General features: G+C 36.4%; 4 protein-coding genes and 1 long non-coding RNA gene across 5 annotated transcripts; 4 read left to right on the top strand and 1 right to left on the bottom strand.

Moving 5' to 3' along the window:
* Positions 1-31,261: 31,261 nt before the first annotated feature.
* Positions 31,262-36,483, top strand: LOC113300447. The gene is made up of 2 exons (XR_003335802.1): positions 31,262-33,734; positions 36,025-36,483. It is a non-coding gene; the product is annotated as an uncharacterized LOC113300447 (long non-coding RNA).
* Positions 36,484-37,311: 828 nt separating this feature from the next.
* Positions 37,312-38,674, top strand: LOC113350738. Its single transcript, XM_026594865.1, has 2 exons — positions 37,312-38,127; positions 38,420-38,674. The coding sequence occupies exons 1-2, from the start codon at positions 37,312-37,314 to the stop codon at positions 38,465-38,467; spliced, it is 864 nt and encodes a 287-aa protein (XP_026450650.1). The 3' UTR covers positions 38,468-38,674.
* A 9,053-nt stretch (positions 38,675-47,727) lies between these two features.
* LOC113350733 lies at positions 47,728-50,008 on the top strand. Its single transcript, XM_026594857.1, has 4 exons — positions 47,728-47,812; positions 48,050-49,213; positions 49,306-49,427; positions 49,580-50,008. The coding sequence occupies exons 1-4, from the start codon at positions 47,728-47,730 to the stop codon at positions 50,006-50,008; spliced, it is 1,800 nt and encodes a 599-aa protein (XP_026450642.1).
* A 1,165-nt stretch (positions 50,009-51,173) lies between these two features.
* On the top strand, positions 51,174-52,232 carry LOC113350730. The gene has a single exon (XM_026594854.1). The coding sequence runs from the start codon at positions 51,174-51,176 to the stop codon at positions 52,230-52,232; it is 1,059 nt and encodes a 352-aa protein (XP_026450639.1).
* Positions 52,233-52,880: 648 nt separating this feature from the next.
* Positions 52,881-54,529, bottom strand: LOC113300440 (titin-like). Its single transcript, XM_026549660.1, has 2 exons — positions 54,144-54,529; positions 52,881-53,377 (listed from the first exon to the last, which is right to left on the bottom strand). Exons 1-2 carry the CDS (start codon positions 54,360-54,362, stop codon positions 53,090-53,092), a joined length of 507 nt encoding a protein of 168 aa, XP_026405445.1. The 5' UTR covers positions 54,363-54,529; the 3' UTR covers positions 52,881-53,089.
* Positions 54,530-72,089: the final 17,560 nt, after the last annotated feature.

Below are 72,089 nucleotides of genomic sequence, written 5' to 3'. Positions count from 1 at the left end.
ATTAACAGTATGACGACTCTTGCAGGTGACCAGAGTCGTCTTTTTATATGTTTATTGGCTGACGACTCTAGTATCAAAAAGTCTCTGTGTTTAGTGACATTTAGAGTCATTAATATTAGTTTGTCCGAAAAATGACGACTCATACATAACCCATGACGACCCTTGTTTGGAATATTTACTGAAAGATATTTGAACTCGTTTTATTCAATTGGAAAAAAACATACATGTACTATGAAATAAAATATAAGGAAAAGACATAAAATAGTTCAACACATTGCGCTTGAAAACCTATACGAGATTAATTATATTGGGCGAATTGCCATCCAACTTCCTCCAAGAGAGTGTAGCAGTCCTCGTGCAAAAACTCATGGTCGTACTTTAATTCTTATTGGATCCGACCCAAAGTATACTAGAAAAACAATTTTTTTAGTAAGTTAGCGTTGTTGAATAATCATAACCAAATAAATAATTTTTGATGAACGGTCTATTGATTCACAAACTTACTCTATCCATTCGAGGTTCATTGGGAAGAGCGTCAGCCCGAGCTTTCAATCCGTATCTCAACAATACGCATTCATTGTATATATAAGCGTACCTTTCCCTTATCCGCTGGAGCGTCCTCCTATAACGATTTCCGTTTAGTGCTTTAAAAACCTTAAACACACGTTTCCACCAAGCATTGGATGTTTGATCCATGTTAAGGTGCGGCACTATGGTTGGGTCTTGGTTAGCGGCCACCCATTGCGCTTCCTCAAAGTCGTGCTTCGTGAGAGTGGTGTGCTATAACAATATCAACATCTTCTTGATTATTGAACGGAGTTGGAGCCATTTTTAGTGTTTGAAAGTGATGGGTGACTGATTTAGGAAGATTGAAAGTGATGGGTGAATAAGTTTGGAAGAGATAGGTCTCTGTTTATAGAAAAAATGTACCCAACGGCTAGTTTTTTTTGAATAAAACCGTTTCTTTATTCATAAAAAAAAGCAATAACTACTCCTAGGAATCAAACGTAAATTTGATTTTCAAATTCTGCAATAACTTCATGTAGAGTCGTCATTGGTGATATTTATAACCTAACGACTCTTTGAGAAAACTGAACAGAATTGTGTGCCTTTGTATGTAAAGAGTCGTTATCATATTGTTAGGGTCGTCATTATTATCAGATGAGTCGTTCGCCTGCAATAACAACCGTGACGACCCTATCCCTGATATACATACTAGATTTGGTCGTCAACCTTCAAAAAAATTAAGTGACGACTCTGGTAAATTTAAGAATGAACAGAATTTCTACGCTAATGAGTCGTCAATCTGCAAATTCCATAAGTGACGACTCTATGGTTTCCAAGGTTAATTAAGTTTTAAAAAGTGACGACTCTACAATTAAGGTTTTATGTATTGTTGTAGTTGGTGGTGCAACCAAGCTCTCAACCAGAACCAGTCTCTACGATGGGTCCGGATACCTCCCAACACTATATTACTGATTTGGTATGTTTCCCTTAACCGTTTAGTTATAGTTAATTTTAAATTGTTTAATTAGTGATCTCATGGATGTGTAATTTCTTTGGTGAATGTAGACATGGAAAGACAAGGCTGAGGCCAAGGAATGGCTTATCTCAAAGGAAAAAGAGAAGATGTGCTTGGTTGTTCAAAGCCGACACGTCGATTGTAAGAATATGAAGATGGTATGCGAGAGAGCGGGGAAAAAGGGAGAAAGTCACAAAGGTAAGAATTACAAATATGAGAAGAAGACGACTAGGGTCTACAAAACAGCGTCGAAGAAGTGTGGATGCCCGTTCAGGATTTATTTCAAAAGGCATCACGAAACTGCTCGATGGAGATTGGATAGTATTCCGGACGGTCGTCACAACCATTCTCCACCTACAAGTTTTTATGGACACCCTGCATATGCCCGGTTGAAACCGCATCAAATGGAGAAGGTTCGGAAGATGAAGGGCCTCTTAAGATCCTAAATTTCATAAGGGCGGAAGATAAGGATAACTTGTCTACCATTTCCGCAATCTACGCTGCCAAAGCAACGATTAAGAGAAACGAATGGGACGGCAGATTAATTATGCAACAATCTGAGTGGTTAGCAGAAAAACTTAACTACGCCATGCAAACAAAAGTTGGTCCGGGAGAGAAAGTGACTCATATTTTTCTTGAGCACCCAAGGATGGTGGATTTGTTTCAGTGTTTTTACCAGGTTCTATTCATAGATGCCACTTACAAGACAAACAGGTATAACATGCCCATGTTGAACGTCGTCAGTCATACTTCGGATAAACAATCATTCACCGTGGCATGGTGCTTTATGGAAAAAGAATAAATAGAGGATTATGTTTCGGCGTTGGAGCAAGTGAGGTTGATTTACAATGGCAAAGAGACACCGAAGGATATATTTACGGATAGGGATTTTGTAGTTATGAGTGTCGTCCGTCATGTTTTTCCACTAGCTCAACATTTTCTTTGTACGTGGCACATACAAACCAATCTTATTTCTAACTGCAAGAATCAAATCCAAAATATCCATACTAAGAAGGGTAATCAACGTTCGAAGGAGAAATAAGAGCGTTTGAGTCAACTCTCCAAAAAGGAGAAAGCAGGAGAAAAAAGGAAAGAAAAGGAAAAATACGATGAAGAGGGGGATTTATGGCAAGATTTTTGCGAAGATTTGGACCATTTGGTTCATTCGGTGACCGAGATTAAGTATTATGCTAACTTGTAGAAGTTTATTGATGATTGGAGCACGGATCATAAGAAGGTTGTCGAGTATTGCCTAAATACATGGTTGAATCCTTGGAAGGGAAAGTTTCTTTATGCATGGACCAATAGATATAGGCACTTCAAAAATGAGTCTACAAGTATGCAGAGCAGTCTCATGGACGTTTGAAAAAAGTTCTGAAAGAGAATAATGGTGGGGTAGTTACGGTACATGAAGTTATTCACGAGCACGCAGAGAATGATCTAAGAAAAATAGAGGAGCAGATGGAGATAAGTAAAGACCGTTTTCTGATGCAATACATTGAAGACAAAGATTTGTTACGCGGGTAGCACACCAAGTATCATGGTGGGCAATAATCCATATGATGGAAGAACTTCTAAAGTTTAGAGCCAAAGCGGCCGATGGAAAGGTGATGAAGTGTAATTGTACAACCGAGATATGGCTCGGCCTCCCGGTAAACATAAACTTGGTGGGTACAAAGATATCATTCCTCTTGAAGATATCGATCCATTCTGGCATCAACTTTCATTCACCCCAAATCCCTCAGGAGACGCTGAGCAAGAATTCAGAGACTTTGAGATTGGCAAGTACATCAACGAAAAATACCGAAAAATGAATTGTGCAGGAAGACAAATATTGGTTTCTAACTTGTGGTCAGCGGCCCGTAAGAGCTTGGGGGTAGAAGAAGAGCGAATAAAACAAAAACCACCTGGGCGTACGTCAACTAAAATGTCATTTAGAGAAACTGTGAATGGGGACAAGAGATGCAAAAGTGACCCATCACGTCATGAGTATGTCCAGGCGGAATATACGGAGTATGAGAACTCTTTCCTTCCCAAGAAAAGGGGTCGGCCAAAAAACCAATTAGTCACCCAAAGTCATATACAAGTGAAAGAAAATGAGGATATGAATGTTGTTGAGTATACGGTCGGTACCCAGCAAAGCCAAACGAGCGGAATGGTAACGATAAGAGGAATAAAAGGTTATCCGTGCAGCCCTATAGATTCCCAAGGAAGAACACCTCATGTTGCTTACACTTTGTATAAAGAGTATACCGATCAACTTCCTTACGTCATCTTGGATCACCTTATATCCACCGACGACGTTGACGGTGATGGAAATTGTGGTTACCATGTTGCAGTGGAACAGTTAGGGCATTTCGATGAAGCGTACAAACTAAAACTCACCCAAATCGAATATGCAAGAAAGAAAATGGCCGCTAAACTCATTGAGGACAAGCAACTCTATCTAACAATGATCATGGAAGGAGATTCAAAAGATAAAGAAATGAAGTTCAAGGAGTTGGTTTCCAACGTGAAATGGCGAAAGGGGTCGAAGACGACCGGTTATAAGTTTTAGATGCAAATGCCTTTCGGTGCCCAACTTTTAGCGGACACATTCACTTGTGTAGTTCATGTATTCAGCAAAGGGTTCCCCGGAGGCTCTTGTACGTATATACCCTCAAGAACTAGGTGTGAGCCGGTGCTAAAGAAAAGAAGAATTGTAATGGCACATGTCAACATGAACCATTACATAGGCTTGAAGATAACAGAGGAATGTCCTTTGCCACAGGTGGGCTATGGTGAATGGGGAGAGTTCACTAAGGAGTGGACAAACCAGTATGAGTGCGGCATGAACTTGTGGAATGATTTGGATCCAATGCCGGATTACGTTGACATGGGTGATGAAATGAAAGAATGAAGGAGTGTTTAATGGTTTGAACATGTTTATTTTGAAATTTGTATTTCGAAGCATACTTTTGGAAGATGATTTTATCTAGAACATGTACGTTTCTATTTTGAAGAATGCTTAGTGAATACAATGTCATTTATGTTTCCCCACAAATGTGTTTCAGTGTTATGTTTTTGTTTTTTGACCAACCGTCGTTAACGTTTAACGGCTAAGACGTAACGAACCAAACCTGCCATTATCAATTCAGTTGGAGTCGTTACACCCGATACCAATAAAATGTAACGACTCTAAGGGTCCATATAAGTTTATCTCCTGTATATTTTTGTCACTTAGGATCGTTGACCCTTTAATCAAACTAATAACGACCCAAACTTGGTATTATTTTTCAGCTAGAGTCGTTACTATGGATACCCATAAAGACTAACGACCCTAAGGGTTTATATAAGCTCGTCTCCTGGATGTTTTTGTCACCTAGGACCATCCTCGTTTTAATCATAGAGTTAGCGACCCCAAACTACCAATTATATTCTTATCAAGGGTCGTTATTGTTGAGACACAAATAACTAACGACTCTAAGCGTCCATATATGTTCATCTCCTGGATGTTTTTGTCACTTAGGGTCGTCAACTATTTAATCATACAAATAACGACCTAAACCAGCCTTTGTTTTCTCACTAATAGGTGTTATTGTTGGAACCCAAATACCATAACGACTCTAATGGTCCGTGTAAGTTGCACTCCTGGATGTTTTTGTCATTTACGGTCGTTATTTGGATATAATATAATGTAACAACTCTGCGATTTTTTGGTCTTCAACGGCTATTTCCGAATACACTTTTCCCAAAAATTTGAGCCGTTGGGATATTTTGTATATAAAGAATCGATCATGAGGTAGGAAATACAAACGAAAACAATCAAAGTAAATCATTTTTTCAATGTCAGGTCCATCATCAACTACCAATTCAATTGAAAACATACTTAGAAGATGCAAGCGACCAACCAAATCGATATTGGCAATGGAAGAAGAAATACGCAAAAGAAGCATGCGACCTACTAAAAAACCATACACTTACACTCCATATCCTACGAAGGAAGAAGAAGAGAAGCGCGAGGCCACAAAACGAGGCAAAGAACAAGCCCATCTCCGCGAAATATTCAAGCAAGTCGAGGAAAAGACGGAATGGTTTAAAAATTATTACATCGTCAAGGATCTTCCCGAAGAATATCAACATGAGAGTATTTTTTGGAGTCAAGTTGGTTGGAGTCCTTTTGTTAATTACAACAAGAAACTACGCTATGATTATGAACCGTAACACATTCGTGATAGGACGATTCACGTTATGAGATTGTGCACCAAGTACAACAAGTTTCTTGCAAGACACGAATGGGATAGGCGTGTGGCCCAGGCTGCATATACCAAATGGAGAGGGGAGCCATCTTATCACATCGAAGCCGCAATGGTGGTTCAATCATGTAATAACAAGTAATTTGTTGAGTAACATTTATGTTAGACTTGATGTATTGAGTAAATGGTGTTTCTTTCTATCCAACATTTAGGGTCGTCAATATCTTTATTTATATCGTAACGATCATTGTTGTGGATTTCAAAAAATCCGACCGTTGAACAACCCCATCTATAAAATACACACCCACTCCTCTTGAGAAAATGACCCAAACCATTACATTTCTACCAAAATACTTAAAATTTTAGTGGTAATGGCGGAATGGGAACCGTATGAAGATTTGTGTCTCGTTAAATCGTTTGCTAATACGTTTCGTGAACGTCCGAATGAAATATATTCTTTGGAAGAGAGTGAAAGAGTTCTTTAATGGGAGAACCGGGAATCCCAATAACCGCAAGTGAAGAGACTTGGATTTTCGATTCAACTACATGAAAAGTTCAATGCGAGTGTATGTTAAAGTTAGGAATATGGTGTACGAACATCATCCACAAGCTCCTCTTAGGTAAAAAGTAAGTAAGCCGATAATATTCATCGTTAAAAGTTCGCATCGTTAAAAGTTAGCATACTAAAGCTTAAGAATTCATTGAATTTCAGTTGGAACGCTTCAATGGGCTATGGAGAATTCGTAACGGGGAAACTAAGTTCATTCACCACAAAGAATATACCACGTTGTACCGACGTGCTAGGAGGTTCATCGACGAACATTTGATGTGTGAAATTCTAGAATACTCATATTAACTTTTATGTTTGCGAGATTAATGTAATGTTATTTTCTTTATCAAATCAAAGTCCATTCTCGTTCCAATATTATAGTTTCAAAAATGGGTCGTCCACTGATAGAATATACCTAATAACGACTATGTCCCTAAGATTAACAAATAACGGTTCTCTCTTAAAGAGTCGTCATTTCAATAAGAACACTACTGACGACTCGAGGATGGAGTCGTTCAATTTCTATATGATAAACCTAACGACTCTACAATTGGAAATTTGGTTCTCTCCTGGATGTTTGTGTAACTCAGGGTCGTCATTTATTACCATATAAACTGAAACAACTCTATATGCCTAAAAGTGGTATTCCCATGATACACAGATAGAGTCGCTACTTTTGTATATGTTCAACTTAACGACTCTACAATAGAAAATTTGGTTCATCTCCTGGATGTTTTTGTAACTTAGGATCGTCACTGCTTTGCATTTAACTAATAACGACTCTAGCTATGAAAATAAACCGAGTTCTCTATTTTAATTTCTCTAAGGGTCGTTAATCTTTTATATCGATATCATAACGACTCTAGGGGAGTAATATTTGTTTGATCTCCTGGATGTTTTGGTTCAATAGTGTCGTCACTGATTTCTATATAAGTAGTAATGACTCTATTGTTATAAAAACTAACGCAGATTCTGGATAATTTTTAGTAAGGGCTGTTAGTATTTTATACGAATATTATGACGACTCTTGATATGTTTCAACTAATTGGTTAACAGTCATCATCCTACAATATAAAAAGATGACGATACCTATGGTGGATCATTTGTTTAAGTCTTATTATTTGAAAACAGTACACTATTTTAAAAAAAAAACTACTAACATATAAAAGAAAGCTGCAGTGTGCTAACAAACCGAGTTTAACAAGCAGTGGATAGTTGTATCAAACAATAACCGAACAAACAAACTTAAGTTCAAGTCTACAATAACTAAAGGTCTTCCATGACTACATTATAAGAACATATCCTCCCTCAAGCTTACGACCTCTACCTCGGCCTCGACCTCCACCTCGTCCTCCCTGACTTTCTTCACCAGCTGATGTCCGGCTTCTCTTACGACGGCCTTGACTTGCACTAGCTCTTTGGTAATCAACATCTTCTCCTTCCTCCGGGCTTTCCTCACCTTGGCTTGCTTCACCCTATTGAGCACGTTGTTGATTCATTTGTTCTCGGGTTTTTCTGGGACTCTTACTTTTCTTTTCCAATTCAACGAACATTTTCTTTGCTTGTGGATTTTCAATGTTACTGCAATAATCAGCGTACTTACGATGTCGTTCAGGTTCTATCTGTTAGATCATAACTCGATCGACCTCGCATGCGTTGCTATATCAAGCATGTTTTTCAATGTTAGTGATCAAAACTATGAGTCTTGATTTATAGTATACATAGCTAAGTCTCGGACTAGGATAGAAAAGTGTAGTTGAGCTCAAGGACTTCATGGCGATTCATCATACAACGACGAAGATCTACTCAAAGAACCGTGGAACTTCATCAACAAAAAGGTATGTGGAGACTTGAACTTATCTATCACTCAAAAGTCTATCTCTTCTATCTCCTACTTCTTATGAGACGAAAGTCGTATGCTATATAGACTGGATCATATACATTTGATATCTCGAGCCGAGTATATCTCGCCTATCTATATCTCGAAATCATGTGTTGGTAAAGCGTTTCGCTTTTATCATGTTTATCTTCACCTAATGACGAAAGTCATATTGTTTCAATCACTTTGAAAATTTCTTTGACGAGAAATAGTGTAACAACTATATAACGTCCTCTAAGAATGTTTCAATGGTTGGAATGAGAGTTTAGGTCAATATAACCAATGATGGATATAAGCATTGCGTGGTAACACATATGTGCATAAGTCATATTCCTTAATCTGAAGTTTGCGAACTTTGTTGATTGAGAGAAACCGGAGGAATTGTCTTTGCCAAGTCTGCGAACTCAGTTTGCGAACTCAGTCCGCCAACTGACGGAAGTTCTTATTCCGAGAATTTCTGCTGGGATTCCAAATTCGTTTGTCTAGTACAAGTCCGTGAATTGGCTGAAGTCTCCTTGCCGAGATTTTCTGCTGAGTTTGGAAAACTCTTCCGGTTGTCTTAAGTCCGCGAACTTGCTTGCATACTTGAGTGGGTTATGATCTAAAGATGTGCTCTGAACATGAAACTTAAATTACTAAGCAATGCAGTATGCAAACCGTGTCTATAAAGTTCATGAGCCGATTCAATCGAATCGAATCATCTTTGTTTCAATTGTGTCTTGTGTAGTTACATAAGATCTCATAGCAATTGAACAACTCTCTAACTAGTTCATTTGAGTCAACTGAAGTAGTTATAGTGAAGAAGAATAAGGTTAATATGAAATGCTCATATGGTTAACCTTTTGGGTTACTATGTTAAACCAACATACACGTACACGCTTGGGCACGGTTTTCACAAACCCATTAAACGTATATCTCAAGTGTGTGTGACAAGCTAAGTTTTCGATCTAACGGTTGAGAAATATTAGCTTGAATCTAAATTAGGTTTTCATCTAACGGTGAATATTGATTGCTTTGTAACTAAGGCAAAACCCTGATTTGAAGACTATATATAGGAGACATCTAGCATTAGGAAAAACTAATCCCCACACGTCTGTGTGATACTAGTGCACTCGCTAGAGTCGATTCTCCTCTAGCCTTTGGTTTTCTTCTCTAAAACCAGGTTAACGACTTAAAGACTTCATTGGGATTGTGAAGCCAGACCGATACTACTTTTATCGTAGTTGTGTGATCTGATCTTGCATCTTCTATCGTACGAGTACAATATTATTGATTGGCTTGAGATCGTGAGAGTTTTCCGATAGGCAAGATAAAAGAAGTCACAAACATCTTCGTCTCACTGTTTGTGATTCCTCAACATCTGCTTGTGTAGTCAAGAAAGATCGTTGAGAGGTGATTGATTAATCTAGGCTTTTCTTCGGGAATATAAGACCGGATTATCAATTGGTTCTTGTTCACCTTGATTTCATATTTTAAGACGGAACAAAAACCTAGGGTTTTTCTGTGGGAGACAGATTTATCCTTTGATATACTTTTCTGTGTGAGACAGATTTGTTTATTATCAAGTCTACAATTTTGGGTTGCAGCAACTGGTTGTGGGTGAGATCAGCTAAGGGAATCAAGTGCGCAGTATTCTGCTGGGATCAGAGGCGTAGGAGTAAAACTGTACCTTGAATTAGTGGGAGAATGATTGGGGTTTAACTATAGTCCAGTCCGAAGTTAGCTTGGAGTAGGCTAGTGTCTGTAGTGGCTTAATATAATGTGTATTCAATCTGGACTAGGTCCCGGGGGTTTTCTGCATTTGCGGTTTACTCGTTAACAAAATTTCTGGTGTCTGTGTTATTTCATTTTCTGCATTATATTGTTTATCTTTATAATTAAAATAATACAGGTTGTGTGTTAAAGTTTAATCGATTAGAGATCCAACCTCGTGGTTGTTGATTTCATTAATTAACACTTGGACATTGGTCTTTGGTACCGTCCAAGTTATTCCTTGTATTTGATAAAGACTCGCTATTGTTTTTAGCTTGAGTAAAAATCAAATCAAGAGAGAGATATTAACTCCTTGAGATACTTTTATCTAGATTGAGTCTGACTGTCTAGTTGATTCTCTAGCAAAGTATTTCGGAGTTAGTCCATACAGATTGCTCAGCGAAATATTAGGTGGTGTTATTAGACCCCCGTTTTTTCAATTGGTATCAGAGCAAGCAAACACGCTTAAGACCTAAAAAGTATGTGTTTGTAGCGATCTGACTATATGGACCATAAAGTCTCAATTGACGCTTCACCAGGGTTAAAAAACAACCGTAGAAAAAGCTCTGATAAACTGGTTACTCTTCAAAAGAGGTTGGAAGAACAAATCCGGATCTATTCTGGTCACGTTGTAGAATTCCAACTCTTAAGGATTTGATATCTAGAAAGAATCTCTCGTTGAATCTGAGAGAATCCAGTTGTTCCTTTCCAAAGAATAGTCATTATTCAGATAATGTTTAACAACCGATTGTTGAAAAAACTAATGTGATTAGGAACCACTCAGACAAATTTCAAGGGTCCGGCTCATATGGATGTTCATCCGATCATCCTCGACGAGCCTGTGTGTCTTCTTTAAAGAGTCTGGAGGCTGCAAGTAATCCTTCCAAGAATACTGTGCAACCTTGTGTTACTCAAAAAGGACGTACAATACTATCAGGAAATTCCAAACACAAAAATCCTGATGGTATGGGTAATCTTACTTCTGATCCTATTTCTCCCCTTCAATGGTGTAGTGACAGTTGTTGTACCACTTTTCTACACATGTCAGGTGATTCTTCATTGTGTGTATCATCTATCGTCTCTAAACGTGGAAAAGACTCTACAACCAAAACAAAAGGACATATTTCGATTGGTTGTTATTCTTCTCAATTAGAACCAGGAAATATTGATATAACTCTGAGCAACTTCTCTTGGGTAAGAAACATGAATGATGAGTTAAATCAACTTCATAGACATGTCATGTGGAACCTTGTACCATGCAAGTCAAAAGTCTATCATATCGGTTTTAAATGGTTATCCAGGAATGTGGGAGATTATTTAGACACTTTCAGAGATAATCTCAGGCTCATTCCTCAAGAACGCTCACGAGTTGAAGAATTTGAGTGTAAATAAACGTTTGATCCTATGGAATGGTCTTTATCCATTCAACCTACTTATAACTGTCGCAGGTCCTACGTGACAAGCGTTTCAGGGAAACAAAAGAAGAATAATCTCTGCTCATGTATCTAACCTTGAAAAGTCACAATGTGATAAACAAGGAGAGATTTTGGATCCCATTGTCTGTATCTAACCGTAGATGTGTGCATCCTCATCGTTATCTTGAGAATATGGGGATTTGCGTCTTCTTAGCTCAAGAAGTGTATTTTTTGTTATTTTTTTTGTTTATATCTATATAAATCTCTAAAAATACAAAATATATTGTTTGTATAGGGTTTCAGTCGTTCACGAACGGTGTATCTCAAAAGCTTCTGTTCCATGGCACCTGTTACTAGATGCAGCACAAGCAGGAATGCAACTCTGGCAGCTAATGTACGTCGGTGTACTGGAATCACCTCCACAAGGTTGAAGAAAGTGAAGGCTACAGTTAATGGTAAAAATACTTCCTTAAACTGGTTCTTGGATTCTTTTCATAGTGATGAAAACTTCAGGAACCTGGTTAAAGAATTCATCAGCAAAAGAAACATCTTAAAATCTCTGATCGCTGCATCCTTAGAAGACATAATTTACTATGAACGGATGTTGTCTCAATCTACAAACACTGTACGAAAACTGGAAAAAGAACTTAGTAAGTTGACAGTGTTTTCAAAATATTTGGAGGAGTTTGAATGATCCCATTGTCAATAGATTCTTTAATAACGAGAAGGAGTTCTCTAAAGAAGCTTTGGAAGAGATCATTGTTACCTAGTAAGTCTTCCTTTTTGATTAGTTGGAAGAATATCTTGTGTTTTCAATAGCGATGATTGTGACTATACATAGCTATTTTGTTTTCATCTTCTTATGTTTATTTTTTAGGTTTATTGGTTTTAAATTCTAAAAATATTTGGAGGATGATGTTATTGCAGTATTAATCTTTATGATTTTGTGATATTGCAATTTTTTTATGGGATATGTATTGTTTGCGTCTGTGAACTTGAAGGTCCCATATGTTGTCAAAAGTAAAATCGTTCATGAATTGGTATTCGTATTGATGAAAGGACGAATGGATTTTTGACAAATACAAAAGTTATGCCTATGCAATCATTTACTTGATGGAAAATAGGATAAAATCTTTTGTGTGACAAGGATAAAGTCTATTATGTCATTATACATATAGTGATGGAAAGATAGAATAGATCCTTGTATGTATTCCACGGTATTGATCTTCATTGATCCATTCTTTTTGTATTACCGTGAAGGCTCCATTGTGTGTCTTATGTTGAGCACGATACAACTAAGTCGATTATTCTTATTGACTTTGTTGGTTGTTCCATAAGATGCTATATGTTGAGCATTATGAACTAAATTAATCATCTTGGTTGGTTATTTAGTTTTTTGCTCCGAAAGTCTTCTTTTGTCGAGCAAAACTTTTGACAATGAAATTGATTACTTTCGTGATTAGTTTGGTCGTTTGTATTCCAATTAGATTAATTATGGGTTCTCTTGTAATTAGTCTAGTTGAGTTTTCATATATTCCGCAAGTTCTTGTGTTGAGTATATGAACGGCTATACTAACCATGTTCTATTGGTTAATGTAGTAATATCTTCCGTAAGGTTTTCCTTATGTTGAGTATGTGAATGATTAAGTTAGTCATCTCCGTATGATTACCTTAGTCGTAGCTCCGTAAGTTTACTTATGTTGAGCAAAATCAATTAAATTGATCACTTTTGTGTCTTGATTTAGTTGCGTATTCTAATTAAATTAATCATGGGTTTACTTGTGATTAATTTGATTGAGCTTTGGATATAGGAAATCATTTTCCTATGGTTTTTGGTGTCCAATTAAAAATCCTTCTTTTCTTTCGAAATTCAGGTCGCTCTTGTTGTTCTCTCGGGAATGACATCAAATGGGGGAGAGTTCTTTTGAACTTGTGCTTAATGATAATATCTTGCAGGGTGTGCCGCTGTGGAATTTTATAGGGGTTATCTTGCATCTTAAAACTCCTTGATGAATGCATTTAGCTTCGGATCTATGATTGCATCTAAATTAAGTTGGTATGTATTTTTTTTATTTTAGTCTATGAAACATCTCTTCTCGGAAATTTCATTAGGATCCCGTTCTTGTACCTTTGCCAATTTTATTGACAAAAAGGGGGAGAATGAATGTGTAGTTATACCACATATACATATGGTTTTCAGATCATTGTGTAAGGGGGAGTGGTTTCCATGTGAGATGGAGTATTGACTAAGGGGAAGTGGTACATATCTCCGTAGTATTATTGTTAAAGTCGTGATGCAATTGGACTTTGATGTTACATAATAATACTATGTCACTGTATAATAATGATCGAGAATCTCGATTTCTATCATTGTTATAACTACGGATCTTCAACAACGATGATGCTAAACTTACAACCTTTGGTATCATTGGAGTACTTGGAAGGACGAAGATTTCAGGGAACGTTGGAGATTAGACTATGGAATACGAGCCACTAAAGTTTATCTTTTTCATATTCCATGTGTATTAATAGTTTTGTCACTAAAATTGACAAAGGGGGAGATTGTTAGAGCATAGCTCGGTCGACCTCGCATGCGTTGTTATATCAAGCATGTTTGTCAATGTTAGTGATCAAAACTATGAGTCTTGATTTCTAGTCTACATAGCTAAGTCTCGGACTAGGATAGAAAAGTGTAGTTGAGCTCAAGGACTTCATGGCGATTCATCATACAACGACGAAGATTTATTCAACGAACCGTGGAACTTCATCAACAAAAAGGTATGTGGAGACTTGAACTTATATATCACTCAGAAGTCTATCTCTTCTATCTCCTACTTCTTATGAGACAAAAGTCATATGTTATATAGACTGGATCATACACATTTGATATTTCGAGCCGAGTATATCTCGCCTATCTATATCTCGAAATCATGTGTTGGTAAAGCGTTTCGCTTTGATCGGGTTTATCTTCACCTAATGAAGAAAGTCATATTGTTTCAATCACTTTGAAAATCGCTTTGACGAGAAATAGTATAACAGCTATATAATGTCCTCTAAGAATGTTTCAATGGTTGGAATAAGAGTTTAGGTCAATATAACCAATGATGGATATAAGCATTGTGTGGTAACACATATGTGCATAAGTCCTATTCCTTAATCCGAAGTTTGCGAACATTGTTGATTGAGAGAAACCGGAGGAATTGGCTTTGCCAAGTCCGCGAACTCATCTTGAGAACTCAGTTCGCGAACTGACGGAAGTTCTTGTTCCGAGAATTTCTGCTGGGATTCCTAATTCGTTCGTGTAGTATAAGTCCTCGAACTCAGTCCACGAACCTAGTCCACGAACTGGAGGAAGTCTCCTTGCCGAGATTTTCTGCTGAGTTTGGAAAACTCTACCGGTTGTCTTAAGGCCGCGAACTTGCTTGCGTACTTGAGTGGGTTATGATCTAAAGATGTGCTCTGAACATTCCTCTTTGAAATCTCTTCAAAATGGAGATGAGAAACCATGAATTTGGATGAGTTAAGATTGGTATTTGTCCTGACTCTTGTTTTTGAGTATTTTGCTCCGTTTCGTTGCACTTGTTTCACTTCTCTTGAACCTGGGCACTTGGATTCTTGGAGTACTACTCTTATAAGCTAATTTGTAGCTTTTACAAGAATGTTGTTGGTGAATCACAAAGAAGGAAGTTCAAGAATGGAAAGTAGTACGCAGTGCTATGGAATTCTTGACTGTTCACAATCATCCTATGTGAACTATGGTGCATGGTCGTTATTGACTTTGTATGTTCTTCTTTGTTAAGAAAATATTTTTATACGCCTTTGGTAGCTATTCTTGGTATAAATACGGGCGAAAAAGATTGATTCTACCCTCTAAGGACAAATCATCTTGTATGTGCATTACGAGTTTGTCTTGATGCCTAGGAAACTTCTTATGAGAATTTATTCTTATTTTTGAGAAGGATTACTATAGTTTGGAATAGAAATTATTGTGACTACACATAGCTATGTCCAACGATTTCATCTTCATGTTTTTAGACTTATTGGTTTAAATTCTAAATTTGTTTGGAAGATGATTTTTGCAGTATTAATCTTTATGGTTTTATATATTGCAATTGTTTATGGGATATATGTGTTTGCGTCCGTGAACTATGATTGTCCCATATATTGTCAAAAGTAAAGTCTTTCGTAAGTCGATATTCTTATATTGATAAAGGGATGAATGGACTTTTGACAAATACAACAGTTAATCCTATATTGTCAATTATTGATGAAAGATAGGTTAAAATATTTTGTTTTCAAGGATTATGTCTATTGTTGTCATTGTGCAAATTGTGATGGAAAATAAAATGAATCCTTGTGTATTCCGCAGTAATTGATATTCCCTGATCCATATTTTATGTATTACTGTGAGGCTCCGTAATGTGTCTTATGTTGAGCACTAAACAACCAAGTTGATTATTTTGTGATTAGCTTTGTTGTTGTTCCGTAAGGTATGTTATGTCGAGCATTTTTGAACTAAATTAATCATCTTGTTTGGTTTTTTAGTTATGACTCCATAAGTTTTCTTATGTTTGAGCGTTTTTGACTTGGTTGATTATTTTCATGATTAACTTAGTCATTGCTCCATAAGTTCTCTTATGTCGAGTATGGCCAATTAAATTGATTACTTTTTGTGATTAGTTTGATTGTGTATTTTGATTAAATTAATCATGGGTTCTCTTGTGATTAATTTAATTGAGTATTTTGGATTCAAATTCATACTTGTATGTGATTTGTTATGTCCAAAGAAATTCTTCTTTTCTTTCGAAATTAAGGTCGCTCTTGTTGTTCTTTCGGGAATGACATATAATGGGGGAGAGTTCTTTTGAACTTGTGCTTAATAGTCATATCTTGAGGGGTGTGCGGCTGTGGAATTTTAGAGGGGTTATCTTGTATCTTTAAACTCGTTGATGAATGTTATTAGCTTCGGCTATATGATTGCATCTAAATAAGATGATGTGTGTTCTTTCTTTTTAGTCATGAAATGTCTCTTACGGAAATTTCATTATGATCCTGTTCTTGTATCTTTGCCAGTTTTATTGACAAAAAGGGGGAGAATTAATATGTAGTTCACACTACAAATACATATGGTCTTCGGGTTATTATGTAAGGGGGACTGGTTTCCATGTGAGATGGAGTATTGACTAAGGGGGAGTGATACATATCACCATAGTATTATTGTTGAAGTTGTGATACAATTGAACTTTGACGCTGTGTAATAATACTATGACACTGTATAACAATGATCGAGACCAATGCTTTCTCATTGTTATAGCTACGGATGTTCAACAGCGGTGATGCTAAACTTACAACCTTTGGGATCATTGAAGTACTTGGAAGTGACGAAGATTTCGAGGAATGTTGAAGATTAGACATGTGGAATAGGAGCTACTTAAGTTTCTTTGTCTTTTTTGTATTCCATATGTATTGATAGTTTTTTCACTAAAATTGACAAAGGGGGAGATTTTTAGAGCATTGCTCGGTCGAACTCACATGCGTTGTTATCTCAAGCATGTTTGTCAATGTTAGTGATCAAAACTATAAGTATTGATTTCTAGTCTATTATAGATAAGTCTCGGACTAGGTAGAAAGTGTAATTGAGCTCAAGGACTTCATGGCGATTCATCATACAAGTAGAAGAACTACTCAAGGAACCGGTGGAACTTCTCGACAAAAAGGTATGTGAAGACTTGAACTTATCTGTCACTCAAAAGTCTATCTAATTTATCTCCTACTTCTTGAGACAAAAAGTCGTATGCTATATATATAGACTTATATTATACACATTTGGTATTTCGAGCCGAGTAAACCTCGCCTATCTATATCTCGAAATATGTGTTGGCAAGATTTTCGCTTCGACCAAGTTTATCTTTACCTAGTGACGAAAGTCATGATATATTTCAATCATCTTGAAAATTTCTTTGATGAGAAATGGTGTAACAACTATATAACGTCCTCTAAAAATGTTTCAATGATTGGAATGAGAGTTTAGATTACATAACCAATGATGGACATAAGCATTGTTTTGGAAACACATTTATGTATAAGTCTTATTCCTTGAACCAAAGTTTGCGAACTTTGTTGATCAAGAGAAACCGGAAGAATGGCTAGTTGCCAAGTCCGCGAACTCAGTCCGCGAACTGCCGAACTTCTCATCCCGAGAATTTCTGCTGGAGTTGACAAACTAATTGCGTGAACCCAGTCCGCGAACTGGCGGAAGGTCTCTTTCCGAGATTTTCTGCTGGGGTTTGTAAACTCTGCCAGTTGCTTAAGTCCGCGAACCTAGTGTGCGAACTTAAGAAGGTTATATATCTGAAGATAATTTCTGAACTTAAACTTTAAAAAACTAAGGAATGCAGTTTACAAACCGTGGCTATAAAAGTTCATGAACCGATTCGAATGAATCAAATCATCTTTGCTTCAATTGTGTCTTGTGTAGTTACATAAGATTTCCTTGCAATTGTACAAATCTCTAACTAGTTCATTTGAGTCATTTGAACTAGTTATGGTGAAGAAGAACATTGTTGATATGAAATGCTCATATGGCTAACCTTTTGGTTAACTATTGTTGAACCAACAATATACACGTTTGGGTACGGTTAACAAAGCTAGAAGCGTGCAGTTCATTTGTGTATAACAAGCTAAGTTTTCGATCTAACGGGTGATAAATATTAACTTTAATCTAAATCAGGTTTTCATCTAACGGTGAATATTGATAGCTTTGTTATTAAGGCAAAACCCTGATTTGGAAGACTATATAAAGGAGACATCTAGTATTGTGCAAAACTAATCCCCACACCTTACGTGTGATACTAGTTTGCGTACTAGAGTCGGTTCTCCTTTAACCTTTGGTTTTCCTCTTCTAAAACCAGGTTAACGACTTAAAGACTTCATTGGTATTGTGAAGCCAGACCGATACTACTTTTATCGTAGTTGTGTGATCTGATCTTGCATCTTCTATCGTACGAGTACAATCAGATTGATTGGCTTGAGATTTGATATCTATGATAGGCAAGATATAAAAAGTAATCACAAACATCTTCGTCTCAATGTTTGTGATTCCACAACATCTTGTTTCGCTACCATACGATTAAGATTGTTGTGAGGTGATTGTTTAATCTAGGATGTTCTTCGGAAATATAAGACCGGATTATCAATTGATTCCTGTTCACCTTGATTATTATCAAAATACGGAACAAAAACTTTAGGGTTTTTCTGTCGGAGACAGATTGATCCTATGATAGACTTGTCTGTGTGAGCCAGATTTTTTTATTGTCAAAGCCTGCGATTTTGGGTCGTAGGAACTCTTAGTTGTGGGTAAGATCATCTAAGGGAATAAAATGCGCAGTATCCTGCTGGGGTCATAGGCGTAGGGAATACAACTGTACCTTGGATCAGTGGGATACTGATTGGGGTTCAATTACAGTCCAGTCTGAAGTTAGCTTGGAGTAGGCTAGTGTCTGTAGAGGCTTAAAACAGTGTGTATTCAATCTGGACTAGGTCCCGGGGTTTTTCTGCATTTGCGGTTTCCTCGTTAACAAAATTCTGGTGTCTGTGTTATTTTTATTTCCGCGTTATATTTGTTTATATAATTGAAATAATACAGGTTGTGTGTTTGATTCAATCAATTGGAAATCCGACCTTTGGTTTTTTTTATACTAAAAGAATTTCATTGATAATAGAAGAATTACATGATATCATTTTTCACCAGATTCAGTAAGAAATCTGGGAAATTTTCTAAGTACTGAAAGTTTGTATCCTCCAATCTAGCTTTTTTAGCTAACTCGTGAGCAACTTTATTTACTAGCCTGTTAACAGACTTATAAAACCAAAATTTATTGTTTCTAAATTTATTCTTAATAACTTGGAGAAGGTTCTGATTAAACCAATGAACTTGTAGTTCTTCATTAATCATAGATTCCTTCAATGTTTCTCAGTCCATCTCAAAAATGACCTTTGTGAATCCTAGTTCCCCCATCCATTCCGCTGCTAGTTCCATTGCTTTGCATTCAAAATACTCAGCCCCATATTCTTCTTTCACCTCCTTTGTGAAGCTTTTCGCTTTATCTCCTATGCAGTCCCCTTTGGTTGTTGATTGATATTGATTGATCCTTGGATAGTGGTCTTTGGTACCGTCCAAGTTATTCCTTGTATTTTATTAGAACTCGCAGTCTTTGCTTGAGTAAATCAAATCAAGAGACATATATAAACTCGTTGATATACTTTTAATTGATTGAGTCTTGTTGATTCTCTTAAAAGTATATTCGAGTTTGTCCATACAGATTGCTAAGAGAAATATTGGGTGGTGTTGTTAGACCCTTTTTCACTTTGATCAGGTCCATGTTCTTCGTGTGAATCTCCTGCACCCGTACTAACTCGATCGATGTTGGGATTCTTCCGGTTACACCATTAGATACACCGTTGGGAAGAGGGGTATCTTCACTGGGGAAACTTCGACCGGTATTTGAAATTGTTGGGGGAGTCCTAAGACCAAATTTCTTGAAATCAACCAAATGGGATTGGGTATTGAAGAAATTGACTTCACAACCGAGAGATTAATCTCCCACTGTGGTTGCCAATTGTTTATGGTGAAAACTGTTTCTACTAGTTTGGGTAAATTTGGGTGTGTGTGAATGAGAAACGAATATAAACCCTAAAGAAATGCACTGCACGGGAGTGCTTTTGATTCGAGATATCAATCTATACAATTCTGGCCTAAACCAAGAAATGGTTGTTCCAGAATTGCTTCGGTCACAAAGTGAAGGAGATGGGGTTGATCTTAGGGAAGGAAACGAAGAAGGTTGAGATTGTGAAGGTGTCGGCTGGTTATGACTTGTATCAGAATGTTGAACTGGCTTGCACAATGTAAGTTATCCGTTCTGGGTGTTTTCTGGATACTATGACAACACTTGGTTTCTCTGTGTTGTTTGAAAATAGGTGAAGGACCTATTTATACAAGTCATTGAGTGCAACCCTCATCTCATATGAAGTGGAGGAAGTGGAGTGATGGAGTAGTGGGGTCGTGTGTGGGTGATTGTCACACACGCCTTTTCCCACTTCCCTCATAATCGTTAACCGTTCATGCCTCCTAACACGTTCTCGTAATGGGCGCGTTGCACGCCGCACGCTATAAACCGCCAGACCAGTACCCCAGTAAGTATCCCCCAGTTTGTGACATGTTTGATGTCTCGAATGAGTGGGTCAGATCGTGGGACCCACCGAAGGAAATATCATACGGTGTCATTAAGTTATATAACTGAGTTATTTATGGAATTGATATTCATGAAATATCGTGTATGCTCGATGCATGTAATGCATCGCTTTAAAGCAAGCAGCTCAAAACAATCGATATGCATAAAGCATCGCTGTTTTAAAGCTTGATTGAATAAGTCGCGGATTAAGCGTCTTAAAATGACAGCACGTCCAACCATCTTCGAGTGATCGTCTGGAAGCCGCATGGGCGGGCCACCATCTGGTCGATCACTCCTTGTGGTAGAGTGGCGGACGGTGATCATTGAAGTGCTTCATTGATCGCCTGATTTTTAATCCAAGTCGTCCGACCAAGCTGGCAAAGTTGGACGGATGAGATGATTTACGACACATATTTGCTTCCGTTAATGGAATTTTAGGGTTTTTAGAGGTGCGCAAGCATCCCCCTTTGACTTGATCGAATTCACACATGGGCGTTAATTTTGAGTGAGCCAATTGGGCGTGCGTGAGGACGACTCACTGACGTGCATGCTTCCCCCTCTTGGTCCCACAAATATTCGATCTTGGCCACTCAGTTTGACCGATAAAGATGAGTGGTCGTGATCGATTTGCGACAGAAACATGTTGCCGCAAAGAGGTTTGAAGGTCGTGTGGCATGCCACCTTTGGGCGCGCGTTTCGAGGTGTCGGACCCTAGTCTGCATAGGCCGGTCGGTCACACTCAAAGGTGGGCCCACGGTGAATACGTTGACATCCTTGGGACCTCTTAAGTCTATATCTACACCCTCCGTTTATGCTGGCGAAGATGGATGGTTACGATCGAACTATGACAGATGTGCATTGCCGCAAACCCTAATTAGGGTTTTGAATCAGTCACGCCCTCACGACTTTGGCCAAACGGTTTGGCACACTGTGGGCCTCCTTTGGGGAGATCGATCATGTGGGTCCAACGTTGGGCCGATAGTGAGCACATGTGTTCCTTCCTGATGGTCCCAAATGCGATCTAAGCCATCCAAATAGGCTGGCTAAGTTAGATGGTCGTGATCGATTTAAGACGGACTTCCGCGATCCTTGAAAGCATCCCGCCCTCCATGTTTTGAGCAAACGTTCATTGCTCCATGACCATGTCGTGAGCAAACCGATCAGGTGAAGGAGAAGTGGGCCCGCCAACGTGTGCGTTAGCGCTTCTCTGATCATTCATGGGATGATCTAATCCGTCCAAATAGGCTGGCTAAGTTGGACGGTCGTGATCGTTTTAAGACTCCCCTGAACAATCTATGTTCAATTGAATCTCTACAAAGCAGCACGGCCACCCTACTTAGGGTTGACGTTTGACGTTGCTAGGATATGTTCGTGTGATGTCCGACCGGCTAGGGCATAGGTGGGCCCGTCGGTGGTCATCACGAAAATTGCCTATTCTTGCCAGGGTTTGGCTAGGCTTGTTAAATTGCGCGGCCAACTCGTGTGGTCGCGATCGTTTCTGAGACTGATATGGACAGTCTAGATTTCCCTTAAGGAAATTAAGCATGCTCGATCGGGCGAACCAAAGCACGCCGATGCGAGACTCTCTCTGTCAGAGAGTGGTGTAGCCTGTGTGGGTACTTCGTGCATGTCTCATTATTGGCACGGAGATTCATGCTACTCTACTGAGAGTGAACACTCAGTCGTCATGTCATCCAAATAATGAGAGTTCGGCTCAGCACGGAAAATACTAGACAAATCATGCATTAATTATTAATGCTAATAAAATTCACAGAATATTTGGGATTGTTGTTGCACGCACCATTCTGGGTGAATTTTGTGTATTTATTGAATTGCTTCGAATAAATACAGTGAAGAGGTTTTATGCACTCATCACTTATCAAACGGCTTTACCCTTTGCAGGATGTCAGCGCATTAAATTTGGTTTTACAATTTTAGCCCTAAACTAAAATCCACCATCAACAACAACCTAGAATTATCAATCACCTCACAATAAACTTAATCGACTAGCGAAACAAGTTATTGTGAAATCACAAATGATGAGACAAAGTTTGTTTGTGATTACTTTTCTATCTTGCCTATCGGAGATATAAAATCTCGAGCCAATTATTTCAATTTCACTCAACACGATAGAAACAGCAAGATCAGATCACGCAACTACAAAGATAATAGTTAGGTCTGGCTTCACAATCCCAATGAAGTCTTCAAGTCGTTAACCTACAGGGTCTCGAGAAGAAACCTAAGGTTAAAGGAGAATCGACTCTAGTTATGCAACTAGTAACACACATGAGGTGTGGGGATTAGGTTTCCCAGTTGCTAGAGTTCTCCTTTATATAGTTTTAAAATCAGGGTTTGCAATCCAAGTTACCTTGGTAACAAAGCGTTCAATATTCACCGTAAGATGAAAAACCTGATTCAACCAAGCTAATATCTTTTATCCGTTAGATCGAACTTAGCTTGTTACACACAAATGAAATGTACCCTCATTTAGGTTTATGTAACCGTACCTAAACGTGTACACCAGGTTGGTTCACAAATAGTTAACCGAGTTTAGCCATATGATTACTCTCATATCAACCTTATTCATCTTGACCATAACTAGTTCAAATGACTCAAATGAAACTAGTTAAAGAGTTGTTCAATTGTATAGAAAACACAATCGAAACTAAATCGGTTTGATTCACTTGAATCAATCATGAACATTATAGCTACGGTTTGTAAAGATTCCATTCCTTATGATTTAAATGTTTTAGTCCATGAACTGACCGATTTTACAAAGTAACCAGCTTAAGTATGCGTACGCATATGCGTACTTAAGCAACCAGATTTTGAGTTTGTTAAGTTTCCAAACTCAGCATAAATTTTCTGTTCGAAAACTTCCGTTTAAGGATGACTAGTTTAGGAGTTTGTAATTCCCAAATGAAAAGGCAAGGGTACCCAAATATACCTCAAGATAAAACTTTTCCTACCTATAAGTCCTTTCTCCGAAAGTGATTGTGTATGGACTGAGTCGAGACAATACAACTAATTGGTTCACACTTCGTGTGATCGTCTATGGATACGAGATCGAGACAATACAACAACGAGTATGTTACCTGATAAAAAGGTTCGGACTTAACCAAACACAATAGGATTCACTTATCAAGTAAATAGGAATTAACGTTTGTGTAGTTTACTTTAATTATAACAAAATAATTATAATACGGAAATATAAAGTAAATGACGTAGTAAGATTTTGTTAACGAAGAAACCGCAAATGCAGGAAAACCCCGGGACCTTGTCCAGAATTGAATACTCTCAGGATTAAGCCGCTACACAAAATTACACTTAACTTCGTATGGTTGAGACCAAGCAACTAAACCTATAGTTCACCTAGTTCCGTCTGTATTCCCACGCCTCCGACCTTAGTCACGTACTTGAAACAATTACTTTGGTTCGTATTCCAAACAGTAAAGGAACAACAAATCTGTTTGGTATCAACTCTATTCAACCAAGTGATATGATTCGGACAAAGGCTCTTCTGTTTATCTTAACATAAACTCCTTTGTCAGGTTCTTAGATCTATCTTTTATCCAATTACCGAAGTAATCGTTTAAGATTAAGCCAACAACACTATTAATTCAAAGAATTGTGTTGATGCCGATCTACTCAATTAATCAATCCAATCTATCACAAAGATAAAACGATTATTAATTGGATCCTCTTTTACTGAAACAAGTATTGTGCAAGCCAAAGATTATGAACCCACAAATCAAAAATCTTCAATATCTTCTTCGTCTTCAAATCTTCTTAGCTCTTCAATAATAACCTGCACACAATCACTTGAATCTCTTGTAATCAATCACGCACAGAACGGAGTCTGTTAACAATGGATTATCACAAGATCGTCTTTAGAACTAACAACAGTCTAAAGATTCATGTCGAAACTCTGAACTAGTTCGAGTGAATCTTATATCAGAAGAGAAGATTTCCAAGCATAAACAAACTAAGTGCAATCAAAGTTCAACCACCGTTAGTCAATCAAATCAATGAAAACAAAAGATAAACCGCAATTATCTAGTTTCCCACCGACGGTACACGCTAGAGCTTCTCAATCCCAAAGAAGACTTTAAACTGAGCGGCCATAAGAGATTTCGCCTAATTAGGTTACTCTCCTCTCGGAATAGGCGGCTACATCAGTAACAACACAACAAAGAGGAAGCTTGTTGTTACGAAGGATTAGTTTGATAGAAAGGCAAACTTCAAGTATTTACAGACAAGGAAGTTTGGACACCAAGGAATTTCCAAAACCAAAAATAACCTCAATATATTCATTAAAGCACAAATTCGGTTTTCATAATTCCTGGAAATGCTCTGTCCAAAAATAATGATCGAAATCTCTCGGAAAATCTCTAATTAGTAAATGCACGTTACTAATTATTATTTCCCTACAAAATGAAGTTAAATACCTTAATTAAAATATTCTTAACTTATTTATGTTTCGATCCTGGGATTCTCTTTCCTTAGCTATTAAGGAATAACTTTGAAAAATTAAATAATAAACATTCGTAGCACGTGTTCAAAGTATGTCGACATCCTTACTTTGTAAGTTCTCTTTCACACTTACAACCTTGAAACAGATTTCACACACTTCCAAACAAGTTTAGAATTGGTTCATCCAACTTTGAAGAACTATGCGATTGATCAAATAATATTCAATCACAATCATGGGTTTATCGGTTCTACCAAAACAAGTTTCGGTTCTACCTTCCATGTGAGTATTGTGCATAGTCACACTAGCTTTCCATAATTCGGTTGACTAGGTACTAGGATCGGTTCCCCACATATATATGGTATCTAACTTATATGTGTTGCAGATGTCCATAGGATCGGTCCCCATATGCCTAAAAACGTGTTGCACATGTTCATACGATCGGTTCCCCTGTCTGCTATAAACCTTGTTGCACCTCATACAAGGATAGGTTCCCCTTTGTGATGTACTGCACCTCTTACTAGGATCGGTTCCCCTTTCCCATATTTGGTCAGACATAAAATCACAAACCCGATCATACCATCTCAGGTGATTACTTAAGACCGATTTCACTAATAAAAGTCATACCAATACATAAGTCAGGCCTTTGTGAATAGTTCTACCAAGAACAAAACAAGTCGTGAAAGGTTATACTCAATCACTCATGTTGGTTGTTCATAAGATATGCAATGAATAACAAAACCAATAACACACGGTTATAATAAAACATTTTTCCCTATGATGAAATCGTCACCTCATACCCATACATAATCACAATAACATTTAAATGATTATGGCGATGTGTTATCTACAAAGTTTAATGGTTAAGCAATAAACCTCGTATTGTATTCCTTAATACTATGTCTATCTAGAGTTCAAATATGCTTCGCAGTTTTGTTTTCAATATGCACGACTTGAAAGATACGTTAGGGAATTAAACAGTTCAAGTCAAATATCACTAACCTCAAATGGAAGGATGATTTTTTTCGTTGTAGCTCCTTGCTTCTTCACATTTTCAAGTCTTCACAATACTTATAAAGTCTCAAATCCTAATACTTTCAAGATAACCTATACGAAGTTGACTCTAGTACATAATCAAGCGACTCTTAACATGAGTTTTGATTCACTAAAATATGACAAACAAACTTGACATACCAACGCTTGGTGGATTCAACCGATCTATGCTCTAACAATCTCCCCCTTTGTCAATTTCAGTGACAAAACTCTTACATCAAATGGATAAACAAATTACAAGAATTCATTACACATACGCTCCCGATTCAACAGCACAGTAAACTGCTTACATTCAATCCTTGAAAATGCAACAGTGACATTATAATAACAAAGCTAATACTCCCCCTATGGAAGATAGGTAGATATTCAATCCGCATGTCTTTGTTATACCAATTCATATGATATGTTACTCCCCCTTAGTCTGTGCTTATACTCTTTCGTTTAGATAAAACGTTAAAGCACCAATGTTCTTTTCCTTAGCGATACCAATCAATATAAAATCAATGCAAATATCACTTGTTTACTCCATATATTTCTCCCCATTTTTGTCACAAAATGACAAAGAAACGAAAAAAAAGGACAACACGAAAAGAATCTTACAAATCTCAAAAGACTTGCAACCTGTAGAGTTAGGCACGAGGGTTCCGCACATCATGTTCTGATAACCAATATCAAAACCGAAACTACAAGTAGTTTTATTTTGATATGTTACCAAGGAAACAATTGTCCGGAACAATTTTTCCAATTTAGTTTAGCAAAACAAAAATCAACTAAGCACCTTAGTCCCTTTGCTAAACCAATTGTTCAAAAACAACCGCTTAATTCGATAAGACCAAAATAAAGATAACTCTATTTTTCTCATCGAGTTCTAATTATCCATAAACTTAGACCTTTTAATTTTAAACAAGACAAATACTAGGTTAGTTAACTAGCATTTCTTGTTAAGGCATTCGATTAGACTTGAATAACTGAAACCTCACTTCGATAAGTCTAACTAAGATCAGAATTAACTTAGTTTCTCTTATCCGGAATCGAATTGGACTAAACAACTCATCCCGTACACCTTTTATTTCGCTAAGCCATAAATAATTCATACAAACCAAATAAATCAACTTTCATAATTATTCACCTCAACGGGAAGCAATTGAAACAACATAAGCATCAAAACACCGCAATTGCACCGAAATTTTGTAAGCCTAAACAATTGATACCACACAATAAAGCAAGATAACAATAGTTTTTCTTAACCGGAACCAATTGAATCACACACATACACACACACATCAATTGAACCGAAATTTTGTTAAGCAAAAGCAATAAATATATATGATATAAACTCAGGCTTTTCTTAAACAGGAAAACAATTAACTAACAAGATTGTTACCTTAAATTTCGCATCCACTTCTCTAATATGATTGCATCTTCGTCCAGGGAGAATTGATATCGAAATATCATCATGTTGTTATCCTTACGCAAAAACAAAAGAATAACAACAACCAACCTTTACCAGAGAAAGGTTGAAAATCGGTTTTAACAATTGCAAGAAAAAGTTGAAAACCTTCGAAATACATATGCTTTTATGCTAAACTAAAACCGATTCAACATATTGTGACTTTTTCACATATTTTTTCTACCAGAAGCCCTCATGATTCTTTGATAAAGCCTACCAACATGGGCTAGAACTTAATCCTGCTAAATCAAAAAGTCACCCAAACCACAAGGGTTCACAATATATGAGATCGAATATTAGGGTAGTAAAACCGAAATCAGACATCCCATAAACATACATAGCAATAAGATATAAGCATTCAAGCACAGGCTATGTAAATCGAAAACTATCACAAGAAAAATTATAAATCAAATAATTTTATTCATAATAGTTTTATTCATAATTGAAAGAGATCAAAAATTGATGTCTATTCTTTCTCATTTTTGAAACTCTAAAATTGACTTTTTAGAGTTTTCTTCCAACACTGAAACCTGATCAGCAGATTTTAGCGGATTCCAATCATCTTCTATAATCACAAGTCTTGATTCAAGACTAACAACATTGTCATTGACTTCTTTAACTTCTTTCCTCAAATCCTTTTCCATGTTCCTTAATTCACATAAAATTAGATCTAACTTTAGTGAGAGATTTTTGAGAAGATTATCATTGAGAGAAGAGATCTCTTCATTATGTTGAAGCTCCGATGATGAAGCAGAATCGCCGTTTGAAGACTCGAGGCGAAGTTTCTTGTTAGGAAACAATATAGTCCAGACCTTTTCGGTTTTGCGAGAATTACAACTAGAGGTAGATATTCTGTCAGAACTCTATGAGAATATTATTTTTAATTAAATTCATAACCGAAAAATCAATTTTAGAAATATTTTTGTCCAAATATTTACATTTATATCCTTATTGTATACTATCAAGGGTAACAAGTAAGGATTCATGATATCCGGTTAGGCTGTCACAATTTGGTTGTTGAATTTTCTTCCCTTGAAGATTTCAACAATATGTTTGAGCATTTAGATTTATCTCTTAATCTCATTGTAAGATCATGATGCTCAAAGAGCTTATTCTCTTGTTTCGAAGAGACTTTTGATCTAAGTTTAGATCTTGATTTTCTGGTTTTATACAGTCCCTCTCTCTGTTTAGTATTCGGACATTCCATTTGAAAGTGCCTACCTTGTTTGCACAAGAAACAAACACCAAAATTATTATATTTTCTGTATTTAGATCCTTCGGATTTGTCTGGCCTTACCTTTTTGTCTCTTGAATCATTCATATATGGAGATGATTTTTCAAGGTAATTGAGTCGGTCTCTCAGTTCCTGATTCTCTGCTTTTAACTTCATGATCTCATCTTGAGAGTATTGAATATCGGAGATGAGTTTAGACACTTGAGCTTCGTCGGAGCATTGAGTAACTTTGATTTTCTTTAGTCGCTTGTTAAATTTTTCGTTATCATTCAGAAAACTCTGTTTGAGTTGATTAAGCGATTCTTTCATTTCAACAATGTCAGATTTAAGAAGGTGAGTTCTTTTATCTTTACATGGAAAAATCTCCTTGAAAATCGAAGGGTTAACCTCTTCTTGAGTGTCTATAGTTGGAAGAATTCCAGAATCATAGACTTCTGCAATGCTTGCAACATGATCTATCTCATCAACTTGATTATTCTCATTAGGACAATAATCAAGTGTGGCATTGTAAGCATTTCTTTTTCACTGTGTGTCCTTGGTTGGACAGTCCGGAGAAATATGGCCAAAGCCTCTACACTTGTAGCATTGAGGAATAACATCATTATCATCCCAGGTGTCTTCTCGTTTATGTGGAGGAACATTTTTTTCTTTTTGAAACATGTGATTCTCTTTTTCGATGTCTCAACAGTTTCTTGAATCGTTGAGTAATAATAGACAAATGATGATTTAGTTCAGCTTCATCTTCAGCAGTAAGATCTTCCTGGTCATCGGACTCTTTCGAGTATTGAGTCGAAACCCCTTTATGGCTTTATATCCCAGATTGTCCTTTTGTTTAGACAAATTTTCTTGATCAAATATCTTCAGTTTTCCAACTAAGGAACTTCTAGATAGAGACGAAAGATCATTAGCTTCAATGATTGCATGTTTTTTAGAATCGTATCTAGATGGCAACGATATGAGAATTTTGCATATTATGTCCTTTATCTCAGAGAGTTTAATATCAAACTCTTCAAAAGTATCGTTGTCATCCATTCGAAGATTTTCCCAATCAGACATAAGAGTTTGAAGTCTAGCTTCTTTTTCTGATGTGTTTCCTTCGAATACGATCTGAAGATTATCCCAAGCTTCTTTCGAAATTTGACATGTTAAAACAAGATGTTGTAAATTACGACTTACAACATGAATAATCGCATTCAAACCATCTGAATTATGCTTAGCAAAAGCCTTTTCTTCATTTGAAAAATCCACTAAGCGTTTAGGCTCAGTTTCAGAATTTTCTACCATTGGGTAATTGTAACCATCGACGACTAATAGCCATGTATTAAAGTCTCGGGATTGAAGAAAAGATCTCATAACAGATTTCCACCATAGATAGTTTGTTTCGTCAAATCTTGGCGGTACGTTAATTGAAGTCGATTCATAAGAACTCGTGTTCATTCTTATAGGTTGGATCCCACCAAACACAGATTGTTAGATCTTTTCGTGTTTGCCTGCTCTGATACCAATTGAAAAGGCGAGGGTACCCAAATATACCTCAAGCTAAAACTTTTCCTACCTATAAGTTCTTTCTCCGAAAGTGATTGTCTATGGACTGAGTCGAGACAATACAACTAATCGGTTCACACTTCGTGTGATCGTCTATGGATATGTGATCGAGACAATACAACAACGAAGTATGTTACTTGATAAAAAGATTCGGACTTAACCAAGCACAATAGGATTCACTTACCAAGTAAATATGAATTAACGTTTGTGTAATTTACTTTAATAATAATAAAACAATTATAATGCAGAGATATAAAGTAAATGACACAGAAAAATTTTGTTAACGAGGAAACTGCAAATGCAGAAAAACCCCGGGACCTTGTCCATGAATTGAATACTCTCAGGATTAAGGCGCTACACAAAGTTACACCTAACTTCGTATAGTTGAGACCAAGAAACTAAACCTATAGTTCACCTAGTTCCGTCTATATTCCCACGCCTCCGACTTATAAATAAGTCACGTACTTGGAACAATTACTTTGGTTCGTATTCCAAACAGTAAAGGAACAACAAATCTGTTTGGTATCAACTCTATTCAACCAAGTGATATGAGTCGTACAAAGGCTCTTCTGTTTATCTTAATGATAGGTGTCTAAAACACCCAATTTTGATAACGACTTCTTACACTTTTCTTCTTAGTTCTCTTGGAATTTTGTAGATTACGCATCTTTTCTATGTTTTTAGGTACAAAGGCTTGAAGTTGCGAAAAGAAAGGAAAAGCGTCACTAATTTTATTTTCTCTTCAATGTTTTATATCAGGAAAATTCCCAAAACATGTACCCATTATAGTTTCAATTTGGTTACACCAAAATGGAACTTGTGTGGCGGTCATGTGGCCATCTCATGGAGTGCATTTCATTTAAAAAAAACAGAAAACAAAAAATGAAATGAATTTCACACATTATCAGTGGATGTCACACAAGCCCAGCACACATATGCTGGTGGAGAAACAATACAAAGAAATGAAATTAGGTTTCTTTTGAACCAAATTCAGTTCACAAGCAGAGAGAGGAAAGTGGAGATCCAAGTATAAAGTATGCCGTTGGTTCCAGCAGCAGTCGACGGAGTCTGCAAATACCAAGGAGCATCAGTTCTACTTCAGACGACAAGGAGGAGAAGATGTTCCTGCTGTCATCGTTTGTGGGTGAAAGTATGAGTAAAACATCAGTCAAGAAAAGGGGATCTGTTGCTGTTCGAAAATGGGTTTTGATGGCTTGTTTAATTTGAAGAAGATGGAGCTGTTGGTACGAGTTAGCAGCCAGGGAATGAGCTTGATGAGACGAACAACTGCGTTGCTGAAGAATTGATGTTGTTGTTGTTGGTTTGTGACAATAAATGGCGCAGATTGATGAAGATTTGCAGTTCCTAGAAGAATGGAGTTATGGGTTTGTGTTTAATTGAAATTACAGGGAATTTGAGCACTGAACACATTTGATAGAGTTATCTCTGTCACCATTTTAGAATACACACAGCAGGTGTTTGACAAACAGCCTGAGAGAGAGCAGTTCTGCACCAACTTCTTTCTGTTGGATGCTGATTGAACTAATGTGTGCTGGTGGTTCTCCACAATTTGGAGATGCTCTGAAGATCAAGGAGATGGCATTGCAGGTTGAGCTGAGGTGGTGTATGAGGTGCTGCAAGTGATGACTTTTGAAATGCAGGCCTGAAGCTATGGGTGTTGTTGGTGCTTATTGAAATGCATTGTAGGGTAGCTGGCCTAGATGGAGAGCTGCAGGTCTTGATGCTGTAGACATGAAAAATGAGCAAATGCAGGTCTGGGTTGAAGGAGGACTGGTCGGTATTGCATGGAAATATGCAAAGCAGGTGGAGTTATTGGCTACGCGAAAGATGGGAAGGACCTGATGCTGTTGTTACCGTGGCCAGAATGGGTTGTTTACAATGGGTTGCTGCTAGCATGGTACTCTGAGCTGAACTGCAGTCGAAATGTTGCTGCTGTATTGTGTTGATGCTGCAGACAGTAAGCAGTTGCTGCTGAAATATGGAGGAGGTTCAAATGGGTTTTCAAATCTGAAGACTGTGGCCTGGAATTAAGCTGGAGAAATAGGAAGAGAATGTGTTGCTAATGAAATTGAATTGGCACTGGAAATGATATTTGAGCAGAATGCGTATTGTGGTGTGTTGCTGGTGATCAAATGGGTTTTGCTATGGACAAAAATGAAGATGCAGATGGCTAGTGGTTGTGTGCCGCACTTGGTAAGCTACAGAGAGTGCAATGTTGGTGGATAGGAGCACAGCAAGAGAATTGCAGAAGAATGAACTGTTTCTGTGTGTTGAGTGAAACTGCAGGTTAAGTTGGTGCCGTAAATTGTGACTGTTGGTTGAGCAGGATTAGAAGATAAGTGGCAGTGTTGCAGTATGCAAATGAGGCAGTGAACTGATGGTGCAGATATCCAGTTGTAGGTTATATGCCTTAGCCTGAGAAGATTTAGGTGCAATGCAGGGAAGTTGGTTGGAACTGAAGTTGTAGGTCAGTTGAGTTGTTGCTGGTTAGCCGCGGCCAGAAGGGCAAGTGAAGTTGCGAAGTTCTGGTGCAGTTTCTGGCAGTAAGAAAGAAGGGAAGAAACCACCGGTCCGATCCAGATTTGGTGCAGTGGTGATCGGTGCCTAATAATGCATATTTCTTGGCCATTTTGTTGTCTTTTATCACATCCCAAGTGTTATAAGATCTCATTTTATATCAAATATTGTATTTTGGTGCGTATGTTCATTAGCGGGTAATATTGTCGGAATAATCTCATTTTTGCGTTGTGGTGTAGGTACTGATACTAAATGGTGAACCAAAGACTGGGGGCTGGTGTAGACAAAGTATGAGAAGTTGGTCTTGCTACTGAGAGGCTAGCACAGATAATATCCAAGGAAAGGTGTGTCATTAAATCATATCTACTCAAAGCTAAAGTAAGCAACCAAACATGCCCTTGATGACTTCACCAACACCTAAACCTAGGCTTCCACGCGTGAGAAAAGAGGCTGTTTCTTCTCCATTTTATCTGTCTGTTAACCCCATCCCTCTACTGTGTATTCTCTATTTTTGCCTCCCACTTTACCATTTAACATCAGAACCATCACACCCGACACCACCTAATCTCTCACCCAGAAACATCTCCATCCATCTGTTCAAACACCTAAACCAGAGCCTAACCCTAAGAGGCTGTATCTTCTCTATACCCTATTTCCATCTTTCACAAATCAAATCAAGCTAGACCTAGAATCAGTAATTATTATGTGAGCAAGAATAGGTTGGCTAAATTGGTTCTCAAGAGCGAATGAATTGACAAGCTAGGTCTGAAATTGTTGTTCCTTCAAACACCATCAACATCAGCAATCCAGTGAAGATAAGGTCGTGGTTGTGAAAGATAAAAAAGAGTACTACTGCAGTGGTGAGTTTCGAGAACAAAACCCCAAAATTTTATATTGTATTAATTATGATGATACTAGGATTGAAAGGGGGGAGAATTTTGTATAAAGGAGATGAAGGTTGTGAATGAAAAACCATGCCCGGAGTAGCCGGTGCAATAACATACAGTAGTAGTAATTTAGGGTTTGCATTTTCTTTAGTTATGTTTTAATTTCTTCCTTTGGTGGAGATGAAACCCCTTTCTTATTAGAACCTCTTGATTTGATTTCACCTGTTCTCCATGAATTTAAATTCAAAAGCATGATTTAATCTCTGAAATCATAACAAATTACTTGCACCTTGTATGTCATGCATCCGTGGCAGTTAGAATAATCCTTTGTTATGTATTCAAGCTCTATGTAAACTGATTTGGTTCAATTTGTGATTACCTATGCCTTAAACAGATAGGTAATTCTAGGAATTGACATATTTTGTTGAGATCAAGTCATCATATTTGTTAGTGATTATATCACATCTTCAAGGTAGTTTGAGGCTAGAATCTCTAGAGCTCCTTGATTAAAAAGAGAACTAGTGTATCAAACTAGGGGATTTCTATGCATCTAGGTGGTGGATTCAAAGCCCTAGCTTATCATTGTATCATTTTCAATCTTGATTCTTTTGTTTCATCAACATCATCTAGTCATTTCGACACACAACCAAAACCCTTTTGTCACTCTTGTTTGAATCAGTTTAAGTAAGACTTTAGAATCAACTCTACATCCACCTTGTCCCTGAGGATCGACCTGTATTTGCACTATACACAATATGACACTGTGCACTTGCAGTTTAATATTGTAGGCATCTTTTCCTAGCCTACCAAGTTTTTGGCGCCGCTGCCGGGGACTCAGTAGCGGTGTAATTGTTTTTTTGGTTCCATCTTACTAATCTCAGATCAATTTCTGTACATATTTGTTTCAGTACTAATTATAGCTTGTTTGTTATCAGTTTAACGTAATTATTTCAACCATCTGTGTATAATCATCTCTTTAATATTTTCTGTAGTTACTAGTTCTGTTTCAAGTTAAGTATTTGCATCATAAGTTCTGTAAACTTTTCCATCTGCATCCTTTAACTTATCTGCATATTAGCATTTTGTAGCCATCCATCTGGTTGCATCTCATCATTTAGGAATCTGTAATTCTAGCTTAGCCTGTAGGATCTTAGCTGTAGGTTTTGTTTCATTTTCTTTCGCAGTTCTTTGGTCACTTCAATTCTGTAGCCTGCCATCGTAGTTTATCTTTAATCCATCTCTGCATCTAGTTAACACAACTGAAATTGTATATACTTATCTGGATTTTTGATTTTCTTGCATAACTATTGTTCTCTCTACTGTGTTAGCATAAGTTTGATTAGGATAGAGAGTTTGTAGCTGTTTTTCACATAATCTCTTTGTAGCATTAGTATAACTCTGTAGAGTATATCATCTGTAGCTTTGTTGTTGTACTGATTTTCAGTTAACCCATTTGTTCTCATAATCTGCACCTGTAATATATTCATCTTAGCTGTAGCTTTGTTCCGTAGCATTTTAGCTGTAATTTTTCTTTCTATCATTGGCATTCTGTTTAGCTGCATCTTTATAGTGTATCTAGTTGAGTTGTATGCATCTTTAGCTAGCCGTGTTTATAGTTCAGTGTTGTAAAATGTTAGATATCTACTTTTCAGTTTTCTCTGTCTCTAGCTTACTGCAATATGTAGCTTATTTCTGTAATATATTGCCATCAGTAAGATCATTCTAAAAAAATTGAAGCATCAGTGAAGAAATCATATTGCAGTCTGTAAACATTGTTTTTGCTATTGCCCTGTTGAGAACTGTTGCATTGATAAAATACTATCACCTGCACTTGAACATTAAAGCTGCAAGGCCTGACTCGTCACATCTCAGCAGCACTGCATTCTCCTTACTGAAATCTCTGAACTTCCTGTTATGATTCTCATGTAACTGCTTCTTGTTCCTTTTGCACTTGCATTGTTTCTGAAGGTAACATGTCAGCATAACTTAGATTTTGCTAAGGATTGTCTGTCACCTGTGTTTGGAGTCTCAGCAATTGTGTACATAGCTTTGTTAGTTCACTACCGCTGAAAATTTGTCATCACCCTGAATTCTGAATTGTGAATCTGACGAACATCTTCCGAAGCTTGTTCACAGCACTGCCACCAATCCCAGCACTTCATATTGCAGAACCCCTTGTCTGAAATTTCAGTATTAGTGTTCTTGTATCCTTGCTTCAGCTGTATAATTCTGAGTACTGAATTTCTTTGCTTTGAGTTAATAGGTACCTGCAATCTCTGCTGTGCAAACCCAAGAAGGAGGAGAAAAAAAAGAGCGAGACAACCTGTAGGTTGTGCCTAAACCCGGTCTTGTACCGGCGGTATCGTTCCTCAACTTAAATATTTTTTTCTTGAATGATACACCATTCTCGCATGCAAACTGAACTAGATACTTCATCATCAAACCCCTGCAACACATTTGTATACATGACTCTGTGATTGTGAGTAAACTTCTTGTTAGCTGTATTATTATATCACTGACTATTCCGTCGATCTTGGCAATATTTGTGCACTCATCCCTGAAATTGATTGTCAAAAGCATAAATCTGTGATATATCCTGACTGTCTGTTGAACTAGTATCATTGATACCTTTGTGCATGAATGAGTAATACTTGAGTCGCATGTTCGCTTGTTGAATCTGTTATGTGAACTATCTAAAATCTGAAACTTACCGATTCTGCAAGAGTTCTGTGCATTTGCTGCTTGGCTGATCAGCTAGCATAATAGTTCTGTATGCATTGAACAGTTCTCAGAACTAGCTTTTTGATTCTCGAAGCTTTGTTTCCCTTTATTGTGAGTTGCGTGCTTGTCTGATTGTTATAACATGTTCACTGATGTGCATGCTAGGCTATGATTGTGTCTTTTCGAGACGAGACAAATTGTTTAGTTAGAATTCAGCGAGAGGACGTAGTTGAGATTCCTGTGTCTGTTCAGGAAAGACCTGACCAACCTGAGACAATGGATGAGGAGTTAATCCAACCCCGCAGTCTCAAGGACTACATGTATCCCACGAGGGCAAGCCAGCCCTCTTGCATTGTTTTACCAGAAACTGCTGGTCAGTTTGAAATGAAAGCGAGCACGATACATATGCTCCCTGTGTTTCGAGGGGTTGAAGCTGAAAACCCCTACCACCATGTGAGAGAGTTTGAAGAGATTTGTGGGACTCTGCGTTTCACTCAAATGCCGGAAGAGTCCCTGAAATTAAGATTATTTCCCTTCTCCTTGAAGGAAAAGGCTAAATCTTGGCTCTATGCCCTGCAACCACAGTCAATTAAGATGGGATGATCTTACGAAGGAATTTTTCAAAAAGTTCTTCCCAAATCACAAGACTGCGACCATTCGTCAAAGTCCGAATATCTTTGTGCAATTATAGGGTGAGACCTTAGCTAAATACCTGGAGAGGTTCAATGACTTATTGCTTCAGTGTCCTCACCATGGTTTCGAAAAATGGAGACTGGTGCAAATTTTGTATGAAGGTCTAGATGTTGCCACCCGAACAACAGTTGAGTCAATGTGCAATGGTTTATTTATTGACAAAAGTGTCGATGAGTCGTGGACCTTTTTACATGAAGTTGCCGAGAAAACTCAGCAATGGGAGTCTGTTAGAGAACCTAGGAAGTCGACCAACAGGGGTAGTGTTCATAAGATAGAGTCTGACTTTGATGGTAATGCGAAAATTGCATCTTTAGCTAGGAGAGTTGAGGCTTTAGAACTGGAGAAAAAATTGTCTAGCATTGAAGAAAGTGTCGGTCTATTGACCCAAAATCTTTTGAAAAATCAGAAGACCACTGACCAACGTTTTACAAGTCTAGAACTTAAGATAGGTCAGATCTGTGATGCGCTTAATGACAGGGAAAAGGGTAAGTTTCCAAGTCATCCTGAACAAAACCCAAAAGGCACATTTCAGGCAGGTACGTCTTCTTGTAATGAGACTGCACATGCTGTTACTACTCTTCGTAGTGGTAAAGTAGTCGATAACAATGTAAGCATGCCTGAAAAGAGTGAGTCGGAGTCAGACTCATCATTGCATACAATGCCACAGAAAACATCCATTGTAGAAAATGAATCTGAGCATGTTTGTAAATCTAAAAATTCTACTGATGTTAATGTTTCTTTGCCAACTAATGTTCTTGTTGCTCCATTTCCTCAAAGGTTGGTGCAGCAGAAGAAAGGCACCCATTACAATGAGATGTTCAAAAGAGTCAACATCAACATCCCATTTCTTGAGGCAATTAAGCAAATCCCTACATATGCTAAATTCCTCAAGGATTTGTGTACACAAAAGCGCAAGCGTAATGTGCACAAACGTGCCTTTCTAGTTGAGCAGGTAAGTTCTATCATTCAAAACAAGACTCCACCTAAGTTTAGAGACCCAGGTTGTCCCACAATCACATGCAAGATAGGTGACCATACGGTCAATAAAGCGTTACTAGACTTAGGGGCCAGTGTGAACCTACTGCCATATTCGGTATATGTGCAGTTAGGTCTTGGAGAGTTGAAAGCAACACCTATAACTCTGCAATTGGCGGACAGATCCGTCAAAGTTCCTCGTGGTGTGGTGGAAGATGTTTTGATTAAGGTTGATAAGTTCTTTTTTCCTGTGGACTTCGTTGTTTTAGATACTCAGCCTGTGCAGAACCCAGACTGTCACATTCCTGTCATTTTAGGACGTCCCTTCTTGGCGACGTCCAACGCAATCATTAACTGCCGTAATGGAGTGCTGAAATCGTCGTTTGGTAACATGACTGTGGAGTTGGATGTTTTTAATGCTAGCCAGCAACATTTATATCTTGATGATAATGATGATGTGCATGAAATCAACATGATTGAAAGTTTGGTTCAGGAATTACAAGTATATTAAAAAGAAATTGTAATAAGCCACCGAATTCTTTGGCTAGGCATGTTAGAGTTTTTAAAGTTTCCAAGTTATGGCTAGGCTATCCCCTAAGTTTTATTGCTTGCACAATACTGGAGGAAGCAAACAATGTTTCTTATTCAGTTTAAGCAATGGAATTCTTTTCGTATAAAAAAGCTTTCCTAATTTGGGGCCTACGACTACAAGACAAAAATATATATTTTTAAGTAAAATGGATAACCCCTTATCCAAACAATTTACTAAATGGAAAAAATTACCCATGATTAATTAGTGTTAATTTGGGTCAAAATCGTGAAGTCTAAAGCTGAACTACACATTCTATCCTAATTCGAGACATAGCTATAAGTAGACTAGAAATCAAGTATATAACTCTGATCAACTAAACTTAAAAAACAAGCTTGAGATAGCAACCTTGCGAGTTTGGCCGAGCAGTGCTCTAACAACATGTTATACAATTTTTTACGTTATTAGCATGCCATATTAATATTTAGCACTATAACCAACTATTAACGTGCCAAGTTATCTTCTAGAAACTTAATAGGTTATAAACATGCCACATCACAAGTTTGGCGTCCTAGTTGGCCGTGGAATAATTGTTTTCATAACAACTCCATAAAACTCAATCAAACATTTTTTATAAGTCATTGGCATATAGAAGGCTATGATTTAGCCAAAACAAGAGATAGTCCATGACTCCATTAATTCCGATGAAACATCAAATACGTCACATGGGGAGATTCTTCATAGGGTATTGGTATGGTGGTTTACAGCAACATGCGACATGGCAACACCCCATGATGAAAAGTTACAAGTAGGCCGAAGGTTATAGCAGTTGGAGAGATAATGGATACGGTAAAGGGAGTTTTTGCAGAAACTAAATATCTCACCTTACCTCCATTATCTCAATATTCTCCATCTCTCCATAATCTCACAACCTCCACTACTTACGAGAAAAGCAATGTGTATCCTCAAATACTATAACTAGGCCACTTAGCCTATTCAGAAAACGGAACAAGCTTTTCATACCCAAAAATCTTTGTTATTCTTCATAGCTCAACACCCAAATACACAATTCAATACTACTGCAATTTCTTTAACTTTTCTGCTTCCCTCCCCTAAGATCAACCCAACTTCTCTCCTCGTGACCAAAGCAGGACGGAACAACTACTTTTGTGGTTTAGGCTTGTCATGTTCGATTTTGATTTTCGAACCTAAAGAGAAAGTACCACCGATGTGTATTTTTTTTTTGCATAGAAGTAACTTTTAGGAACTAACAATTAGCCGCCACAGGTGGAGATCAACCTCTCAATCACGAAATCAGATTCTTCAACCAGCTGAAAGTTAGTTCTTCAACCTTTTGAAAACATGGTAAAGCTCAGATCCATTGCAAGGGCTGATCCTAGTTCCACAATGGTGCAAATTCTGAGAACCCTCCTCGGAATATCACCCCGAAAAACAACACCACTCCTCATGCCAACTACGCTGGAGATGTTGCCAACACTGAAGACGTCAGAAACGAAGAAGCACCTCCAAGAATAGCAGCCTGATGGCCATTATGTTAGATATTAGGACCAAACTTTTCAACGACCCTTTATGAAATTGCAAGTATATTAAAAAGAAATTGTAATAAGCCAGCGAATTCTTTGGCTAGGCATGTTAGAGTTTTTAAAGTTTCCAAGTTATGGCTAGGCTATCCCCCAAGTTTTATTGCTTGCACAATACTGGAGGAAGCAAACAATGTCTCTTATTCAGTTTAAGCAATGTAATTTTTTTCGTATAAAAAAACTTCCCTAGTTTGGGGCCTACGACTACAAGACAAAAATATATATTTTGAAGTAAAATGGATAACCCCCTTATCCAAATAATTTACTAAATGGAAAAAATTACCCATGATTAATTAGTGCTAATTAGGGTGATTAAGTGATGTTTAATCAAGTTCACCCTCATCATCAAAACTTGAAAAAATTTAATTTTTTTTTAAAACTCGACAAAGAATCGGTTTATCTTAGTGCAATTGTAAACAGATTCTGGGTTGCGTTTTTTTATTTGACAAAGTCAACCCAGAATCGGTTTTTGTTAATATACACAAAAACCGATTGTAGGAATCAATTTTTAGGAATGTCAACATAATCCAATTATGCCATACTTTCATAAAAAAAATATTAATTGCATAGTTTAGGAAATTAGCGCATTACATATATAGGACAATTCACTATGCGAATTTTTTAATATGGCATCTCTAACTTGGTCGTCTCCTCATCCCATTGGAACACATTCTTGGTGAACGCGTAAATCTTGTCCCACTCAAGCTCCTGCGCGTAGTCTTTGTGCTTCACGGTTTTACCTTCTATGCTTAGCACGGTAATCAACTTCACATCATTTGGATTTGACGTCATTTCCCCAACCGGAAGATGGAAAGTATCCGTTTCCCCGTAAAATATCTCGGAGAAGGCGGAAACAAGAGGTTTGTCGTAACCAAGAACCAAATTGTCGACCCCAGCCAACAACCACGTAGATTTTACTAGCTCGATTACTTCCTTAACTTCTTCTATGGTTGATTCTGGTGCTTCCAACGGCCAATTCTTCATCATACTCACTGACGTTCCTGGCTTCGTACGCCGAACGACATCCTAGTGATCCTATAAAACAAAAAAAAATCTGATTGACAATAATCAAAACACTAGACGGATAATAAGTTTCATCTTATTACATAACATAAGCTATAGGTAGTTATTATGGTATGGCAGACGACGGTGGCCCAACTCTCTTTGTACTTACCTTGTTCTTGAACTTCTCCTCCTTGGACTTGTTCTTGAACTTCTCCTCCTTGGACTTGTTCTTGCACATGTTCTTGAACTTATCCTTCTTCTTCATCGACTTCCTTGTCACTTTCTTCTTCATCAACTTCCTTCTTCACTAACTTCCTTGTCACTTTCTTCTTCATCAACTTCCTTCTCAGTTTCTTCTTCACTAACTTCCTTGTCACTTTCTTCTTCATTAAATTCCTACTCACCACTTTTTTCTTCAACAACTTGAAAAGACGAGGGTACCCAAATACACCACAATCTTTTTTTTTTACATACAAGTCCTCTACCGAATGTGATCGTCTTTGTAAAGAGTCGAGACAATACGACAATTCGATTTTGTGTGATCGTCTATGGATACGAGATCGAGGTAATACGACAACAAGATAACTTGCGTGATTGACTATGGATACAAGATCAAGACAACTCAATAACAAAGTGTGTACTTGATAATAGGTTCGGTAATAACCAAACTCTATAAGATCACTATCAAGTATTACGGAGTTAACGTACTTGTGTATTTTACTTTATTATAATAAAAAATTATAATACGAAAATCAAAGCAAAAGACACAGTAAAATTTTGTTAACGAGGAAACCGCAAATGCCGAAAAATCCCGGGACCCTAGTCCAGTTTTGAGTACTCTCATAATTAAGCCGTTATACAAAATCTAATACCAACTTTGTATAGTTGAGACCAAGAAGACTACCCCTAGCTACTTAGTTCCCTCAGTATCCCTGCACCGCCGACTTCTAGAGTCACGCACGTGAATATCAAGTCCATTGGATCGTATTCCAAACAACTAAGGAAGAATTTGTTTGGAAACCAGTCTAATCAATCTTGCTACAAGATATAGATGAGTTATTGACAAAGGCTCTTCCGTTAAATCTAATAAACTCCTTTATCTGGTTAGATCAATCTAACTTAAACTACCGAAGTAGTCAAGTACAGATTCACATTCAATCAATATAAATCTCAAAGAGAAATATAGAGAATGTCGATCTCAGGAAACTAATCAATCATATCTATCAAAGATAAATCGATTCTAGTTGGATCCCAGGCGATCAAGATTTGTGCACTAAATCCACAAGATACGAAAACTAATACGAAATCTTCTTCGTCTTCAAAATCTGCACAACACCACTTGAATATCTTGTGATCAATCACACACAGAGCGGAGTCTGTTAACACTGGATTATCACAAGATGTCTTTAGATCTAACAATAGCTCTAAAGATCTCGTCGATACTTTGATCTAGTCTGAGTGAATCTTATATCAGAAGAGAAGATTCTCAAGCATAAACAAACCAGGTGCAATCAAAGTTTCAACAACCGTTAGTCAATAAAATCAAATCGAAAACTAATAACAGTGCAATTATCTAGTTTCCCACCAACGGTACTTGTAGAGCTTCTCAATCCCAAAGAAGACTTTAAAATGAACGTCCGTAAGAGATTTCGCTTAATTAGGTTACTCTCCTCTCCGAATAGGCGACTCCACCAGAAACAACAAGAAATGAAGTTTGCATGGCTCTTAGGGTAGTTTGCTAGAAATGCAAACTTAGATATTTATAGACCAAGGATGTTTGAACACCAAGGAATTTCCAAAACCGAAAATATTCTCAAGATATGCAATGAATGCCCAAATTCGGTTTTCATAATTCCAATAAATGCTTGTCCAATATTTCCGAAATATCTCAATAAAAAATATCCAATTAGTAAATGCACGTTACTAATTTTTGTTCTCTAGAGCTATGCATTAATTGCTGGTAATGAAAGCATATAAAATCAAAAACCTTAATTAAAAGATTCTTAATTTATTTAGGCACAGGATCACCTTGAGTACCGAGGAATATTTTTGAACAATAAATGATAAGAGTTACTGCTCGTGTTCAAAGTATGTTGACATATTTTCACTACAAATCCTTATTTCATATTTCCATGGATTTTCTTTCTTGGAATCGGTTACAACACACTTCCAAACAAGTATATAATTGGTTTGCCAGTATTCCAAGATTATTATGTGATTGATCATACCAAATCACAATGGTTAGTTGTGATCGATCTTACCAAGTCACATACATGGGTACCGATCAGTTATACCAATCACTAGGATCGGTTATACCTAAATATGGTACCCACTTGTGATCGGTCACACTAGTCATTAGGATAGGTTACACCAGTTATAAGGATCGGTTTCATCTACACATGGTATCTACTTGTGATCGGTAACACCAATCACTAGGATCGGTTACACCAATTACAAGGATCGGTCACACAACACTTATAATCGGTCACAACAATTACTAGGATCGTTCACACCAATTACAAGGATCGATCATACAATCTCATGGTGATTACTTAGGATCGGTTACACCAATTACCAGGTCCGGTCATATCAAATCATAAGTCTAGGCATTGTGATCGGTTATACCAAGATACATAACCTGAGTTAAGATCGGTTCTACCAACTCACACATATTGGTCATCCAAAGATATGCAATGAATATCCGGACCGATAATCCTATTGATTTCCCTTTTGATTCATGAAGCAAGTTCATGAATGTACTTCCTTTAAACAAATGTAAAACAGTGTTTCCTAGAATGAAACCTTCACCATAACCCATACACATAATCATAACACTTATACAAGATTATGTCGATGTCATATCTACGAAGTTGAAAAGATAAGCGTTATACTTCGTAGTCTAATTCCTTAATACTATGATCATACTATTATGATCATGTCACATCACTAGAGTATTATATAAAATATGTACAATATATACAGCTTCGCAGTTATATTTTCAATATATCACGACTTGAAAGATACGTTAGGAATGAAACAGTTCAAGTCAATATTACTAACCTCAAGAGGAAGGATAATGTCGTCGTTTTAGTTCGTTATATATTCTTCAGGTCTTCGGAGTAATACTTGTATGTATCAACATTCCTAGACTTTATAGTCTAACCTAAACGAAGTTGACTATAGTATTTAATCAAGCGACTCTAGATGAGTTTTGATACCAAAATATGACAACCAAACTTGACATACCAACGTTTGGTGAGTTCAACCGAGCTATGCTCTAACACAACTTCTCTATCACCACCTTCTTCTTCAGTAGGTGTAGCAGAATCAGATTCTTCTTGTGTTGGTTGCTCCGCTTGAGGTGGTGGGTCATTGATGCGGATTCCTTTGGCTTTGGGTTTACTCCCAAAGCCAATTTTTATTGTCCTTTCGACAAGGTCCCAAGCTCTTAGGAGAATCAAAGTCATTTTTCCTCTTATATTTCTTTTCGGCTAGCCTTTGTTTCTTTCCCTTATTATCCCTGGTGAATACAGAGATAAGCGATAAACAATAATGGAATTCAATGCATATTTTTGAATTCAAGGTATACAATCGGTTTACTCGATATACATATGAAGTTTGATTCCTAACATAACACATCAACAATCGGTTTATATAAGTGTTCATGTAATCCGATTCTAAAAAAAAAAATTATAGAAAAATTGGCATTTTTTCTTACAGGAATCGGTTTACTCGATACACATATAAAGTCTGATTCCTAATTAACATAACACATAAACAATCGGTTTATATAAGTGCTCATGTAATTCGATTATGGGCTAACCAGTTATGAAATTAAAGGCTACACAATCGATTTTTGTGGACACACATGTAATCAGATTCTAACAAAAAAAAAGTTACAGAAAAGCAGTTATTCCTACAGTAACTGAATCGGGCCATGTGGGCATTAACATTGACCGATTCTGGTTCAAATTTCTCAAACCAGAAAACACATGCAGGACAATCGGTCTTTGTGGGCATGAACATAAACCGTTTGTGTATGCAATCGGTTCACAAGTACATTGACATAAACCGATTCTGGTAAACCCATAAAAATCTGATTTCAAAATTTCCAACTTTTGAGCGATTTCATGTTATTTAAACCTAGTTTAGAGGATTGTGTTGATAGAAAAGTACCTGATTCGAGTCATTTCCTCTTCTTGTGCGATCAAAGATGGTCCGTCTTGCTCAACCGTTTTCTTCTTTGGTTTGTTTCGGATCACTTGAACAATTCCGAGATTGCTCTCACTAGGATAATTCCTGTTAGTAGCATGCTTCACTAGTGGTTGATTCGGCATTTTATAGAAAAAAAAATGACTAATTATTTTTAGACGATGTTTTGGTTTCAAAAAAAAATGGAGAAAAAGAGAAGAAAAATCGGTTGATGAGAGGGATAAAAATGAAACTGAAATAGTTTTAGATTTTATTATTAGAATTTCATATCGGTAGACTAGTGATATTAATATTTAAAAGAGTAAATTGGTAGCTTCACCAAATTTAGACACGTCATATTCTTTACTATTGGGTAGATGAAAACCAAAACTAGGAGGGCAAAAGAAAACCAAGGCGTGTCTTTGATGATTTAAAAGGAACCAACTGGGCAGGTCCCTTGTCCCATTATAAACTGATTTTAGTAGGCCGCCTGCTGGACAGCTAGAGGTGGCTTTCACATTAGCATGTGTTAAATTTACGAGCTAAACATTTTAAAATGTTAATCTAATAACTGGGAAAAGAGCTTAGGTTCCTTCCTACTAGGATACCTATAAATGTGATTATTCAAAGTCAAATTGTCATAAAAAAAAGTGCATTCATTATTCTCGGATTCAACTACTTCAATTGCATGACCTTGTCACTTCATCCTACATATATAACTGCTCCTGAGTTTATCTTTTATTTCATAACCGGTCTCTCTTTACCAGTTCAAAAACCAGTCTCTCGATATCTCTAGTAAACTTAAGAATAATGGATAAAGATTTGGAAGAGTTTCAATCCATGGGGATTTTCAAAATCTATATTGAAGCTTACAAGGTCACACTATCATGGAAAAAGATCTTTTCACAGATCGCATTGGCTCTAATCCTTCCTTTAGCTATCATTTCCCTAGCACAGATAGAAATAACCGACCTACTCAAGAAGAATATTGAATTCAACTTGAATACCGCATTGAGAGCCATCTGCACAGATAGAAATAACCGACCTACTCAAGAAGAATATTGCCGAAATTTCGGATACCGGTCTAGAACGGTACGGTATGAAGGATATCGGGGATACGATATTTACCCGATAAAATCGGCCGATACGGACGAAACGATATTTTCCGAAATTAACCGGTACCGGTCATTTTGTGTAAAGTGTAAGGGTAATCTTGGTTTTTCAGTTCCGGTATAGGTTAAATCCCTAAAATTTTCATTCGATTGTTTTCAGTCGAACTGTGGAAGAGAAAAGAAAGGAACTGTGGAGGAGATGAAGTGAAAAACAGATCGTGTTCTTCAAATACCTGATTCAGCAAGTCGTGTTCTTCAAATATCATCATTGAGAATCCAATCTAAGGAAGGAACTTTTGATTAGCTGATGTTCTTCATCTAAAAATCTCAGAGACTATTGATTAATTGAAGGTTAGGGTTTTGAAATCTCAGAGACTATTGATTATTATTGTCTTTTTTTTTTGCTTTGATTAATTAAATTCGTCAACATCTTCAAAACCCACTTATTTTTGAGGGTTCATTCTTATTAATAGACCTTCTTTATTATTGGTTTTTTTTTATTTTGGTTGATTTATTAGCTATTTATGTTTTAGGTTATGGCTATGAATTCTTCTAGTGCATCCAATGCAAACACCACAAACAATATATGTGGTTTATTGCCTTCTTCTACGCAAGCTAGGGATACGGCATGGGAATGGGGTGAACGCAAAGACCCAGAAAATCCAAATATTATTACTTGTTTGTTATGTAACAAATTAATCCGTGGTGGTGGAATCACAAGGCTTAAGGAGCATCTCGTAGGAAAGTCAGGGAATACTTCACCATGTCCGAATGCAACCACTTCTGTTATCAACAAAGTAAATCAGTTGTTTGCTGTAAAGAAGACCAAAAATGCTCATAGGGCTAACATTGATTTAGTGTACCAGCGTACATTCAACTCTGATGAAGGCTCTGATGTTGACACAGATGTTGGGGAACAAGAAGTTGAAATTGATGGCAATGTTGGCAGTGGTAGTGGTGTTGATTTACATGTTCAAAATCAGACGAAGAGAAAGCGAATAACCCAAAGTAATACAAGAGGTCCTATTGATTTATATATGAGGACAGATCACAAGAAAACTCAAAAGGTCACCGCTGAAAGGAACTGTGCAGTGAAAGAGAAGTTATTAAAGACTGCATGAAAATGCATATCATCTTGGATGACTGAGAATTCAGTGGCATTTAATACCGTTCGTTTCCCAAGTTTCAAAGAAATGATCTTTGCAATTGGTGATTATGGGAAAGGTATTTTTGTCAAACCTTGTTTTCCTTGATGAACTAGTTCCTTGCTTGTTCCTTGATTGATGCTTGCTTATTCAGAACTAGTTGCTTGTTAAATGTGTGAATGATATAACATGCTTCTTAGAAATCTCATAACATCTGTGTTGTCTGGAATTGCATAATGTGTTGACTATTGCATAATATGCCGACTATTGCAGACTATTGCATAATGTGCTGACTTTTTTTTTTTGTTGATGTTAGCTATGCCCCCCCCCCCATCTTACCATCAGATTCGTACCAATCTTTTCAAGGACCGATTAGAAGAAATGAGGATGTTCGTTGATACCTTTAGGGAACATTGGAAGAGGTTTGGATGTTCTATCATGTCAGATGGTTGGACGGATGGGAAAAAGAGACATCTTATTAACTTTTTGGTGAATTGTCCTAAAGGTTCAGTATTTTTGAAGTCTGTGGATGCCTCAGATAGAACCAATGATGCTGATTTCATTCGTAAGCTTGTAAAGGAGGTAATTGCTGATGTTGGTGCAGAAAATGTGGTTCAGTTCATTACTGATAATGGTTCTAACTTCAAAAAGGCAGGGAAGGACTTAATGCTTGAATACCCACATATATTTTGGACTCCTTGTGGTGCTCATTATGTTCAGTTGATGCTAGAAGAACTTGGTTCCAAGCTTCCAAGAATCAAGACAGCCGTCATACTAGGTACGAGACTAGTTACATATATTTATGCTCATTTTCAAGTATTGAGCTTAATGAGGGAGTTGACTGGTGCAGACTTACATAGGTCTACAAAAACTAGATTTGCAACTCAATATTACACACTAGAGAGTCTTCAAAAGTATAAAACTCCTCTGCAAATGGTGTTTGTGAATGATAGGTGGGTAAAAACTAGGTTTGCAAGAGAAAATGTGGGAGTAAATGCACTTAAAATTGTTACAAATATCAAATTTTGGGAAGATGTCGATTACTCTTGTAGGGTGCTAAAGCCTTTAGTTAAGGTAGTAAGATTAGTGGATATCGAACGCAAACCTACAATGCCTTCTTTTTATGAGGCAATGAGAATAGCAAGGGATCAACTTGAGAAGAATTTGGCTGAAGATAATGATACTTGGGTTATAGTTAAGGTTGTTTTTGATAAGAGATGGAAGAATAACTTTAATCATCCTCTACATTGTGCGGCTTATTATCTAAATCCTTCCATATTCTATAAGATTCCAGCTCATTTGATGGATAATGGTCCAAAGTACATAGAAATCAAAAGGGGACTTCATACAGCTATGGAAAAGCTTATAACCAATGAAGATGAACTTGAGATGGAAACAACTGAATTGAGAATGTACAACGATGCTTATGGAATCCTAGGAAGTCAGACTTGCAAAAAAAGAAGAGACAAAGATCAACCTCGTAAGTTTTCCTGTACTTTAAGTTTAAAATTTGGTTACGTTTGTGTTAAATAGGTTTGTATTGATTAGCTACTTTGTTCATGTTTATGACAGATGATTGGTGGATTACATATGGAGGAATCGATGTCCCAAACCTACAAAAATTTGCAATCAGGGTATTGAGTCTTACTTCTTCTGCTTCCCCATGTGAGCGAAACTGGAGCACATTTCAAAATGTGAGTCTTACTTGTTCTATCTTTACAGTTGCATTATGTTCTTTGCAAAGTCATAAATTTCAACAATGCATGAAACAACAATGTATGTTCTTATCACAACAAACTGGAATGCATGAAACAATCAGTTTAGTTACTTATTTTTTGTATTTCAGTTGCACACCAAGAAGCGGAATCGCATAACACAACAAAAATTGAATGATAGTGTATTTATCCAATATAACAAAAAATTGCAGCGTCGTTATAAAGAAATTGCAGAATATAATGATGATGGGAAAGCTCGTGACCCTATTTTTCTTGATGAGCATGATGAAAATGATGAATGGTTGGATCCACAGAACTTACATGACTTGGCTGTAGAAGGTGATAATGTAACTTTGGATGATTTTCAAGATATTCTTGGCGAAGAAAGTCGTCCAGTTGATAGTAGGGGTGCGTGTAGCTCTCGAAGCAAGTCTACTTACCCAACCGATTCTGAATATGATGGCTATGATACTGATCAATTGATGTTAGACACTGATAATGGACTACTTGATGGAGCTAATGGAGCTACTGAAGATGATGATATCTATTATTTAGAATAAAATTGTATTATCTATGTTTAGTTACCATTTTAGTTTGTAAACTTTAAAGTTGGTGAAGTTACTCTCTTGTTTCCGGTTTGAACTTTAAACTTGTTTAATTATCCTTTTATGTATTGAACTTTAAAGTTATTGAAGTTACTCTTTTGTTTTTTTTGATAAAATTGATGGTATCTATTATATTTTATCCGTAAATTTAGAACCGATATTAGACCGATATTTCAACGATAATATCCCCGATATAAAATCGTACCAGTGTATCGGTCGCGGCCGAGATGAACCGATATCTGATATTAACTACATTGGTGATGATGTATTTTTTTCTCTTGAAAACTTTGTGATGATTAATAAAACTCGAGTGGATTGATTACATATGCCTTATGCAGCGTTGTTGCAACCATAATCTTCCAAGTACAATTAGAAATGTGCGAATGCCTACGAATTATCTGAGAGTCATAACAATATAAAGCTAACAAAATCAGATTCTAAAACCAAATGAAATTCTGCCATGATTTTTTTATCGGAAAATGGGTCATTTGTCCAAATATATTTAAAACATGGTTCAAATGGACGAGTAAAAAATTGTATGGGTGAAATGGACACCAAAAAAATAGCAAGAATGAAACTGGATTCATCCTGACTTAAATTTAAAAAATAGCAAGGATGGATGCATCCTGATGTAAATTAAAAATACCAAAAAGTATTTGAAAATGGGTATGATGAAACTGTTTACATCCTGGCTATTTTTAAATTTTTATCAATTTAAACAATATCAAAATCTAAATGTCTTTTTCACCCAGAAATTATTGATTTTGATCTTTTTAACCAATTTTGTGTTTTTTTAACTATGTGCCTCTCCCTACAATGAAGGTGAATTTCTTTGATAATGCATATGAAATTAGATAAATAGGAGCCACCATGGGAAGTCAAACTTCGATACGCGTTCTAAACATTAAAATACGGTGGAGCTTGTGCTCTTTCCTATTAAGAAGGGATGTGACTGACATACAAAGTCAATTGCTCAAACTTCTTCCTATCTCTTAGATTCAAGTACTCCAATTGCATAATTAAATCGGTCATCCCAAATTGCTCCGTCCTATATATTTCCTCCTACATTCATCTTCATTTGCTAACTAGCTTTTCTTTCTCTTTTCCAAGCTCAATAATCATGGATAGGAATTCAGAAGAATTTGAATCCATGGGGATCTGCGCCATCTATAGAGAAGCTTACAAGGTCACAGTGTCATGGAAAAAGATCTTTTCACACATTGCCTTCACTCTAATCCTTCCTTTAGCTATCATTTTCCTAGTTCAAATAGAAATATCTGCACTGCTTGCCAACAAGATTAAATTCAACCAGATAATAGATGAATACCAAACTGGAAATTCCAGTTATGCAAACATCCTCCAAGCTCATATTTCTTCGGAAATTATAATTCTCTATGCATCAAAAGTCATCTGCTGGATCTTTATCTGTGTTCTCTCCCTGCTCTCAACATCCGCTGTTGTTTACACGATAGCTTGTATATATTCTACCAAAGATATCACTTTCAAAAAAGTCAGGGGTGCAGTTCCTAAAGTTTGGAAAAGACTTATGGTCACTTTCTTGTGGAACTTCTTGATCGTGATTGTGTACAACTTTATCATGGCTCTTGTGATCTTTTTGTTGGCACTTTTATTTTTAGTCTTGTCTCAAGTATTTTCTTTCAAATTCGATGTGAAATCAACCGCCGGCATCATTCTTTCGGTGATACTCATGGTATTTATCTTTATCCCTTACCTGATTGGTGCCATGTACATCAGCCTTGTTTGGTACTTGGCCAGCGTAACAGCGATTTTGGAAAACATTAGTGGGATTGAAGCTATGAAGAAGGGGAAGGACTTACTTAAGGGTAAGCTTTGGATTTCTTTCTTCACCTATGTTACGTTACAAATCTGTTATTCTGGTACACTATCTGTCTTTAGCTCGTTGGTGGTACATGGCCATGGGGGATGTTTGGCTGTGGTTGGTCGAGTCATTTTGGGTATTTTTTGCCTGGTATTGCTGGTAATGTTCCTTCACTTTGGTCTGGTAATCCAAACTATCATTTACTTCGTCTGCAAATCCCATCACAAAGAAAACATCGACAAGTCTAGCCTTGCGGATCACTTGGATGGGTATCACCATGGTGACTATGTACCTCTTAGTAGCAACGAAAACGTTCAGCCCGCAGGAGCTTTTGTTTGATTTTTATGAACTTCAAGTTCTTAATATTTGCATACACAGAACTATAGTTCGGTGTGAATTTATTTCCTCTCTGTAATGTGATTATCAAATTTTGTGATGTTGAATAAAGCTTTCGATTTGATTACATATTTAACTGTAGGAGGGAATGGTAAAACAATAATTCTCTCATTATGTATTTTTGGAGTAAGAATCCAACTTCATAAAATTGGAAACAACAAAGAAACTAGCAAAAAAAAAACAATAAGATGCACGTCATCATAGAACAAGGACATGTACTCAACGATGTAAGGAATCATTTGTTTACCAATATTAAGAAGTACTTGTCCACTCAATCAACCTAGAATTTTTCATATTCTGGTTCTTTCCCAGAAAATCAACACTTTTTAAACAGTAGAGATGCTTATAAAGAACTAGTCAATTCACCCAAAGCCAAACTGGATGTTGAACAAACGAAGTCAGCTCATTCACCTGACTTTGATGTCATTACACTCACCATTTTAACCGTTGGAGCAATGGCAAAGGAAACGAAGTCAGCTCACAGACCAAGAAAATGGTGCATCATTATAAAGCACGGCATATATAGGCAACAAGGACATTATGGATGCACCTCATGTAAAGCTAATAAAATGAATTTCTAACCAAACCAAATGAAAATAAGACTATCTGGAATTATATGTTCATCATTGAATCAACAAACAAATGATCTCATAAGTCATGTCATAATTGAGGAAGGAAACAGAGAATAAAGACAGATAAGAAACCCACCCCTGTACTCGAAACAAACAATTGAAACAAATCCTTCCTATTAATGGTACTGCAAAAGAACAAAAGATATGCTTTTCTCAACTCACGCCCATTCACTTGCTTACTGCAACATCTCCTTTGACCTCAACGGCAGTTACAGGTTCGTCCTTCTTCTCTACAACCTTAGCATCCTTCAAGGGTTCAACAGATTCAACCTTCAAAGGTTCCTCTTTTGCTTCAACAACTACTGGTGCTGATTCAGGTTTTTTCTCTGTTTCAGTTGAGGATACTTCCACCTTTGATGTTTCTTCTACTTTAACGGCTTCAATAACTGGCACTGAGGGAATTGACACAGTCTCGGTTGGTTTCTCACTTTCAACAGTTGCTTTTCCTGGTTCACTCTGCAAGACGGAAGTAATTATTATATGTCATTAACAAATTTCACATCCCATGGTGATTTAAAAGGCAGAACTGGACGAATCAATAACATTCAAGAAGGTCAAAAAGCTTGTTAATACAATTTCGATTGAATTTGAATGATAACTTTTAAGATATTCGAGCTAGATGATTCAACAACCTTGAAAATGCACACTAATGAATATTGTTAATCAATGGACTTGTTCTAGGCTTATAAAACCATAATTATTAAGAACTCAAGGGATTCAGAATCAAAATCTAAAACATGGTCAGTAAATTAACTATGCAAACAAAGAAAAGCGCAGAATTTAATAATCTTGTGATACTCGACAAACACGTCTAGGTATCCAAAGCAGGACCACTGTAATATGTTTGGCGGGAATATCCGCATCTTTGTAAACATAAAAAGAAACAAGAAAAGATACATATTTTGGAGCCAAGAACGAGCTTTAGATTTTATTGGTAGAATATTTGTAAAAAAACATAAGCATCTTTTGCAAGGATCAGAGATAAGATTTAGATTAGATAGTTGATTTTTTTTCCAATTTTCATTCATCAAGAAATCCGAAAAGAGTTAGTCGGATTTATTTATCGATTTCTGTTTGCCAAATAATAAGAAACTAAATAGATGTCTCTGAAATACACGCCGTACGTGAAAAAAATCATTGATCGTAACATTGCAGACGATAATCAGAAACAAAATCAAGAAAAACGAAATACAAAAACAAGAGAAATTAGATTAGATTATACCTTCATTAACAGGGAGTTAAGAGAAACTGTTTTGCTTCCATCATCAGCCTTCTTATCCTCTTTACCATCAATAATCTCTTTAGTAGTAGTTTCTACTCCTCCATCATCAGTTTTCTTCAATTGTTCAGGGTTTTCTTCCTTGACCACTTCTGGTATTGGTTCAGGTGCTTGATTCATTTCATCTTTTAAATCTTTTGGTTTTGTTGCACAGGCTCCCATTATTAATTTATTATCGATCAAACAAACAGAACCCTTTTCTTCTCTCTGAAAAAAATATAAACAATATTCTATGTTCTTTTTCTTTCGAGAGAAGAAGATTTCAGAAGCAGAAGAAGAAAATTAAAAGATGGAGAGAGTTTTATTTAGAAATAAGATAAGTGAGATGTAAGGAGAGAAAGCTCTAGGGTTTATATAATAAAGAGAAATTATAAACCGTTGTGTCGTTCCGACATTCTTTCAATGGTGGTGAAGAATTTAAAATATTTTAAGGAAAAAGACAGACAGACACCACACGATAACAGAGAGAAAATTCAATTAATTTTCTTAATTAAATTAACAATGGAACTGAAAAAGTCGGGAGTTTTTTTTGTTAGAAAATCACAGGTTGTAATTTGTTTTCTTTTTACAGAAGTAATCATTTTTATTTATTGACATGATGACATGACGATGTTACAAGAGAAAACAGCTAATGCACTAAATCAATTTTGTCTTTGTTGTTTTTAGAAAGGCATAGTTAAGTCCGACGATTTTCATGGGATTCTTATTTTTAGTAATGGCCGGACAGGATACTGAAAGATGATCGCTTGTCATCATTTTTGGGCTTCCTCAAAACATGCCAGCATAGTTTTTCTCAAGAATAGTTACTGGACCAAAAGATATGCAAATCAAATGAGTCAAATTGTTAAAGTGTTTGAGATCACAGAATTTTGGGTTTTTTCCCAACAGCTACATCACTTTGCTTTGGAGTCATAACTTGCAAGATCATAGGGTAGTTCTAAGTTGGAACACTATGATTTAGTTTGATAAATTTCTAAGGAATCAAAAACATTTGGTATAAGTTAGTTTATTGGCTGGTGGGCTAGCACTCTTGCAGCACATGGAGTCAAAAATGGTTGTTTTTCCTCTTTTTGCTCATACTGCTTCCGTTAGTTCGTACAAGATGTTTGACATTCCCTGCTGGATTGTTTTTGAGTGCTGCTGCTGCTGCCTGTCATTGAACGTCCTAAAATCAGGGACTACTGTCCTGATCGTGCGTCTGCAGCTTATGCAAAAGAGAAAAAAAAAAGGAAGTTACTGTATTACTAATTTGGAGCTACATTCAAATATACCCCAACAGTGCAGTACCTCTTTGCTCTAGCCTGATCGCTACCTTCTTTCTTCGTTGACGAGCCTGAAGATGTTAGTTGTTCGCTTATGGACACTGGTGAACGCAAGCTAATGGATAGGATTGTTCGGTTTGAATTCTTCTAGCAATGGCAGAATAACAGGATTTGAATTTTGAATATTCTCTCTTCTCAAAGTTCAAACTCTTTACTTAATCGAGTACAGAAGTAAAACATCAAGTACAACTGTTTATTTTTTCAACTTGGCGGGGCTTCCAATTATGATACCACGGCCGGTTCACAAACTATAAAATCATATCTATTCGTTGGTGTATCCAATCCAATCCTCCACCCGCATACACAAAGAAATGTGTGTGGAGCTCCTCAAAGTTGCACGATTTCAACAAAGTAAATGAGAAATCATTACACTATTTAGGATACACAAAATTGGTCAAAAAGACCAAAAGCAAGAATTTCTGGGTGAACTAGATTTCTATGTTTAGATACTGTTTATATAGCCAAAAATCAGAAATATACTATCTAAATAACTAATTTGGTTATTTCACCCAGAATATTTTTTATGAATTAATTGGAACAGACCAATATGTCCCTATCTTCTTCAAATATTTACTGGGTTGGAGAAGAACAAAGTAATCAAATAAAAACAGAGTACGTAATTCATTGCAGATCAAATAAAAACAGAGTACCAAAAAAAACAGAATTAATTGCTCTGTTTTACGAATTAAAACAGAGCAAAAAACAGAATGCGTGAAACAGAGCAAAACAGAGTGCGTGAAACAGAGCAAAAAACAGAGTACGTGAAACAGAGTAAAAAACAGAGTACGTAATCCATTGCAGATCCTTCATCTCTGCCTCATGCCAACCACAACTGCCATCACCTGCACATCTGTAATGTCATCTCTTGCATCATTCCATTGCAATACCAACCAGTCCACCTGACACTTCACTAGAACCAGTTTCTCCATCATCAAAACAACACCACCAGTACCCATTAGCTCCATTACTGCCACCAGATCCAACAACTGCAGCTGCAACCAAACTCCAGTACAAGCACCTCCAAGCCATTACATTTAACTGCAACAACATCAGTTTCATATCCTCGACATCACAACAATCTCATTTCAGCATCACCCCTGCAACTACTTCATAACCAGCTGCAGCTCATCCTTTAGAGACAACTCGACACCCAAGCAATCCTTTTCCAACTGGAAGGACCTAGAGGAAATTAAAAGGAAATACAATCACCATTTAAGGAAGAAAAGAACATGTACAGAGGGGGTGCCCTCATTTCAATTGCCCTCAATTGTAAAACATAAAATTGAAATATTGAAAGGACATAGGGCCATTTACTGAAATGGTGTTGACATTTCTTATGTAATATGGCATGTGGGTAACGCATTAAGTAATCTAGTAATGAAAATCCAGGTATACCACGCTTCAAAACGAGATGAAACTGATTTCATCCAGCATATTCCGATGAAAATACAATTATATCATAGTCTATAACTATACGAAACTAGTTTTCATCCTGCATATTTTAACGAAAATAAAATTATATTACAGTTTACAACTAGATGAAATTAGTTTCATCCTTCGTATTCTTACGAAATTAAAGTATATCAATATGTAAGTTATATGAAACTGGGTTTCATCCTGCATATTTTGACAAAAAACAAATATATTACAGTCCATAACTAGATGAAACTGGTTTCACCAAGGGTATTCTGACGAAAATGGTATATCAATGAATAAACTATATGAAACTAGTTTTCATCCTGCATATTTTAACGAAAATAAAATTATATTACAGTTTACAACTAGATGAAATTGGTTTCATCCTGAGTGTTCTTACGAAATTAAGGTATATCAATATGTAAGTTATATGAAACTGGGTTTCATCCTGCATATTTTGACAAAAAAACAAATATATTACAGTCCACAACTAGATGAAACTGGTTTCACCAAGGGTATTCTGATGAAAATTGAGGTATATCAATGTGTAAACAAATTTCATCCAAATTCAATCAATTTCAGACTAGATTTTACATAAGCTTAACCTAGATGAAACTAGTTACATACAAACAAAATTCAATGAATTTTAAACTGTATTTTACAAAACTTAAACCAAGATGAAACCAGTTTAATCCAAACCATTTTCAATCATGTTTTAAGCTAGATTTACACAAGAAGAAAAAAAAAAGAATGAACTTTCACTCATAAAAATGATTCATTTCAGAAAATTAAGGTAGTTAACATCAATTCGCGTGAAATTGATGAATTCTGATAATAAAATCATGAAAAAAAATTAGGATCGAGAAACTTACCAGTGAAATTGATGGAAGAGAAAACCCTAATTTTGGTTTGAATGAATTTGAGAACTCTCCATTTAATTAGGGTTTGCCGGTGTTTGACGATGATGTTGATGTTTGCGGTGGTGGAGGAAGGTGGTGGTGTTGGTTGTAATTGCTGTGGATGTTGATGTTGGTGGTTGTAGTATTGTTGATGGTTGCAGTGGTGGAGGAAGGTGGTGGTGTTGGCTGTAGTTTGATGTAGATGATGATGGTGGTGGTTGTAGTATTGTCGATGGTGGTGGTGGTGGTAGATGTGGTTATAGTTGATGATGGTGGTGGTGGAGAAAGAGAATATCGATAGCAGAAGAATAACTCAATGGATTCGGTGGAGAGCAGTTGAAGATGGGTTTTGGAGATAATTGGTGGTGGTGCTGGTGGTGGTGATGAAATTTTTTTGAAGAGAGAGTTTGATTTTCCACGGTGGTGATGGCGGAGATGGAGAAGAGCTTGTTTTACACTTTTTTCATATCTGATTTGTGTTCGAGCGAAGAAGACGAGAAGAAATGATTCTTTTGGTCATTTGAAGAAGATGAAGAAGGGCAGTAACGTCTCTTCCCATTAAAAGATTCTTTTGGTCATTTGACCCAGACGGAAAGCTTACCCGTCCATTTGACCCAGGAAACATACATTTTTGGCTATATAGCCCATTTTCTGTTTAGGATATCCTTTCATGCAGCTCATTATGCCTATATAAAAGACAAAAAGTTAGAACCAGAATCAACCCTGATACGAATAATTTACCTGTGGATTCCATTTGGTCTGAATTTTGTCAAAATCATAATTATCATAGGTGTATGTTGAATACCTTTAAAGTACCACCTATCCAAAAAATTACAACTATGTGCTTTGTGAGATTTGACAACATAGACAGCGACTAGTTGACTTTGCTATTGGAATAATCACTTGGAGATTTATGGGCATATAAAATCGCACATTAACAGGAGTGAGTATTTTATTTTATCGTATTTTTTTCATTTTTTAAACCGTTACCTCTTTTCATAGAAAAACAAAAATTGGATAAACAGGGATTAATCACGAAAGTTACATGAGAGAAACAGAAATAGAACATACATGACTTGACATTAAGCAGGACCAGAATCTCGTAGGTAGGATCTTGTAAGCAGAATCTCGGTAGCAATAACAGTAACAGTAAAGGTAACACCCTGCATACATGAGGGTGAGTTTGGATCGTTGAGACATGATCCACCATTAGGGCCGTCTTAGGGGCTAAGCAGACTAGGCGATCCACCCGCGAAAAAAAAAAACTACCAATAACCAATTTGAAACATATATAAGTGTTAGTAGTGTTTTGTTACACTTATTTGCATTGCAGATAGTTTGTAACAGTTTTAGTCGTTACCAAATAGTTTGTAACAGCTATAACTGTTATTAAAATCTTATTTTTTGAAAACACCAACCAGTTTGGGGGGTATTTTATTCCAAATTTTCAGCTTATAACCCAAAATCTAATCAAAAGGGCTCGTAGCCTAATTCAAGTTATCACGTGAAATGATATAAAATTTATCTTCCTATGATTCAAAATTTTAACTCCCGTAAAAAACCCAAATTCCAAGTTCGCCTAAGGCACCCCAAACGTGTAACACGGACCTGTCCATCATTCGATACAATTTTTTTCTAATTAATCCGATGAAAAAATATATCAGATCACAAACATATTAAGTTTTAGTAATTATAGTTGTTTTCATTAAACTTAGGTTTATATTTTTTTATAGCTTAGATATAGGTCTTTTACTTTCTAGTTTTTCGTTCATAGCGATTCTCGCTTTCCCTTTACGTGGGATTCTAGCCTTTCCTTCTTCGTGGGATTTTAGCTACTAGTGAAGTTTTATTTGTGGTTTGTTAATATAAGTCTAATTTTTGTGGAGATCGATAAGGGATTCTCTTGATTACTCTCTGCAAGATGATAAGTTATTTGTCGTGAACTATTCACGGTAAATACATCGGAACGTAGCTTTGAGAAGTATTTGTGGCGCAATAATATTCCGCACAAGGTTTTCTTCATGCTTTGGGCTAGATGTCTTTAACCATTCACTTCATACAAGAGATATGCTGCGACATAGAGGGATTAATCTTGAAAACGAGGTATGTGTTTTGTGTAATTCAGAAATGGAAACTGCGGACCATTTGTTTCTGAGTTGTACATATTCTTTCGAGGTTTGGAATTACTTTATGAAAGCTTTTCGGATCTCATGGCCTATGCCAAGTAGTGTGCATCAGCTTTTCAATGCTTGGAGTTGGAATGTATTAACAGGGAGATGCCGGGAGGTTTGGGAGATTATTCATTACGTAATTCTTTGGAGTTTATGGTCTAAAAGAAACAACATGATATTTGGAGGAGGAAGACATGGATCGGTTTATGAAAACGACTGCATTAGTCAAGCAAACTACCGTCGTTTGGTGATGCAACTTGGGCACCTTCAAATTCATGGATGGTTCTTCAATTCTCCATAACTGGGAGACTGTCATTCATTCCTAAGATGGAGGGGGTACTACTTTACTTGCGTTCTTCACTGTCAGTGTATTGCAGAGACCTGCAATCTCTTACTTGTTATCATGAAGTGTGTTGTAAAGATCTTGTGCTTATCTCTCAGGTCTGCAATCCATGGCTCTACAGCCTCTGTTGTGTTGTGCAACCTTTGGTGTTAGGCTTGCAGAGTTCATTCGAATTCAGTTTCGTCTGAGGCAGTCTTGTATTGATTTTATGATGTTTGTTGAGTCATGTTTATAATGCAGAGTGCTTAAGTTTTCTGCATTTCAATCTCGGACGTTTGAGACTCGGGCCGGATTTCATTTGTACTTGACAGTTTTTCCATTTTTATTTTAATATAACCTTTTCACTCGAAAAAAAAATGATAAGTTATCAGGAAAATTACTCTTATTTCATATAAGAGCGTCTTTTTTTCAAGAAGAACAACATCCAAAATGGTTGGATTTAAATCCAAACATCATTTCTTCTTTCTTCCCTCTTGAAAAAGCGGGGGTCTAACAACCACAACCAATATTTCGCTTAGCAATCTGTATGGACTAACTCAAATATACTTTCAAGAGAATCAACTAGATATTCAGGCTCAATCTTAAGAAAAGTATATCAAAGAATTATATCTCAATCTCTCAATTCAATCCGCAATCAAACAAATAATAATTTGTGAGCCCGATTGAATATAAGAGAGAAAACTTGAACGGTACCAAAGACCAATTTTCAAGGATCAATCAACAACCAAAGGTTGGATTTAAAAATTGATGCACAACCTGTGATATTTCAATTATATAACAAAATATAATGCGGAAAAGAAATAACACAGACACCAGAAGTTTTGTTAACGAGGAAACCGCAAATGCAGAAAACCCGGGGACCTAGTCCAGATTGAACACCACACTGTAATAAGGCGCTACAGACACTATCCTACTACAAACTAACTTCGGTCTGGACTGTAGCTGAACCCCAATCTATCTCACACTGGTTCAAGGTACAGTTTCGCTCCTTACGTCTCTGATCCCAGCAGGATATTACGCACTTGACTCCCTTAGCTGATCTCACCACAACTAAGAGTTGCTACTGAAAAGGCGAGGGTACCCAAATATACCTCAAGCTAAAACTTTTCCTACCTATAAGTCCTTTCTCCGAAAGTGATTGTCTAAGGACAGAGTCGAGACAATAAAACTAATCGGTTCACAGTTCGTGTGATCGTCTATGGATACGAGATCGAGACAATACAACAACGAAGTATGTTACTTGATAAAAATGTTCAGACTTAACCAAACACAATAGGATTCACTTATCAAGTAAATAGGAATTAACGTTTGTGTAATTTACTTTAATTATAATAAAACAATTATAATGCGGAAATATAAAGTAAATGACACAACAAGATTTTGTTAACGAGGAAACCGCAAATGCAGAAAAACCCCGGGGCCTTGTCCAGAATTGAATACTCTCAGGATTAAGCCGCTACACAAAATTACACCTAACTTCGTATAGTTGAGACCAAACAACTAAACCTATAGTTCACCTAGTTCCGTCTGTATTCCCACGCCTCCAACTTATAAATAAGTTACCTACTTAGAACAATTCCTTTGGTTCGTATTCCAAACAGTAAAGGAACAACAAATTATGTTTGGTATCAACTCTCTTCAACCAAGTGATATGAGTCGGACAAAGGCTCTTCCGTTTATCTTAACATAAAATCCTTCGTCAGGTCCTTAGATTTATCTTATGTTCAATTACCGAAGTAATCGTTTAAGATTAAGCCAACAACACTCTTAATCCAAAGAATTGTGTTGATGCCGATATACTCAATTAATCAATCCAATATATCACAAGGATAAACCGATTATTAATTGGATCCTCTTTTACCGAAAAAAGAATTGTGCACTCCAAAGATTATAAACCCAAGTCAGATCTTCAATATCTTCTTTGTCTTCAAATCTTCTTAAATCTTCAATAAAAACATGCACAGAATCACTTGTATCTCTTGTGATCAATCACGCACAGAACGAAGTCTGTTAATAATGGATTATCATAAGATCGTCTTAAGAACTAACAACAGTCTAAAGATCCATGTCGAAAATATGAACTAGTTTGAGTGAATCATATATTAAAAGAGAAAATTCTCAAGCATAAAAAAACTAGGTGCAATCAGATTTCAACCACCGTTAGTCAATCAAATCAATCGAAAACAAAAGATAAACCGCAATTATCTAGTTTCCCACCAACGGTACACGCTAGAGCTTCTCAATCCCAAAGAAGACTTTAAACTAAGCGGTCGTAAGATATTTCGCGTAATTAGGTTACTCTCCTCTCTGAATAGGCGGCTACACCAGTAACAACAACAAAAGAGGAAGTCTGTTATTACGAAGGATTAGTTTGCTAGAAAGGCAAACTTCAAGTGTTTATAGACAAGAAAGTTTGGACACCAAGGAATTTCCAAAATCGAAAATATTCTCAAGATATTCATTAAAGCACAAATTCTGTTTCCATAATTCCTGGAAATGCTCTGCCCAAAAATAATGATGGAAATCTCTCGGAAAATCTAATTAGTAAATGCACATTACTAATTCTTATATTTCCCTACAAAATGAAAATAATAACCTTAATTAAAAGATTTTTAACTTACTTATGTTTCGATCCTAGGATTCTCTTCCCTTAGCTATTAAGGAATAACTTTGAACAATTAAAGAAATAAACATTCATAGCACGTGTTCAAAGTATGTCGACATCCTTACTTTGTAAGTTCTCTTTCACACTTACAACCTTGAAACCGATTTGCCACACTTCCAAACAAGTTTATAATTGGTTCATATGACTTTCAAGAACTATGTGATTGATCAAATAACATTCAATCACAATCATGAGTTTAACGCTTCTACCAAAACAAGTTTCGGTTCTACCTTCCATGTGAGTATTGTGCATAGTCATACTAGCTTTCCAAAATTCGGTTGACTAGGTACTAGGATCGGTTCCCCGCATATATATGGTATCTAACTTATATGTATTGCACATGTCCATAGGATCGGTTCCCCTTTGCATAAAAACGTGTTGCACATGTCCATAGGATCGGTTCCCTTTTCTGCTATAAACCTTTTTTCACCCCATACAAGGATCGGTTCCCTTTTATAATGTACTGCACCTCTTACTAGGATTGGTTCCCCTTTCCCATATTTGGTCAGACATAAAATCACAAACCTGATCATAGCATCTCATGTGATTACTTAAGATCGGTTTCACTAATAAAAGTCATACCAATAAATAAGTCAGGCCTTTGTGAATAGTTCTACCAAGAACAAAAACAAGTTGTGAGCGGTTATACTCAATCACACATATTGGTTTCTCATAAGATATGCAATGAATAACAAAACTTATAACACCTGGAAATTTCTTTTTCGGTTCACAAACAAGTTTATGAACTTACTTCCTTAGAACACATGTAGAACATTGTTCCCTAGAATGAAATCTTCACCTCATACCCATACATAATCACAATAGCATTCAAATGATTATGGCGATGTCTTATCTACAAAGTTTAATGGTTAAGCAATAAACCTCGTATTGTATTCCTTAATACTATGTCTATCTAGAGAGTTCAAGTATGCTTCGCAGTTTTGTTTTCAATATGCACGACTTGAAAGATACGTTAGGGAATGAAACAGTTCAAGTCAAATATCACTAACCTCAAGTGGAAGGATGATTGTTGTCGTTGTAGCTCCTTGCTTCTTCACATCTTCAAGACTTCGCAATACTTGTAATGTCTCATATCCTAATACTTTCAAGCTAACCTATACGAAGTTGACTCTAGTACATAATCAAGTGACTCTTAACATGAGTTTTGATTCACTAAAATATGACAACCAAACTTGACATACCAACGTTTGGTGGGTTCAACCGAGCCATGCTCTAACAATCTCCCCATTTGTCAATTTTAGTGACAAAACTCTTACATCATATGGATAAACAAATTACAAGAATTCATTACACATACGCTTGATTTCCGAATTCAACAGCACAGTAAACTGCTTACATTCAATCCTCGAAAATGCCGTTGTTGACATTATAATAACAAAGCAAATACTCCCCCTAAGGAAGACAGGTAGATATTCAATCCACACGTCTTTGTTATACCAATTTATATGACATGTTACTCCCCCTTAGTCTGTGCTTTCACTCTTTCGTTAGATAAACGTTCAAGCACCAATGTTCTTTTCCTTAGCGATACCGATCAATATAAAATCAATGCCAGTATCACTTGTTTATTCCATATATTTCTCCCCATTTTTTCACAAAATGACAAAGAAACGAAAAAATAAAGGACAACACAAAAAGAATCTTACAAATCTCAAAATAGACTTGCAACTTGTAGTGTTAGGCACGAGGCTTCCACACATCATGTTCTGATAACCAATATCAAAACCGAAACTACAAGTAGTTTTATTTTGCTATGTTACCAAGGAAACAATTGTCAGAAACAATTTTTCCAATTTAGTTTAGCAAAACAAAAACAACTAAGCACCTTAGTCCCTTTGCTAAACCGATTGTTCAAAAACAACCGCTTAATTCGATAAGACCAAAATAAAGATAACTCTATTTTTCTCATCAGGTTCTAATTATCCATAAACTTATACCTTTAAATTTTAAACAAGACAAGTACTAGGTTAGTTAACTAGCATTTCTTGTTAAGGCATTCGATTAGACTTGAATAACCGAAACCTCACTTCGATAAGTCTAACTAAGATCAGAATTAACTTAGTTTCTCTTATCCGGAATCGAATTGGACTAAACAACTCATCCCGTACACCTTTTATTTCATTAAGCCATAAATAATTCATACAGACCAACATAAATCAACTTGCATAATTATTCACCTCAACCGGAAGAAATTGAAACAACATAGACATTAAAAGCACCGCAAATGCACCGAAATTTTGTAAGCCTAAACAATTGATACCACACAATAAAGCAAGATAACAATAGTTTTTCTTAACCGGAACCAATTGAATCACACACATCCACACACACGTCATGGAATAAACATCAATTGAACCGAAATTTTGTTAATCAAAAACATAAATATATATAATATAAACTCAGACTTTTCTTAAACAGGAAAACAATTAACTAACAAGATTGTTACCTCAAATTTCGCATCCACTTCTCCAATATGTTTGCATCTTCGTCCAGGGAGAATTGATATCGAAATATCATCATGTTGTCATCCTTATGCAAAAACAAAAGAATAACAACAACCAACCTTTACCAGAGAAAAGTTGAAAATCGGTTTTAACAATTGCAAGCAAAAGTTGAAAACCGTCGAAACACATATGCTTTTATGCTAAACCAAAACCGATTCAACATATTGTGACTTTTTCACATATTTTTTCTACCAGAACCCCTCATGATTCTTTGATAAAGCCTACCAACATGGGCTAGAACTTAATCCTGCTAAATCAAAAAGTCACCCAAACCACAAGGGTTCACAACATATGAGATCGAATATTAAGGTAGTAAAACCGAAATCAAACATCCCATAAATCAATTTGCAATACACCATAAATATTAAACATACAATCAAGTATTTCAATTACCTCCATCTTGTATGGAATTGAATAGCGAAACTATCGCAAAAAGAATGAGGTCATTCCGAGTTCGGACGAAGAAGTTATGCGCAAAACAGTTTTACACTTCTTCGTATGGGGACCTCTCACTAGGATCGGTTCCCACACTATGACATGGTACTAGGATAGGTTCCCTCACCATGACAGGGTACTAGGATCGGTTCCCAAGAGTTACTTGTGACAGATCACAACACTAAACTGTTTTCGACATAACTTTTACATACGATGTCCGAATTCAGTGATTTTTGGCTCGTTTTAACCGTAAAAACAAGAGCTACACATATATGATCAGTAGATATCAACATCATAAACTCATAATTACCGTTTCTATCAAAATCTCAAATATATATAGAGAAAGTATGAGTATAGAAGAAAAGAAATCTCCTAAAGATGTTAATTAGTCATATAAAAACCGAGAGATCATGTGATCAGTTTCATGTGCTTCCTCACCTTTAAAAAAATGAGCACCAAGGTGAGTATGCACATTCTAACACAACTAGGTTGTGTTGAGTTGATCCTTGTCTTGTTCTTCATGAGTGACTAAGACAGAATCATCATTCTTGACCTCTTGCTTGGTTTGTTTTCTCTTGTTCCATCTCTTGTTTTTCTTCTTTGACTTGTGATGAAGAGTGTCATTATCACAACCTTTACTAGTACAAGAGATTTCAAACATAATATCTTTCTTTAGCCTTTCAAGAAGACTCTTGTAATTATTGTCACCAACAATTAACAACTGAGAGTCATTCTTGTGACTAACTTTTGTTCCCTTCTTGGCTATAGAAGACTTCGAGACCCATTTAGAGTTAGGTTTTGCAGGAGAATCCTTCTCCTTCATGCCATTAGGATCATTGTCCTTTTGAGTATTTTGCGAAACACCCTTTTTCCAATTTGGAACATCAGATCTTGTCTTTGCATTTACAAAGTTATCTCTCTTTCTATATTCGGGTCTTTTATGAGATGACTTTGTCGAGTGATATGCAAAATTTGAACTATCATTATAATAATTATTTTGCCTAAACTTAGGACAATATCGATCTGAGTTCTTATGAGGAGAAAACTTATCCAATTCATTTGATACAAAAGAAAGTTCATCTTGCATCTTACGAACTTTGCATCCCCATTGCAAGTGTCCTTTATTACCACAATAATAAAAATGCTTAGTATACATATACGAAGTATGAGTTTTAATGTTACTTTTTTGTGGATCCTCTTCCATTGGAGCTCGACGAGTTTTCTTCTTCTTCTTCTTATCTTTGTTCAACGTTGTTGCTTTTTTCGCATTAGTAGAAATGCTTTCTTTGATTTGAACACTATTCTTAGGCTTGACAGATTTTTCTTCTTTACAAGAAATATGAGCATCATTTTCATCAGTGGAAGCCTCTGGTTGTGAAGAATTAGTAGCTTTAATAAATTTTACCTCTTTCTTAATATTTGAAGCATCTATTCCCTTATAGCCCAATCCTCGTGTGTCACGATGATTTCTGCTTGCTTCTAACATTGAGGTTAAATTGGTTGAGCTAACATTGAACTTTTTAAGGTCCAAAATTTCTTCTTCCAACATCTTGATTTTATCAATAGCACCAGCTAGATCATCCTCAAGATGTTTTTCTCGTGAGAGATATACACCTTCTTTCTCTTCAAAACTCTTTTGTTGAGATTTAATCCTTGCATCAGATTCAACAAGTTTCTCTTCCAACAAATGAACTTTTTCAAGAGCCGCGTCATGTTCTTTCTTAAATAACTCTGTTTGAGAAAGACTAACACATACTTTCTCTTTAAGACTCTGTATTTGTTGTGCGAATTTTTCTTTCAGCAAGTTATGCTCTTCATCGAGATTTTCAAACTTTAAAGTTAAATCTCGTTCTCTTTCAAGTGCTGAAAGAAGTTCCTTAGAACAAAAAAGAAATTGTTTGCTCAATTCCTTTAGTTCAGATGTTTTTACACTTGATCTTTCATCAGAAATCTCAAGCATAGAACTCAAAAAATTCTCGTTATCAAAAAGACATTTTTTCAGAGTCTGAATCATTAATTTCGAATACAGGGCTTAACTTAGTCTCGTCTACATTCAGACTTATTCTCAGAAGAGCAAGTAGAACTTGATGAAGAAGCTCCTTTTAAGCATTTCTTAAAATCAAAACTTTCAACGTCTTGCGATACGTTAACTAAGTCTTTCTTTAGTTTTCGCTCTCGCTTAACTTTACTTTGACCCATGTCTTATAGGTTGGATCGCATCAAACACGGATTGTTAGATCTTTTCGTGTTTGCCTGCTCTGATACCAATTGAAAAGGCGAGGGTACCCAAATATACCTCAAGCTAAAACTTTTCCTACCTATAAGTCTTTTCTCCGAAATTGATTGTCTATGGACATAGTCGAGACAATACAACTAATCGGTTCACACTTCGTGTGATCGTCTATGGATACGAGATCGAGACAATACAACAACGGAGTATGTTACTTGATAAAAAAGGTTTGGACTTAACCAAACACAATAGGATTCACTTATCAAGTAAATAGGAATTAACGTTTGTGTAATTTATTTTAATTATAATAAAACAATTATAATGCGGAAATATAAATTAAATGACACAACAAGATTTTGTTAACGAGGAAATCGCAAATGCAGAAAAACCCCGGGACCTTGTCCATAATTGAATACTCTCAGGATTAAGCCGCTACACAAAATTACACATAACTTCGTATAGTTTATACCAAGCAACTAAACCTATAGTTCACCTAGTTCTGTCTGTATTCCCACGCCTCCAACTTATAAATAAGTCACGTACTTGGAACAATTCCTTTGGTTCGTATTCCAAACAGTAAAGTAACAACAAATCTGTTTGGTATCAACTCTCTTCAACCAAGTGATATGAGTCGGACAAAGACTCTCCCGTTTATCTTAACATAAACTCCTTCGCCAGGTCCTTAAATCTATCTTATGTTCAATTACCGAAGTAATAGTTTAATATTAAGCCAACAACACTCTTAATCCAAAGAATTGTGTTGATGCCGATCTACTCAATTAATCAACCCAATCTATCACAAGGATAAACTGATTATTAATTGGATCCTCTTTTACCGAAACAAGTATTGTGCACACCAAATATTATAAACCCAAGTCAGATCTTCAATATCTTCTTTGTCTTCAAATCTTCTTAAATCTTTAATAAAAACCCGTACACAATCACTTGAATCTCTTGTGATCAATCACGCACAGAACGGAGTCTGTTAAGAATGGATTATCACAAGATCGTCTTTAGAACTAACAACAGTCTAAAGATCCTTGTCGAAACTCTGAACTAGTTTGAGTGAATCTTATATCAGAAGAGAAGATTCTCAAGCATAAACAAACTAGGTGCAATCAGGTTTCATCCACCGTTAGTCAATCAAATCAATGAAAACAAAAGATAAACTGCAATTATCTAGTTTCCCACCAACGGTACACGCTAGAGCTTCTCAATCCCAAAGAAGACTTTAAACTAAGCGCGTAAGAGATTTCGCCTAATTAGGTTACTCTCCTCTCTGAATAGGCGGCTACACCAGTAACAACACAACAAAGAGGAAGCTTGTTGTTACAAACGATTAGTTTGCTAGAAAGGAAAACTTCAAGTATTTATAGACAAGGAAGTTTGGACACCAAGGAATTTCCAAAACCGAAAATATTCTCAAGATAATCATTAAAGCACAAATTCGGTTTTCATAATTCCTGAAAATGCTCTGTCCAAAAATAATGATCGAAATCTATTGGAAAATCTCTAATTAGTAAATGCACATTACTAATTCTTATTTCCCTACAAAATGAAGTTAAATACCTTAATTAAAATATTCTTAACTTATTTATGTTTCGATCCTGGGATTCTCTTCCCTTAGCTATTAAGGAATAACTTTGAACAATTAAATAGTAAACATTCATAGCACGTGTTCAAAGTATGTCGACATCCTTACTTTGTAAGTTCTCTTTCACACTTACAACCTTGAAACCGATTTTCCACACTTCCAAACAAGTTTAGATATGGGTCATCTGACTTTCAAGAACTATGCGATTGATCAAATAACATTCAATCAAAATCATGGGTTTAACGCTTCTACCAAAACAAGTTTCAGTTCTACCTTCCATGTGAGTATTGTGCATAGTCACACTAGCTTTCCAAATTTCGGTTGACTAGGTACTAGGATCTGTTCCCCATATATATATGGTATCTAACTTATATGTGATGCACATGTCCATAGGATCCGTTCCCTTTTGCCTAAAAACGTGTTGCACATGTTCATATGATCGGTTCTCCTTTCTGCTATAAACCTTGCTGCATCCCATACAAGGATCGGTTCCCTTTTGTGATGTACTGCACCTCTTACTAGGATCGGTTCCCCTTTCCCATATTTGGTCAGACATAAAATTACAAACCCGATCATACCATCTCAGGTGATTACTTAAGATCGGTTTCACTAATAAAAGTCATACCAATAAATAAGTCAGGCCTTTGTGAATAGTTCTACCAAGAACACAAACAAGTTGTGAGCCGTTATACTCAATCACACATATTGTTGTTCATAAGATATGCAATGAATAACAAAACCAATAACACCTGGCAATTTCCTTTTCGATTCATAAACAAGTTTATGAACTTACTTCCTTAGAAAACATGTATAACATTGTTCCCTAGGATGAAATCCTCACCTTATACCCATACATAATCACAATAACATTCAAATGATTATGGCGATGTCTTATCTACAAAGTTTAATGGTTAAGCACTAAACCTCGTATTGTATTCCTTAATACTATGTCTATATAGAGTTCATGTATGCTTCGCAGTTTTGTTATCAATATGCACGACTTGAAAGATATGTTAGGGAATGAAACAGTTCAAGTCAAATATCACTAACCTCAAGTGGAAGGATGATTGTTTTCGTTGTAGCTCCTTGCTTCTTCACATCTTCAAGACTTCACAATACTTGTAATGTCTCATATCCTAATACTTTCAAGATAACCTATACGAAGTTGACTCTAGTACATAATCAAGCGACTATTAACATGAGTTTTGATTCACTAAAATATGACAACCAAACTTGACATACCAATGCTTGGTGGTTTCAATAGAGCCATGCTCTAACATCTACGACCCAAAGTCGAAGACTTTAATAAACAAATTTGTCTCACACATAAAAGTATACAGGAATATATCAATATGTCTCCCACAAAAATACCTACGAGTTTTGTTCCGTCTTTTGATAAATCAAGGTGAACAAGAACTAATTGATATACCGGAGTTATATTCCCGAAGAACAACCTAGAAATATCAATCACTTCAAAATAAACTTAATCAACTAGCGAAACAAGATATTTTGGAATCACAAACGATGAGACGAAGGTGTTTGTGACTACTTTTCTATCTTGCCTATCGGAGATATAAATCTTAAGCCAATCTTACGATTGCACTCAATCACTATAGAAACAACAAGATCAAATCACACAACTACAGAGAAAATAGTTGGATCTGGCTTCACAATCCCAATGAAGTCTTCAAGTCGTTAACCTACAGGGTTTCGTGAAAAACCTATGGTTAAAGGAGAATAGACTCTATCTTATACAAACAGTATCACACAGGAGGTGTGGGGATTTGGTTTCCAAGTTGCTAGAGTTCTCCTTTATATAGTCTCCAAATCAAGATTTGCAATCTAAGTTACCTTGGTAACAAAACATTCAATATTCACTGTTAGATGAAAACCTGATTAGATTCAAGCTAATATCTTTCAACCGTTATATAGAACTTAACTTGTTATACACAAATGAAATGTAACTTCATTTAGGTTTGAATAACCGTACCTAAACGTGTACACTTAGTTGTTTCAACAATAGTTAACTGTACCTAGCCATATGAGCACTTTCATATCAACCTTATTCATCTTAACCATAACTAGTTCAAATGACTCAAATGAACTAGTTAGAGAGTTGTTCAATTTCTTAGATCTCATAGAAGTATACAAAACACAATCTAAGCAAAGTCGGTTTTGATTCACTCGAATCGATTCATGAACATTATAGCCATGGTTTGCAAAGATTGCATTCCTTATTATATAAATGTTTTAGTTCATGAACAAAATGATTTTAGAAAGTAACCTGCC

Source organism: Papaver somniferum, chromosome 1, assembly GCF_003573695.1.
Source record: "Papaver somniferum cultivar HN1 chromosome 1, ASM357369v1, whole genome shotgun sequence".
Lineage (NCBI taxonomy): Eukaryota > Viridiplantae > Streptophyta > Magnoliopsida > Ranunculales > Papaveraceae > Papaver > Papaver somniferum.
Note: the sequence above shows the minus strand (reverse complement) of the source record. Positions and strands in the feature narration are given on the sequence as shown.

What these genes read in the sequence shown, in the direction of transcription:
- LOC113350738 (XM_026594865.1), top strand. Translation starts at nt 37,312, where the DNA reads ATGTGCAATGGTTTATTTATTGACAAAAGTGTCGATGAGTCGTGGACC. An exon ending in GTGCCTTTCTAGTTGAGCAG is followed by an intron (nt 38,128 to 38,419) that starts GTAAGTTCTATC and finishes TCGTTGTTTTAG; the next exon opens with ATACTCAGCCTGTGCAGAAC.
- LOC113350733 (XM_026594857.1), top strand. Translation starts at nt 47,728, where the DNA reads ATGACTGAGAATTCAGTGGCATTTAATACCGTTCGTTTCCCAAGTTTC. An exon ending in AATTGGTGATTATGGGAAAG is followed by an intron (nt 47,813 to 48,049) that starts GTATTTTTGTCA and finishes TGTTGATGTTAG; the next exon opens with CTATGCCCCCCCCCCCATCT. An exon ending in ACTGGAGCACATTTCAAAAT is followed by an intron (nt 49,428 to 49,579) that starts GTGAGTCTTACT and finishes TTTGTATTTCAG; the next exon opens with TTGCACACCAAGAAGCGGAA.
- LOC113350730 (XM_026594854.1), top strand. Translation starts at nt 51,174, where the DNA reads ATGGATAGGAATTCAGAAGAATTTGAATCCATGGGGATCTGCGCCATC.
- LOC113300440 (XM_026549660.1), bottom strand. Translation starts at nt 54,362, where the DNA reads ATGGGAGCCTGTGCAACAAAACCAAAAGATTTAAAAGATGAAATGAAT. An exon ending in TTAACTCCCTGTTAATGAAG is followed by an intron (nt 53,378 to 54,143) that starts GTATAATCTAAT and finishes TCCGTCTTGCAG; the next exon opens with AGTGAACCAGGAAAAGCAAC.